The sequence below is a fragment of the Triticum aestivum genome, chromosome 6B (assembly GCF_018294505.1).
Source record: "Triticum aestivum cultivar Chinese Spring chromosome 6B, IWGSC CS RefSeq v2.1, whole genome shotgun sequence".
Lineage (NCBI taxonomy): Eukaryota > Viridiplantae > Streptophyta > Magnoliopsida > Poales > Poaceae > Triticum > Triticum aestivum.
In genome coordinates, this window is record NC_057810.1 from 271,104,845 (window position 1) to 271,176,933 (window position 72,089).

At 45.2% G+C, this 72,089-nt stretch overlaps 3 non-coding genes and 2 pseudogenes across 3 annotated transcripts; all 5 read left to right on the forward strand.

Moving 5' to 3' along the window:
• Positions 1-7,228: 7,228 nt before the first annotated feature.
• Positions 7,229-48,386, forward strand: LOC123139164 (ATP synthase subunit a-like; annotated as a pseudogene).
• TRNAK-UUU (transfer RNA lysine (anticodon UUU)) lies at positions 25,275-25,347 on the forward strand. The gene has a single exon. It is a non-coding gene; the product is annotated as a tRNA-Lys (tRNA).
• On the forward strand, positions 43,696-43,782 carry TRNAS-GGA (transfer RNA serine (anticodon GGA)). Its single transcript has one exon. It is a non-coding gene; the product is annotated as a tRNA-Ser (tRNA).
• TRNAF-GAA (transfer RNA phenylalanine (anticodon GAA)) lies at positions 44,198-44,270 on the forward strand. The gene has a single exon. It is a non-coding gene; the product is annotated as a tRNA-Phe (tRNA).
• A 19,458-nt stretch (positions 48,387-67,844) lies between the features above and the next one.
• LOC123139165 (uncharacterized) overlaps positions 67,845-72,089 on the forward strand; it is a 9,670-nt pseudogene continuing 5,425 nt past the window's right edge.

Sequence of the window (72,089 nt, forward strand, 5' to 3'; positions counted from 1 at the left end):
TTCAGTTGACAAACTGAAAGAGAAAAAGAAAAACTTTTACAAACTCTATTTGCTCTTGTTGTTGTAAACATGAAAAGCCAGCATTCAAGTTTCAGCAATTATTACGAACTAACCATACTCACAATAACACTTAGGTCTCACAATTACTCATATCAATAGCATAATCAGCTAGCGGGCCATAATAATAAAACTCGGATGACAACACTTTCTAAAAATAATCATAATATGATATAACAAAATGGTATCTCGCTAGCCCTTTTTGAGACCGCAAAACAAAAATGCAGAGAACCTTTAAAGATCAAGGACTGACTAAACATTGTAATTCATGGTAAAAGAGATCCAGTCAAGTCATACCCAATATAAACCAATAATAATGAATGCCTACGACAGTGTGCTCTCCAGCGGGTGCTTTTAATAAGAAGGGTGATGACTCAACATAAAAGTAAATAGATAGGCCCTTCGCAGAGGGAAGCAGGGATTTGTAGAGGTGCCAGAGCTCGGTTTTGAAACAGAGATAAATTATATTTTGAGCGGCATACTTTGTAGAGGGAAGCAGGGATTTGTCAACATAACAACTAAAAGAAAACGATATATTCCATGCTAAACAGATTATAGGCGGTTCCCAAACAGAATGGTAAAGTTTATACTCCCTTCCTCCACAAGCATCAATCCATGGCTTGCTCGAAACAACGATTGCGTCCAACATTCAACGGGTCCCATGGGGAGTTTTGTTTGCAGTTATTTCGATTCAGTTTGCATAGAGCATGGGACTGGGCATCCCGGATACCAGCCATTTTCTCGTGAATGAGGAGCGGAGTCCACTCCTCTTGAGAATAACCCGCCTAACATGGAAGATAAGGGCAGCTCTAGTTGACATATGAGCTATTCGAGCATGCAAAACAGAATGTTTATTTGAAGGTTTAGAGTTTGGCACATACAAATTTACTTGGAATGGCAGGTAAATAGTGCATATAGGTAGGTATAGTGGACTCATATGGAATAACTTTGGGGTTTAAGGAGGTTGAATGCACAAGCATTATTACCGCTTAGTACAAGTGAAGGCTAGCAAAAGACTGGGAAGCGACCAACTAAGAGAGCGACAACAGTCATAAACATGCATTAAAACTAATTTACACCAAATACAAGCATGAGTAGGATATAATCCACCATGAACATAAATATCATGAAGGCTATGTTGGTTTGATTCAACTACATGCGTGAACATGTGCCAAGTCGAGTCACTCAATTCATTTAAAGGAGGATACCATCCCATCATACCACATCATAATCATTCTAATAGCATGTTGGCACGCAAGGTAAACCATTATAACTCATAGCTAATCAAGCATGGCACAAGCAACTATAATCTCTAAATGTCATTACAAATATGTTTACTTCATAATAGCTGACTCAGGAACGATGAATCATCATATTTACAAAAACAAGAGAGGTCGAGTTCATACCAGCTTTTCTTATCCCAATAAGTCCATCATATATTATCATTATTGCCTTTCACTTGCACGACCGAACGGTGTGTATAATAATAAGAGTGCACGTGCATTGGACTAAGCTGGAATCTGCAAGCATTCAACTCAAGAGAGAAGACAAGTAATATGGGCTCGAAGTTAAATAAACAATCATGCATATAAGAGGCACTAAGCATTTTCAATATAGTCTTCTCGACCCCCAAAAGAAAGGAAAAGAAATAAAACTATTTACACGGGAAAGATCCCACCAAGTAAAAGAAGAACGGGAAATATTTTTGGGTTTTCTTTTTAATTCTAATACAAGCATGGAAAGTAAACTAACTAATTTTTTTGGGTTTTCTCATGGTTTATCAAACACACAAGAAGAAAGCAGGAAAAAGAAAGTAAACTAGCATGGATATACAGTGAAAAAGTATGAGCACCGACATCTAGCAATGAGTGTGTGTGTGAACATAAATGTAATGCCGGTGGGAAATACGTACTCCCCCAAGCTTAGGCGTTTGGCCTAAGTTGGTCTATTGCCAGGGATAGCCTGGCGGATACCCGTAAGTGAAGCTGGGGTCATACTGCGATGAAGAAGACTCTGGCTGCCACTGGCTGGCAGCCTCCTCTGGATCCCAAGAATAAATAGATAGTCGTGGAGGCTCATCTTGTGGCTCCGGCTCCGGGGCTGGTGCAGGGTTCCGATAGGCTTGAACAGCCGACCACGGAACAATGTGAGGTTCTGCAAACAAGTTAAGCAAAGAAGGAGCGGGCAAAGTAATAGTCTCAGGGTGATGTTTATCAAAGTATACTTTATATTTGAGCTCCCCATCGCGACTCTTAACAAGAAAATCATGCGCTATCATACTCTTATAATCTAAATAAACACGGGGCAACGCTATTTCTTCTTTCTCCTCATGCCTAATAGGTATTTCAAAATGTTCAGCTAGGCGTGAAGCATAAATGCCTCCAAAAATGGGGCCCTTAGTGCGGTTCAGACTTAACCATCTAGCAACAATTCCACCCATACTAACAGACTTATTGCGGTATAAACCATGGAGCAAAATAATAATATCAGGAATACTAAGGTTCCCACAGTTCCCACGTCCAATCAAGCAACGACTAGCAAATAAGTAAAAGTAGCATAAAACAGGAAAATGTATGCTAGTGATCCTTGCATCAGAAACCTTCCTGGTTTCTCCCACAGTGATAGTTTTAATAAAAGCTTCTACTTCATTACGGTGGGGTTCATCTAAGTTACCCTCAAAGGGTATTCTGCAAACCTCGCAGAATTCAGCTAATGTCATCTCTTTAACAACGTCATATAAATGGAACTCTACTGTCGGAGGTGATTTCTTAGGGAAAAAGTAGAAGTTTTGCACAAAAGTATTTGTGGGTAAGAGATACTGATGACGTTGGTCGTGGAGGAAGTTGGTGAGTCCAGCATTTTCAATCAATAAATAGAAATCCTCATAAATCCCGGCTCTCCTCAAGAAGTCATCAGAAGGCCATTCACATGGCCGGACCTCAGTGGTGTGAGGCAAATTAAATTTGGGCTTCTCCTCTTCTTCCTTTTGTTTTTCCTTAGAGCTTCGGCTCGACGAGCCCCTCAATTTTTTTTTCATTATTTCTGAAACAATCTGAAATTTTTAGTAACTTCTAATAAAAGTGAACCAACTTCAATAAAATTGATAGCAACAACTCCCACAAGTGCCTAGAGCCTATATCAAGCATTAGAACTACTTGGAACCATATAAATTTGGCATGCAAGCTCAAGAACAAGGTCACCTAAGCAGCACAAATTTGCAATGAAGAAAGCACTAGAACAAAAACTAATTGGACCAATGGAGGAGACACATACCAAGGAACAATCTCCCCAAGCAGTTTTGCGAGAGGTGCTTTGAGCAAGGAGATCGAAAATCACAGCAACGGGGGCTGGAACTCGTGCTTGAGTTGGTTTTTCGTGTTTGTGTGAGGCAGAGGAAGAAGATGGGTGCAGAAATAAGTAGAGGAGGGCCACCGTGGGCCCACGAGGCAGGGGGGCGCGCCCAGGGGGGTAGGGCGCGCCCTCCACCCTCGTGACCAGGTGGCAGCTCCCCCCGTGGTAATTTTTGCACAGTAAATCCTCAAATATTCCCGAAAAAATCATATTTAATTGGCATGGCATTCTGAGGACTTTTATTTTCGGGATATTTTTATATTGCACGGATAAGTCGGGAGACAGACAGAAAAATACTATTTTACTTTATTTCTACTAAATAACACAAAATATAAAGAGGGTACAGAAGGTTGTGCTTCTAGTTTCATCCATCTCGTGATCATCAAAATGAACCCACTAACAAGGTTGATCAAGTCTTGTTAACAAACTCATTCCAAATAATCACGGAACCGGAGAAATTTCGGATAACACTAAGTTACCTCAACGGGGATATGTAAATCCCCATCAATAAGAATATCATACTTTTTCTTGACAGTAGGGAGAGGAAATTCAAAACCTCCAAATATAATCGATGGAATTTTTCCAATAGAGTTGATACTATAAACTTGAGGTTGTTTTCTCAGAAAATGCACCGTGTGCTCATTGCCATTAACATGAAAAGTGACATTGCCTTTGGTGCAATCAATAATAGCCCCTGCAGTATTAAGGAAAGGTCTTCCAAGAATAATAGACATACTATCATCCTCGGGAATATCAAGAATAACAAAGTCCGTTAAAATAGTAACGTTTGCAACCACTACAGACACATCCTCACAAATACCGACAGGTATAAAAGTTGATTTATCAGTGTGACGCCCCCAATTCAATCGTACACTAATCATGCACGCAAACGTGTACAATCAAGATCAGGGACTCACGGGAAGATATCACAACACAACTCTAAAAACATAAATAAGTCATACAAGCATCATAATACAAGCCAGGGGCCTCGAGGGCTCGAATACAATTGCTTGATCATAGACGAGTCAGCGGAAGCAACAATATCTGAGTACAGACATAAGTTAAACAAGTTTGCCTTAAGAAGGCTAGCACAAACTGGGATACAGATCGAAAGAGGCGCAGGCCTCCTGCCTGGGATCCTCCTAACTACTCCTGGTCGTCGTTAGCGGGCTGCACGTAGTAGTAGGCACCTCCAATGTACTAGGGGTCACCGTCGACAGTGGCGTCTGGCTCCTGGGCTCCAGCATCTGGTTGCGACAACCAGAAAGAAAGGAAAGGGGAAAAAGAGGGAGAAAAGAAACCGTGAGTACTCATCCAAAGTACTCGCAAGCAAGGAGCTACACTACATATGCATGGGTATATGTGTAAATGGCCATATCGGTGGACTGAACTGCAGAATGCCAGAATAAGAGGGGGATAGCTAATCCTGTCGAAGACTACGCTTCTGGCAGCCTCCGTCTTGCAGCATGTAGAAGAGAGTAGATTGAAGTCCTCCAAGTAGCATCTCCAAGTAGCATCTCCAAGTAGCATCTCCAAGTAGCATCTCCAAGTAGCATCTCCAAGTAGCATCTCCAAGTAGCATCGCATAGCATAATCCTACCCGGTGATCCTCCCCTCGTCGCCCTGTGGAAAAGCGATCACCGGGTTGTCTGTGGAACTTGGAAGGGTGTGTTTTATTAAGTATCCGGTTCTAGTTGTCATAAGGCAAAGGTACAACTCCAAGTCGTCCTGTTACCGAAGATCACGGCTATTCGAATAGATTAACTTCCCTGCAGGGGTGTACCAACTTACCCAGCACGCTTGATCCCATTTGGCCGGACACACTTTCCTGGGTCATGCCCGGCCGCGGAAGATCAACACGTCGCAGCCCCACCTAGGCACAACAGAGAGGCCAGCACGCCGGTCTAAACCTAAGCGTGCAGGGGTCTGGGCCCATCTCCCTGAGCACACCTGCACGTTGCGAGGGCGGCCGGAAGCAGACCTAGCCTAGCAGGCGTTCCAGTCCAATCCGGCGCGCGCCGCTCCGTCGCTGACGTCTGAAGTACTTCGGCTGATACCACGATGTCGGGATACCCATAACTACTCCCGCGTAGATGGTTAGTGCGTATAGGCTCGTAGCCAACTCAGATCAAATACCAAGATCTCGTTAAGCGTGTTAAGTATCCGCGAACGCCGAACAGGGCCAGGCCCACCTTTCTCCTAGGCGGTCTCAACCTGCCCTGTCGCTCCGCCTCAAAGATCCACTCGCGGGTGCTCCACCAGCCGACCCGACTTTAGTCTCCACATGTATCATGTATAAAGTATAGTATATACCCGTGATCACCTCCCGAGTGATCACGGCCCGATAGTATAGCACGGCAGACGGACAAGAATGGAGGGCCACAGATGGAATACTAGCATCCTATACTAAGCATATAGGATTGCAGGTAAAGGTAACAACAGTAGTAACAAGGACAGGCTATGCATCAGGATAGGTATAACAGAAAGCAGTAACATGCTACACTACTCTAATGCAAGCAGTATAGAGAAGAGTAGGCGATATCTGGTGATCAAGGGGGGGGGCTTGCCTGGTTGCTCGGGCAAGAAGGAGGGGTCGTCAACTCCGTAGTCGAACTGGGAAGCAGCAGCGTCGGTCTCGTAGTATACCGGAGAGAAGAGGGGGAAGAAACAATGAATACAATGTAAACAAATGCATATCGATGCATGACATGACGAGTAACGATGCTAGGTGTGCCCAATCGCGGTAGTAGGTGATACCGACGAAGGGGGAAAACATCCGGGAAAGTATTCCAAGTGTTTCGCGTTTTCGGACAAATGAACCGGAGGGGGAAAGTTGCGTGTTTGGTATGTTAGAGGTGTGTGGTGGACGAACGGGCTGCGTATCCAGGTTCGTCTCGTCGTTCTGAGCAACTTTCATGTAGAAAGTATTTTCATCCGAGTTACGGATTAAAAGATATGATTTTCTAAAGATTTAACTCATTTTCAGGAATTTAATTAATTATTTAAATCCAGCATTATCCAGAATAGTAAATGATGACGTCAGCATGACATCAGAGTGATGTTAGCATGTCAACTGGTCGGTTGACCAGTCAAACCAGACGGATTGGTCCAGTGGGACCCACATGTCATTGACAGGGTACTAACAGAATTTTTAGAACTAACTAAATAGGCTAAATAGTGGGTGGGTCCCGGTAGTCAGTGAGAGATCAGGTTTTAATTAATTTATTTAATTAATTAGCCAATTATCTATTTATTTTATTTGTTTATGGCATGGGCCCGCATGCCAGTGGCACTAGCTGCCACATCAGCGCAGTTGACTTCGGTCAACGTGGCCAGTTGGGGCCCCAGGCCCACAGGAAGTGACCCAGGGGCGGCGGCGCACGGGAGGCTGCGGGATTTGGCTACAGGCCACGAAAATTTACATGGGGGGTTGCGTTCGAACGGGGAGTCGATGCTGCGTCTACTAGGACCGGTGGCGTCGCCGGAGTTCGTCGAAGTTAACGGCGGCGACCACCGAGGCGGATGCCGGAGCTTGGGCGTGGGCGGCTACGGCCAGGAGAGGCACAACCGGGGACAGGGATAGGTGCGTTGGGCCCCTGGAGACGTGCTGAAAACGACGACGCGGTCGGACGCGAGCCATGCTTGCGGTGGCCGCGACGGAGAGCTCGACCGCTGCGGCGGGAGGGTGAGCGCGACGGGGGAGCGTGCTACGGGATGCGGTGAGCTAGGAGGGGAGGAGGAGGAGGTTCAGGGGCTCACGGCCGTTGCAGAGAGGGCCCGAGGAAGACTCGATGTGCTCGGGGCGGCGCGGATTCCGGCAATGGCGACGACGGAGCAGAGGAGGGAGACGAGGTCGCCGCAGTCGCTGCAGGAGCTCCGAGTTCCAGCCCGAGGTGGTGGGAGGCGTAGGGGACGACGGCGGGGCTGTTGAGCACGTCGACGAGGTGAGGGAGGGTCGGTGGCCGCGTCGACGGCGAGCAGCGACGACGAGCTCAAGCGACTGAGGTCGGGATCGAGCGTGAGGAGAGGGGAGAGGTGAGGTGGATCTGATGGGAGGGGGAGATCTGGCAGGGGCGAGTGGGGAGGCGAACCCGAGGAGGCGCGGGTGTGGCATCCTTATCCATCCGCCGTCGACGGCGAAGAGGTTCGACGGGGGCGCGCCCCTGTTTAGGCGCGGTCAGTGGAACAGCGCACGGGGGGGGGGGGGGGGGGAGTGGGCTTGCGACGGTAGTCAGTCGGCTGGGCTGGCTGCCAGCTGGGCCGGTTGGCCCAGTGGGGGGTCCTTTCCCCTTTTTTTTGTTAGTTTTGTTTTGTTTTACTTTTCTTATTTTCTTCTGTTTTGGCTAATTGTTTGGGCACCAAATGAGTGTTGTGAAATATGAGAGCTGGCCCACAATTCACAGCACTATAAATCCTACTACCAAAAACTAGTTTGGGCTAATTATCATTTCGCATTTAATTTGTATTAATAAAAAGGTTATTAAATAATGTTTCCAGCCACTGTTTGAGGTTGTTTAAGTCACTTATTAAATTTCAATAACATTGTTTACAATTTTATCATAGTCTCTGATTTATCTACTATTTATTAAACATTTTAGTTTTAATATTTGAAAACTTTTATTGTTTGCTTGATTTTGAATTATAATCAGTTTCGAACTAACGCGAGATTAGAAACAATAACCGTGGTGACGTGGCATCATTAACGTGGGATTACTGTAGCTTAATTATCCGGGCGTCACAATTCTCCTCCACTACAAGAAATCTCGTCCCGAGATTTAAGAGGGGAGTAAGGGGGGAAGCTCTGGTTACGATATTCTAATGGATCTTCTCGAAGAAGTTAATCACTTTCGTTGATGTCTTCAATTCTTTATTCCAATGCATCATGATGAAATTGTCTTCCTTCGGGAACTCCATCGTACTTACGAAAGGATAATGGGGTATTACGAAAGAACGGACCGCTACAATGTTTGCTTATCTAGCAGATAACGTCAAGAAAGGTGGCGGAAAGTAACTCTCGAATTGAAACTTTAGACATTATTGAGAACAAAGTGAGGAGGTATCCTGAGAAGTTTCGAGCAGATAGACAATCGTTCGTTGCCTGAAACAGAGTGTGAAAGGGGTTCAGAGCAATGGGAATAAGTATTGCGCCTGATACCATAATATATCACTAGGCAGGTGGCCCGTGAATTACATACAAAGTCAAGCGCGAGGAATAACTTTGACAATAGGTTGTACAGGAGAGTCAGGTTTTGATCCTGTGGAACTGTGGGTTATGGGCCCACCATGTGGGTTAAAGTAAGAAGGCCGTTGACATCTTGCACGATCATGTAAGTAAGGCATGTCAGAGGATAGCCCGTCAATTATGTCGGCAACAACATCGGTACCAAGGGCGAGGGACGAAGAGAACCATTCTCCTGCTCGTTGAACGAGGCGGACCATTAGGCAAGTTCTCGTCCATCGATGGTTACCGGAATGTCATCAACAATAATAACAGGGTCTTACCGACACGATTGTACACCTAGGTGTGTACAAAAGCAGAAGAATATTACTGCTTAGATCATATAGATCACCAGAAAGGTTAAACAAAACAATGGAAAGAAAAAGGTGATCATCAGATTAAATGGAACAATGGAAAGAAAAATGTGTTTAAACACATTATTCAGGGGTATATCCTTCCCAAGGACAAACAGAGCATGATATCCACGACAAGATATAATGTAGAAAACCCTTTAGGAAAGGGGGAGAAATTTCATGACATTACCCATACAACGGTGTTTGGATAATTGATAAAGAAAATTAGCATTGTGCTCCAAATGTTCCTGTTGAAAATCGGAGTACCATTGACATGCTTCGAGGTAGCATTGACATGGTCTTCAGGTGAAGATCAAACTTTGGAAACACGAAGGATCCATCAGGAATAACTTGTAGAATAAGTCTTACAATTTCCCCATGGATGAACGGATAACCTTGCTGAAAAGGAATCTGTAATGATAGGTCCTCCAGCCGAGGGGGGGGGGTGCTAGGCATGACATCATGTTACCGGGTCATCAAAGGATCAACATCATAACTCTTGGAAAATGTCCCAACCATCATATCCGACCAAGATTCAGATCCGATTGGTGTCATGATACCCCAGACTCAGGATGTCCGAGAAGAAAAACTGCGGCACATATCGACGAAATGACATTGTAAGATTCTCGGGAAATGAACTATGGGAGCGGGTTCCTGAAACAATAGTTCATCATTAAACCAAGGAGAGGACAAGGAGGTGTCTGGTGAACTCAACGGCAATTCACCGAGATTCCCAAAAGATGGATTTCCACCATTAAGTGAACAAGGAGATAACATTTGTCAGATCAAATGATATAAGGAAGTATGTTCGAGGAAAACATACACAATTAAACATTGGTTGGAAGGTGCGCCCGAAATGTGGATTGGGTTGCACGACCAATGTCAGAATGGTGATTCAATAAGCGAAGGACTTAGAATGAACTGTCGCCCATTCACTTCAAAGCAATAGGGTTGCTAGAAGTTTGGAATTCACACGTCATAGCTCCATTGTCGGTATTCCGGTTGAAAACAATACGGGACCAAGGAATGAACGAAGATGGCAAGAAGTATTATGATATCAAGAATTATTAAGAGGTGGTGAAATTCTCACCACATTCTTGACAAAAAGAGATGGTAATACTTCCGAGGTAAGGAAGATCAACTACTGGGTAGCAGTGATCTCAAGGTTTACACAAAACACGAACAAGTTGTGTTGAACGGAAGGCAAACATAGTGGTCGATGAGAACAGGAATCATCGAGGGGCAAGGATGGTATTACCCATCATGAATTCAATTGAATTCCTGGAAGAGCTCATAAGGTTGATGATGATCACGACACAATTGTCGAGAGATTTCATGCAGATGTATTCAACCAGCGACGACATCAAGTCAAAGGAATGATGAAGCAAGAGGTTATTGGAACCACAGTTACGAAACAAACTCGAACTCAAGCTTGTTGTTTGAGGTGAAAGGGTATGATGAGGAAAATCGATGTAAGGTTAGTTCATCGTCGAAAATTGGTGCTCCGAGAATAAGGACCAGGTAGCACCGTTAGAATCGTCACGACAATGATATAGCCAAACAGGCTAGGAATGGCGTGATCGGGTACAAACTCGTACTTATAGAAGCTTACTGAATAGTTGTCGAACCGTAGAGCGGACTCGGTTCAGATATCGGTGTCTTTGAGTGTTCAGTAACACAGAGCCCGCGAAAAATTGGAATCAGCGGGAAGGTAGCACTTGATGAAGAACTCATAAAAAGTTATGCAGTTCCATGATAATCTCGAGATACCAGGGGGTAATACCCGACACAAGATCAAAGTAAGGTTGGACTGGTGTATTGATCCATAGAAGACAATTGCTTTAACTTGTCCGAGAAATGAGATCAAAGAAGAACAATCATGGTCGGAACCACGGTTGCAAGGGATCAATTCACAGATACCATAGGTTAGTTATCAAGGAAATAGTTATTGTTACAAGAAGCTTTCATGATAGGATATATATCGCGTCCATGGGAATGAGCACAAGGTTCAAGGTCGACTCCCACTTCTCCAATGCATACCCTTTCATTCACTTCTCATTCTCAAAGAAGTTGTATGGTAGAAAATTATCTGCTAAACACTAGAAGGGTTGACTTGTCAAAATCTTTGGGTTCATACGATTTTTAAGGAAGGTGTAGGTTCAACGCAATGGGGCTTCTTAGAAACATATACCACAAGTTTCAGGAGTAAATATCACAAGCTCGAAAGCAGAGCAAGGTTGAGTAGGTATATGATACAATTTACCAAAGGCATTATGTATCCAAGGGAAGGCTCACAAGGTTATTGAATATGAAGGGCGTTGTCAGGTAAAATCCAACAATGGATCGGGCGATCCACAACGGAGCTGATGTGAGTATCGGTACTCAATCAGAGGAAGAAAGAATGCACGAGCATCATATTATAGGACAACTGAATAATTTGATGCTTAGATAACAAAGGAATTATGATTTCCAAAATAAAGGATCAGAAGCAGACGCTCTGACCAAGGATGGATAAGTTCAATAGACTTAGGGGCACAATCGACGGCAATTGATTGGTCAAGAACCAGCTCATGTTCAAAAATGACGTCTGAGCCGAAAGGAGGAATTCTAGGATCTGTTTGAGGATTGCGAGCATTCGCAACAAATCGAATCAATGGACTCAAATGATAATGACAATGGATGTCAACAAGATTACTAGACTTATGGGATTAACCATAATGCAAGTAATCAAGAATTTCAAGAGCAATAGGATGCTCAGGATTTTCGGAAGATCGAATGGTATTTCGAGGATTCGTGACATACATGCATCAACTAGGGATGAGTGGATACTCAGTAAGTGCGAGAAATTATCCGTAGGGGTATTCAGGCGACAAGGAACTGCAAGGCAGTAGGCACAAAAGGATTCTCGGAACATTAGAGAGAATTTCGGGGTATCTTGTAATAACAAGATCAACTAGGAATAAAAGTAAGAACGACATGTGTAAGTATTTATCCATAGGGATGTTTCGGTGGTAGGGAATTGCAAAAGCGACAGGCATAAGGTCTCGAGAGAATAACGGAGAGTATCTTCAAATCCTTCTGGTTCACGGAGCAATCACCTGTAGTGAGGGGTTCTCCGGGAGGAAGTAGTAACGAGATCCTAAAGTTAGATTTTAGTAAATTCATTAAACCCAAATAGAGGAGAGATCAGAGTCCCAGAGTAAAGATCGAGGAGTAAAAGATCCTAGTACCACCCAATGGCGACGTGTGCCCGTAAGGCACACAACCATGTTAGTAAAAGTTTTGCAATGTCTAGACTCGACTTCGGCCAAGGAGTTGGAAGGGGGATTCCTACAGGCAGTCGGCTCTGATACCAACTTGTGACGCCCCCGATTCAATCGTACACTAATCATGCACGCAAACGTGTACGATCAAGATCAGGGACTCACGGGAAGATATCACAACACAACTCTAAAAACATAAATAAGTCATACAAGCATCATAATACAAGCCAGGGGCCTCGAGGGCTCGAATACAATTGCTCGATCATAGACGAGTCAGCGGAAGCAACAATATCTGAGTACAGACATAAGTTAAACAAGTTTGCCTTAAGAAGGCTAGCACAAACTGGGATACAGATCGAAAGAGGCGCAGGCCTCCTGCCTGGGATCCTCCTAACTACTCCTGGTCGTCGTCAGCGGGCTGCACGTAGTAGTAGGCACCTCCAGTGTAGTAGGGGTCGTCGTCGACGGTGGCGTCTGGCTCCTGGGCTCCAGCATCTGGTTGCGACAACCAGAAAGAAAGGAAAGGGGAAAAAGAGGGAGAAAACCAACCGTGAGTACTCATCCAAAGTACTCGCAAGCAAGGAGCTACACTACATATGCATGGGTATATGTGCAAAGGGCCATATCGGTGGACTGAACTGCAGAATGCCAGAATAAGAGGGGGATAGCTAATCCTGTCAAAGACTACGCTTCTGGCAGCCTCCATCTTGCAGCATGTAGAAGAGAGTAGATTGAAGTCCTCCAAGTAGCATCTCCAAGTAGCATCTCCAAGTAGCATCTCCAAGTAGCATCTCCAAGTAGCATCTCCAAGTAGCATCTCCAAGTAGTATCTCCAAGTAGCATCGCATCGCCCTGTGGAAAAGCGATCACCGGGTTGTCTGTGGAACTTGGAAGGGTGTGTTTTATTAAGTATCCGGTTCTAGTTGTCATAAGGTCAAGGTACAACTCCAAGTCGTCCTGTTACCGAAGATCACGGCTATTCGAATAGATTAACTTCCCTGCAGGGGTGCACCAACTTACCCAGCACGCTTGATCCCATTTGGCCGGACACACTTTCCTGGGTCATGCCCGGCCGCGGAAGATCAACACGTCGCAGCCCCACCTAGGCACAACAGAGAGGCCAGCACGCCGGTCTAAACCTAAGCGCGCAGGGGTCTGGGCCCATCGCCCTGAGCACACCTGCACGTTGCGAGGGCGGCCGGAAGCAGACCTAGCCTAGCAGGCGTTCCAGTCCAATCCGGCGCGCGCCGCTCCGTCGCTGATGTCTGAAGTGCTTCGGCTGATACCACGACGTCGGGATACCCATAACTACTCCCGCGTAGATGGTTAGTGCGTATAGGCTCGTAGCCAACTCAGATCAAATACCAAGATCTTGTTAAGCGTGTTAAGTATCCGCGAACGCCGAACAGGGCCAGTCCCACCTCTCTCCTAGGCGGTCTCAACCTGCCCTGTCGCTCCGCCTCAAAGATCCACTCGCGGGTGCTCCACCAGCCGACCCGACTTTAGTCTCCACATGTATCATGTATAAAGTATAGTATATACCTGTGATCACCTCCCGAGTGATCACGGCCCGATAGTATAGCACGGCAGACGGACAAGAATGTAGGGCCACAGATGGAATACTAGCATCCTATACTAAGCATATAGGATTGCAGGTAAAGGTAACAATGGTAGTAACAAGGACAGGCTATGCATCAGGATAGATAGAACAGAAAGCAGTAACATGCTACACTACTCTAATGCAAGCAGTATAGAGAAGAGTAGGTGATATCTGGTGATCAAGGGGGGGAGCTTGCCTGGTTCCTCTGGCAAGAAGGAGGGGTCGTCAACTCCGTAGTCGAACTGGGCAGCAGCAGCGTCGGTCTCGTAGTCTACCGTAGATAAGAGGGGGAAGAAACAATGAATACAATGTAAACAAATGCATATCGATGCATGACATGACGAGTAACGATGCTAGGTGTGCCCAATCGCGGTAGTAGGTGATACCGACGAAGGGGGAAAACATCCGGGAAAGTATTCCTGGTGTTTCGCGTTTTCGGACAGATGAACCGGAGGGGGAAAGTTGCGTGTTTGGTATGTTAGAGGTGTGTGGTGGACGAACGGGCTGCGTATCCGGGTTCGTCTCGTCGTTCTGAGCAACTTTCATGTAGAAAGTATTTTCATCCGAGTTACGGATTAAAAGATATGATTTTCTAAAGATTTAACTCATTTTCAGGAATTTAATTAATTATTTAAATCCAGCATTATCCAGAATAGTAAATGATGACGTCAGCATGACATCAGAGTGATGTCAGCATGTCAAATGGTCGGTTGACTAGTCAAACCAGACGGATTGGTCCAGTGGGACCCACATGTCATTGACAGGGTACTAACAGAGTTTTTAGAACTAACTAAATAGGCTAATTAGTGGGTGGGGCCCGGTAGTCAGTGAGAGATTAGGTTTTAATTAATCTATTTAATTAATTAGCCAATTATCTATTTATTTTATTTGTTTATGGCATGGGCCCGCATGCCAGTGGCAGTAGCTGCCACATCAGCGCAGTTGACTTCGGTCAACGTGGCCAGTTGGGGCCCCAGGCCCACAGGCAGTGACCCCGGGGTGGGGCCCGCCTAACCACGTCGGCAGACGGTGCCCGAACGACGCCGGCGAGGGAAAACGCGGCGGCGGCGCACGGGAGGCCGCGAGATTTGGCTACAGCCACGAAAATTTACATGGGGGGTTGCGTTCAAACGGGGAGTCGATGTTGCGTCTACTAGGACCGGTGGCGTCGCCGGAGTTCGTCGAAGTTAATGGTGGCAAGCACCGAGGCGGATGCCGGAGCTCGGGCGTGGGCGGCTACGGCCAGGAGAGGCACAACCGGGGACAGGGATAGGTGCGTTGGGCCCCTAGAGACGTGCTGAAAACTACGACGCGGTCGCACGCGAGCCACGCTTGCGGTGGCCGCGACAGAGAGCTCGACCGCGGCGGCGGGAGGGTGAGCGCGACGGGGGAGCGTGCTACGGGATGCGGTGAGCTAGGAGGGGAGGAGGAGGAGGTTCAGGGGCTCACGGCCATTGCAGAGAGGGCCCGAGGAAGACTCGATGTGCTCGGGGCGGCGCGGATTCCGGCGATGGCGACGACGGAGCAGAGGAGGGAGACGAGGTCGCGCAGTCGCTGCAGGGGCTCCGAGTTCCAGCCCGAGGTGGCGGGAGGCGTAGGGGATGACGGCGGGGCTGTTGAGCACGTCGACGAGGTGAGGGAGGGTCGGTGGCCGCGTCGACGGCGAGCAGCGACGACGAGCTCAAGCGACTGAGGTCGGGATCGAGCGTGAGGAGAGGGGAGAGGTGAGGTGGATCTGATGGGAGGGGGAGATCTGGCAGGGGCGAGTGGGGAGGCGAACCCGAGGAGGCGCGGGTGTGGCATCCTTATCCATCCGCCGTCGACGGCGAAGAGGTTCGACGGGGGCGCGCCCCTGTTTAGGCGCGGTCGGTGGAACAGCGCACGGGGGGGGGGGGAGTGGGCTTGCGACGGTGGTCAGTCGGCTGGGCTGGCTGCCAGCTGGGCCGGTTGGCCCAGTGGGGGGGTCCTTTCCCTTTTTTTTGTTAGTTTTGTTTTGTTTTACTTTTCTTATTTTCTTCTGTTTTGGCTAATTGTTTGGGCACCAAATGAGTGTTGTGAAATATGAGAGCTGGCCCACAATTCACAGCAGTATAAATCCTACCACCAAAAACTAGTTTGGGTTAATTATCATTTCGCATTTAATTTGTATTAATAAAAAGGTTATTAAATAATGTTTTCAGCCACTGTTTGAGGTTGTTTAAGTCACTTATTAAATTTCAATAACATTGTTTACAATTTTATCATAGTCTCTGATTTATCTACTATTTATTAAACATTTTAGTTTTAATATTTGAAAACTTTTATTGTTTGCTTGATTTTGAATTTTGAATTATAATCAGTTTCGAACTAAGGCGAGATTAGAAACAATAATCGCGGTGACGTGGCATCATTAACGTGGGATTACTGTAGCTTAATTATCCGGGCGTCACAATCAGCCATTTGCAAAGATATTTCAGAAGGTGTCAACTTATTCAAATCAAGTCTACGATATAAAGAGAGAGGCATAACACTGACACCGGCTCCAAGATCACGTAAAGCAGTTCTAACATAATTTCTCTTAATGTAGCAAGGTATAGTAGGTACTCTTGGATCTCCAAGTTTCTTTGGTATTCCACCCTTAAAAGTATAATTAGCAAGCATGGTGGAAATTTCAGCTTCAGGTATTTTTTCTTTTATTAGTAATGATATCCTTCATATACTTAGCATAAGGATTTGTTTTGAGCACATCAGTTAAACGCATACGCAAAAAAGATGGGTATAATCATTTTAGCAAAGCGCTCAAAATCCTCATCATCCTTTTTCTTGGATGGTTTCAGAGGAAAAGGCATGGGTTTCTGAACCCATGGTTCCCTTTCTTTACCATGTTTCCTAGCAACGAAGTGTCTTTTATCATAACGTTGATTCTTTGATTGTGGGTTATCAAGATCAACAGCAGGTTCAACTTCTACATCATTATCATTACTAGGTTGAGCATCAACATGAACATTATCATTAACATTATCACTAGGTTCATGTTCATCACCTGATTGTGTTTCAGCATCAGAAACAGAGATATCATTTGGATTCTCAGGTGGTTCTGCAATAGGTTCTAGAAGTTTGCAGAGTCCTATCATTTTTCTTTTTCTTCCTCTTAGAAGAACTAGGTACATCAATATTGTTTCTCTGAGAATCTTGCTCGATTCTCTTAGGGTGGCCTTCAGGATACAAAGGTTCCTGAGTCATTCTACCAGTTCTAGTAGCCACACTAACAACATAATCATTTTTCTTACTATTCATTTCATCAAGCGCTTCTTTCTGAGCTTTAAGTACTTGTTCTACTTGAGTTGTAACCATAGAAGCATGTTTGCTAACATGTTTAAGTTCACCTCTAATATCAGCCATATAATCACACAAGCGTTTAATCATAAAGGTATTCTATTTTAATTGTCTACCAAAATAAGCATTAAAGTCATCTTGCTTAAACATAAAGTCATCAAACTCATCCAAGCACTGACTAGCAATTTTAGTAGGAGGGACTTCAACTTTATCATATCGATAGAGAGAATTTACCTTTACTACCTGTGTCGGGATATCGGGAGGTTCTTCATTAAATAAGTAATTGAGATCATATACTTCTTCAGCAGGCGGTAAATTAAGACCATGTATTTCTTCAATACGAGGTAAATTCTTAACATCTTCAGCTTTAATACCTTTTTCTTTCATAGATTTTTTTGACTCTTGCATATCTTTGGGACTGAGAAATAGAACACCTCTCTTCTTCAGAGTTGGTTTAGGAATAGGTTCAGTAATTGGCTCTGGAGCTGGCTCAAGAGGTAGCTCAGGAGGTGCCCAGTTATTTTCATTTGCCAACATATTATTCAATAGAATTTCAGCGTCATCCGGTGTTCTTTCCCTGAAAAGAGAACCAGCACAACTATCCAGGAAATATCTGGAAGCATCACTTAGTCCATTATAAAACATATCAAATATTTCAGGTTTCTTAAGAGGATGATCAGGCAAAGCATTAAGTAACTTGAGAAGCCTCCCCCAAGCTTGTGGGAGACTCTCTTCTTCAATTTGCACAAAATTGTATATTTCCCTCAAGGCAGCTTGTTTCTTATGAGCAGGGAAATATTTAGTAGAGAAGTAATAAATCATATCCTGGGGACTTTGCACACAACGAGGATCAAGAGAATTAAACCATATCTTAGCATCACCCTTTAATGAGAACGGAAATATTTTGAGTAAATAAAGGTAGCGCGATCTCTCATTATTAGTAAACAGGGCAGCTATATCATTTAACTTAGTAAGATGTGCCACAATAATTTCAGATTCATAGCCATAAAAAGGATCAGATTCAACCAAAGTAATTATATCTGGATCAACAGAAAAATCATAATAATCCTGATCAGGAACACAGATAGGTGAAGTAGCAAAAGCAGGGTCGGGTTTCATTCTATCTCTAAAAGATTCTTTACTCCATTTAACTAGCAACCTCTTAAGTTCCTGTCTATCCTTGCAAGCAAGAATAGTTGCAGAAGATTCAACATCAAAAAGATAACCCTCATGAATAGCAGGCATAGGTTCATCATCACTAACATCATCGTGTTCAGGTTCAATAATTTCTCTTTCTCTAGACCTAGCAATTTGCTCATCAAGAAATTCACCAAGGGGCACAGTTGTATCAAGCATAGAAGTAGTTTAATCATAAGTATCATGCATAGCAGAAGTGGTATCATCAATAACATGCGACATATCAGAATTCATAGCAGTAGTAGGTTTAGGTGTCGCAAACTTACTCATAACAGAAGGAGAATCTAGTGCAAGGCAAGATGGCAGTCCCTTACCTCCCCTCATAGTTGAGGGCAAAATAGTAGTTCGATCATCTTTCAAGTTCTTCATAGTGTCCAACAGATATAAATCCCAAGTGACTCAAAGAATAGAGCTATGCTCCCCGGCAACGGCGCCAGAAAAAGGTCTTGATAACCCACAAGTATAGGGGATCGGAACAGTTTTCGAGCGTAGAGTATTCAACCCAAATTTATTGATTTGACACAAGGGGAGCCAAAGAATATTCTCAAGTATTAGCAGCTCAGTTGTCAATTCAACCACACCTGGAAACTTAGTATCTACAGCAAAGTGTTTAGTAGCAAAGTAATATGATAGTGGTGGTAACGGTAACAAAAGTAAAGACAGTAAAAGTAATGTTTTTGGTATTTTTGTAGTGATTGTACCAGTAGCAACGGAAAAGTAAATAAGCGAGAACCAGTATATGGAAAACTCATAGGCACCGGATTGGTGATGGATAATTATGCCGGATGCGGTTCGTCATGTAACAGTCATAACATAGGGTGACACAGAACTAGCTCCAGTTCATCAATGTAATGTAGGCATGTATTCCGCATATAGTCATACATGCTTATGAAAAAGAACTTGCATGACATCTTTTGTCCTACCCTCCTGTGGCAGCGGGGTCTATTGGAGACTAAGGGATATTAAGGCCTCCTTTTAATAGAGAACCGGAACAAAGCATTAGCACATAGTGAATACATGAACTCCTCAAACTATGGTCATCACCGGGAGTGGTCCCGGTTATTGTCACTTATGGGGTTGCCAGATCATAACACATAGTAGGTGACTATAGACTTGCAAGATAGGATCAAGAACACACATATATTCATGAAAACATAATAGGTTCAGATATGAAATCATGGCACTCGGGCCCTAGTGACAAGCATTAGGCATAGCAAAGTCATAGCCACATCAATCTCAGAACATAATGGATACTAGGGATCAAACCCTAACAAAACTAACTCGATTACATGATAAATCTCATCCAACCCATCACCGTCCAGCAAGCCTATGATGCAATTACTCACGCACGGTGGTGAGCATCATGAAATTGGTGATGGAGGATGGTTGTTGATCACGATGGCGACGGATCCCCCTCTCCGGAGCCCCGAACGGACTCCAGATCAGCCCTCCCAAGAGAGATTAGAGCTTGGCGGTGGCTCCGTATCATTTAACGCGATGATTTCCTCTCTCTGATTTTTTTCTCCCTGAAATCCAATATATGGAGTTGGAGTTGGTGTCGGAGGGCCTCCAGGGGGCCCGGGGGGGGGGGGGGTGGGAGGGGCGCGCCCCCCACCCTCATGGACAGGGTGTGGGCCCCCTGGTCTTCATCTTTTGCGAGGATTTTTTTCCTAAGGTGTTCCGTGGAGTTTCAGGTCATTCCGAGAACTTCTATTTTCTGCACATAAAACAACACCACGACAGTTCTGCTAAAAACAGCGTCAGTCTGGGTTAGTTCCATTCAAATCATACAAGTTAGATTCCAAAACAAGGGCAAAAGTGTTTGGAAAAGTAGATACGACGGAGACGTATCAACAGACTTACCAACTGATGAGCCAAAGTAGCAAATTTCTTCTTCCTGGGAGGGGCGGACTCTATGTTGGTAGATCGATCTTTCATTTCTTCCTTCCATTTTATCTGTTCAAGTAGTTTCCTTTTCAAGTAGATAGGCTTTGATACCAGACTGGTGTGCATTCTATGCTTACCCAGTGAGCGAAGGAGCGAGCCTATTCCTCTATTCCGGTAGAGCCAATTCCTTTGAAGAATTGTTTACTTTCTTGTCTTTCCTCCAGTGAACAGAGTGGAAGACCAGGTATCTTCGTAGTTGGCTCTGGAATGATTGCTTGCAGGATTTCATATTTTCGAGTGATCAGCTTAGTTTGAAGAGATAGATAGGAGAAGCGAATGCCAGATGCGCGGTGTGCCAATCAGTCCAATTTCGTGAGATCGAGTCAAGATAAGAAGGCAAAATTCTTTGGAGTAAAGTCGCTTGGAAGAAAGAATAGCAATTGATCTAGCTATAGTATAGATAGAGTGTCAGATGAAATGCTCGACAAGGCAAGGAAACAGAACTTCCACATCCTCTGTTCACACTATCTGGATTGGAATTGGTTCTATCGAGATATACTGACTTGAAACAGGAATTTCTTGGTAACTGCTGCTTCTTTGAAGCAAGTGCTTTCGGGTTGGCTCTTCTGATATGTGTATTTGCTACCCATACGGAACAATTTCATTGATGAAAGATGGATGGCTATTCTCCACATTTGCCAACACAATGCACTTTTTCTTCTATTTCGTGATTCCTTTCTTTTTGTCGGCATTTGAAAATGGATTTCTCCTCCTGGTTTTAGTCACACATGTCTTTTCCACCTAGGAAGGATGCCCCTACGATCATTCCGTGCTCTGTCTTCGCCCGAGCGGTCCCCAGGGAAGGAAACCAATAATGGGAGTGTCAGGGTGGAACTTCATTAATGAAAGGATTTGCACTGCCCCACCGTGCCACAGGGACGAACTTCAATAGCCCATCATAGTACTCTCAGTCAGGGGGTTAGGGAACTCTTGAAGATATTGATAGAATAAAATTTCTTTTTCATAAGTTTCAGTGGACGCAGAGCCAACAAGTGCAGTTTTTCAGCGTAAGGTCAGGTTACAGAAAGGCCTATTTTGATAAGCAAGGCATTGCAAACAAATAGGTAGAGCAGAGAGCTAACCTAAGGAGCGAGCTTGTTGTAGTTGGTCTAAAGGGGGAAATAAAGGACTGTCCCGCTACTATTTCCTTGATTCCCTGGAAAGAAGGAAGACCGAGGGTAACTAACTCTTCCTTCTGAAAAATCTATATCCCAGCTCGTTTTCATCGAGCCTTCCCCCCGTTTGGAGTATAGCCAAGTGGTAAGGCATCGGTTTTTGGTACCGGCATGCAAAGGTTCGAATCCTTTTACTCCAGAGCATACTTATTCTAGAAAATAGAAAAAGAAAAAGAAAGTCTCATCCCTACCCTAATAAATAAATGAAAGTAGATTTACATTATTTTTGTATTTCTAGGGGGAATGTTGAGGCAAACTTATGATGCTGACAAGTTGGTTAGGTGCCGAGTTGGATTAGACATCGCAGGTTTCAGTTTACGAATTGGGAAGAGGTTAAGAACCTAGTGGAATCCACTGCGAGGGGAAGTGTTGAAGTGAAGAAAAGCCCCAATTTTGGAGAGGATTGTATAATTGGAGAGTAGAATTAGAGCAAAGCCATGATCTGGTAGCCGACTGGTACAAGTGCTAGACTGGAGCTAGACAAGAAGCGTTGAGCAGGAACTTGAGAAATTCCAGAAACCTTAGAAGAAACTGGATGTGGGGCAACAAGAAGGGCTTAGCCAGAATCTTGAAACAGGTATGATACCGGCACATATCATCCTGATGTGATGTACCTGAATTCATTCATGTTCTGTGGAGTCTTTCTTTTAATATTCTTATTTTTTCTCAGTTTAATTAGGAAGCAAATGCGGTTTCAAGATGAAGTCAACCTTGAAAAGGAATTCAATTAGCTGTGCAGTTACCCCTTTGATCTTGAATAATTGGTTGAAATGGATATTGTCTCTCACTTGAAAATAAGGTTGTTTCATTTAGAATTCAGCAAGTTTCTAAGAAAATTGTTGTTAAACAGGTTGACGTTCCACTGGGAATGGAAAAACAAAGGCTTTTGGCAGTTTGTGGATTGAGATGTGATTCGCTTTTTGAGTAATAGTTTCTTTCATCTGGTGTGCTCTTCGTGGAACAGGTAATAGGAAAAATTTGGTGCATTCTACTTTGTTGTTATGGTATTTACAATCATTGAATTGTTTGAACCTGACTCTCATTATCTGTCTTCATGGTCTTGAGGGTATTTTGGATATCGTGGAGGTAACTGACAATGAATTAGTCTCTTGCCTCAGCGATCTGAACACGAAGTTTCCAAAGCTACAAGAGTGCTTGGTTAAACGGTGCCATTAAGTTTCAACTGTCTTTAAACTTACTACTTCAAGTGCAATTATCAACTCCTTGCAAAATTGTTGGCTTTCTCATCTACAAAAGGAAACTCTAGTATTCAAGGAAACAGATAATTAGGTTCCACTCACTACGTCAACTAAAGCAACTGCATCTGGAGCACTTACCAGGGAAAATCGAATAAATAATGACGTAGTACGAGGGGATTTTTTTTCTCACTATTGCCATCCTGTGTTCAATTCCAATTTCGTAGTAGGAGACAGACTCAAAGTCAATAGATTCATGTCCTTTTCTATAGAAATAGGCTTGGTCAAGTGCTTAAAAAAGAGGTGACCCGAATGATTTCAATGAATTGCTCTTTGGTCAGATTGGAACAATTGGATTCGAAAGGAAAGAAAGACTGTGAATCAAGAGGGCCGCCCATGATCGATTGGATTCGGCAAATAAAGTAGAGGGCCCGCCCGTGTCACCACCAGTCCACCGAACCAGCTATAGATCGCTAACTCTCTTATCGACGCCTGGAACTTATGTACGAGTTAAGAATGAATTGTTCCCGAGTAGAGAGGGCGGGATAAGGATTCAGTAAGAAGGAGAGTCTACTTATGGAAATGCCATCCTCTCTTTCCTCAGTAACGGAGTGACTAGCTACCCCGACTTTTTATTCCAGTTCCATTCTTACTGGTGCAGGAGTCCAAAGTGCATCTTCCAACTCCCTAACTGCGTCTTCCATGAAGTTCGGGGGACCCCTCACATGCCGCTGCCCGTGAGACTCGCCTTTGTACACTTTGTGCATCGCTTCGACTAGACCCCGCTACTACCTTGTATCCAAATACCTGCGATCTAGGTCATTCTTTTTTAAGCCCTGCAAGCCTAATAGAACCTTGTTTCCTGGGCCAAGTCAGCCTATAAGTAAGTAGGGCTGAAGACAATTTCTTTGCTAGTTTTTCAATCTTCTTCCTTCTATGCTTAGAGTAAGTGGAAATGACCTCCTTGGTCAGCAAGTAAGCGAGCGGTAGTTCAGTCTTCGACAAGTGAGGCCGAATAGCCCCAGGTGTCCTTTTCATTCTAAACTAGTTGCTCTCGCTTGACTCTTCTAGTGAGCAAGCAAACTGGTCGCGGAACAGGGTCAGATGAAAGTAAGGAATGGGAATAGCACTCACTCATTGAAGGTAAGCCAGAAACAGGGGTTGTCCTCTCCCTTACTTAAGTCCTAGTCCAACTTTTCGTGCCCCAAAGGGGAAGTCAAGCAATAATGAGGGAACTTGACCCACACCTGACGAAAGAGTTTGGTTGCTCGAAGGAAGCAGAAGCAAAACCTGCTTTCTTTCTGTCCCAACCTCCAAGGGTTCCTCCCTGTATGACATAGTCCATTAGATTGGGGCAATGGTACGCACCTATGTTTGGTGTCCCCTCTCTCACTTCCTCGTCAGATCCTGGTCCCAAAGGGCAATACATTGAGTCGGAAAGACGGGGGGCATTCGTAAATTCCATTATGTAGCCGAACTAGCCCCTGGATCAGCTCTCATAGTGGGAGAATCAGAGTCAAGTTAGGCGCAAAAGAGGGGGTTGACATCATTCGTCGTGATTGGATCAATCAGACTCCCCCACAGGAAATGCCAAGGGGCGCCCTTTCTCATTATCATCTACCACCCATTTCTTCATAATCTGTTGCTGCCTTAAGTGTGTAAAGTAGGCTCAGCTTCTTAGGTTTCTAAATATCTTGTAGTAGCCGAAGGTAGTCCAGTCTGCTTGTTAGATTGAATTGAATCTTATATAACCTACGTAGCTAAAGAGAAAATCATAATAGTCTAAGTGGACCTCTCAAAGGTATAAATAAGTAGACATTAGTCTTACTGGTTCGGTCTTTTTCTTTTTTTGTTATGATGCCCACATTTCATACTTCTCAATTCTTATTTATTCAAGGGTTCGTATGTACTGAGTGACTCTAGGTCTATTCAGATGCAGCTTCAAGAGAGCTTTATTCGGCCTTTGTATGACCGTCTTCCCTTCTTGTCTATCTCCTTCGGTCAGGTAGTTCTGCTTCCGATGCCGGAGGAGCAGGGTGGGATAGAAGGGTAGTTTCTGAGTTCGAGATGTCTGAGCTTGGAGGTTCCGCTTCTCTAATGTGATAATAAAGCAACAAGCAACGCCGCTCCCGTGCACTCATCCCTTGCTTGTTCTTGAGCGCTAGTCATTCATCCCTAGCTGGGTTCTTGGGATATCTTGATTCTCTTTATGATGATGTAAGGGTCGGCAACAATGAATAAGGAATCGATCGGAAGTTCGCGCCAATCGATCTTCTGTAGGAGTAGGAGGTAGCACAAATCCCCTCTTTCTTCGTTTAGAAGAGTGCTGGACCTCCACAACGTCAAACCATAGAACACAGCTCCTTACGGTCGAACCATACGAAAGATGACTTTACCTTTTTCCTAGATAGTCTGAGTTCGAGCTACTCTAGTCTCCCCCGTTGACCTTCTTTCTTACATAGAATCCTCAATGAGTGGAAAGGACTCCCAGACTTGCTCCATAGTACTATACCATACAGAGCCGCGCCCTTGTGATATGATAAGAATAAAAGGGGCCAGGCCGCCCTCTTTTCTTTTCCGCACCAAGCCTTCTTGTAAAATCGGGTGTATAACTCAGTTGGTAGAGCATTGGGCTTTTAACCTAATGGTCGCAGGTTCAAGTCCTGCTATACCCAAAACAGAAAAAACCACTCTTGTATTCGTAAGGATGCATAGTAGCCTTCAAAGAGCACTCTTTGGCCTTGAGAAAAGCCCCTTTCTCATCAACATCTCGACTTCGCTCGTTGTTTGAGGTCATTATAAAGGAGATCAGATCTGTCCCGGGAATCGAAGGATACAGAAATATGGAATCGAGCACAGATTATAGGAAACAAGCAAAGAGAACAGGTTGGATCCCATCTTTAACTACACAGAGCAGCAACCTACTATTGATTGATGATCTTACCTTCCTGAGAGTCGAGGAACAGCAGATGAGATAGCCGAAAGGGGGGACCCCGGGTAATAGGTTTCCTTTTTGGGTTTAGGCTTGAGAGAAATCAGGAAATGAACTGAGCACTCCACAAGTATGGATTGGATTGTTTCATTCCGATACCAACTTTCATGCTGGAAGATAAGGTTGCCATACTGGGAAAGGGGGAAAGGAAATAGGATCCCCTCTCTTGTCTACAGGAATGAACTTGTCCTTGCCGACCACTGGCACTAGACTTAGGTTTGGCGCAATAGGTGACTTAGGTTGGGTTGTCTGGATCAATCCTACAACTAATAGCTCTATTTCCTTTTAATGGAACACTCACTAGATTCTGCTAAATAAGGATAACTGCAAAGATAAGCCGGGTCATCCGAAAATCAAGGAAATATTTCCTTGATTTTCTGCATGGCATATTTCCTATCATTTCACAACCTAATTTTTTTCTTAGTTAGATACTATAGCACCTTCCCTTCATGGGGAAATGTTTATATACCATCTAAATTCATTCATTCATTCATTACTTACTTGCTCTTCTTTCCCAGTGATCGGAATAGGGATTTCCATCGATTGTAGGCCCTCGATTGTAATGATGGTATCAATGAAAGATGAAATAACATGATACTATTTAAAGCAATGGTTGATAGAGCGAGGTCTAACCTTGATTGGGTAGACCGAGAAGCAAACCACTAAGCAACTGGACTGCAGCCCTAAGAAAACAAGTAGTTCAGAAAAGCAAGTTAGGAATACGGTGGCGATGCAGCAATGATACGCATTCCCGCAAGGGGTAGTGAAAGGCCATTAGGGGGAAGAGATAGGTTTCTTATTCTAAGCCAAATTACTATACCATAAGTAGATTACCATTATGAGATGACACTTGAGAGGGCACTTTAAAGTGATTGAACCCACTTTCCATGTTAGTTTAAGCAACAATATCGCTAGGGACCAAAGTAGTGAAAACGACAGCTCCATTTTCCAAAACTTTTAGTCTCATAAGACTGTGAAACCACACAATTTGACATTCCCCTTGGGAAATAGGGAAAAACAGGCCCCGCATTCCGATAACTTATGTCTCGCCTAGTGGAAAAGTACACAATTGACTAAGAAGATTGGAAGGTGGTATGAAAATACTCATCGGGTCTTTCGTTCCAGCAGTCATGATATAGCTTCTAGCTTTGACCACTCTTAAGGTGCCCGAACTCTTGGCTTGAATCGCTGACTTATGTTTCGGTTTAACTGAAAAGCAGAATCCTATCATTTCACTACTCGACAGAGGCTCCTCATTCATCCATCGGATAGGACACCCCATCTATGGACCAAGAGAATGAGATATTCAATTTTTTACATCTGTTACTACATTCTCACATTTCTTTTTTGATCTCATGACTTTTTATGCGATCGGAAAACGAATGAGATCAGAAAGATAGGCGGACGACTTGACCAAAAGGTCGGATGTTTCTGTGAGTAGTAAGAAGCGGATCTCCCCTTTTTGGGGGAAAGTTGAAGGTCCTTTTGGCGTGTTAATTCTTTCGACGGGGCGGCCTTATTCGTTCGGTAGATCCGGTCGAGGTGGTTTTCGTTTACCAGCGCGTAGGTGGTCTAAGTTCCTATGACCGAGTGTTACTGGCCCCTGTGAACATATTTTCTTAATGTATTAAAGAGGGCCTCTCTAACCGGTGAAAAGTGGTAGGTGTCCACTAACAGCTATTCCTGGCTCGGCTCCGATAACGCAATTCAGGGAGGGGTCGGTAGTTGGGCACTGGATACCTTCGGACCTGGAGAACGTGTGACATTGGGTCAGGGTTTGGTGAACCAATAGGTCGCTCCTTTAGTTGAAGTATCGGGCCCCTTTTTCGTTGCCTAGGTTACACCTTCGGAATACCCCAGACGGGGATTTCGCTCTATTCCCCCCAATCTTCACTTTACGCCACGCCGACTCTCCGTCGTGGAATTAGACCAAGGGTCGAAGACCCATACCATAGGACCCCGTCTCCCGTATCTTATCTTTCGCGCGTAGGAGATCGAGACACAGCCTTAGGGCTATGGGGAAAGTGGATCGATTGCCCTAGAATTACAACTACGTAGAGTGTCTCTACAAGTCTATAAATAAGTTCCAAAAAATTGATCGGTAGTAGTCCGGTCGCACCCAAACAATAATATTCCAGAGGGAAATGCACCTAAGATCAAATATTTTGAGCCGGCTTCCGTGGAAAATTCAGACTTTCTTTTTGATGCTGCGATCACATAAAAACATAAACTTTGAAGCTCAATAGCTAAATACATGGCACTTAAATCATGAGCCGGGATCATTAAGAGCATACTGTGAGTAGGAAGTGGAATTAATACAATGAATTCAAAAGCATCAAACCTCTCTTTTTCAAAAAAATCGAAACACATCGAAATGGTACCAGCTGTACTTAATAATAGAAGGATTTGGCAGAAATATGTAAAATTGTCCCTGCTAAAAAATTATTCTAGAATAAATGGGCAATAGTTAGGAGAGGTGCGCCAGCGGCGAGCAGAAGCAAGGTTATTAGATACGAAGGAAAGCCCGGCCAGAACCACACGTGCAAGTTTCCCTGCATGTGGCTCGTCCGTGATAACTTCTTCGGATTTGCGTGAACTAGCGGACCGATCACTAAGTAGTTAGTACCTCCTGCATGAGCGAACCTTTTCAGAACTGGTTAGGAATGGGTGCCACAATCCCAGCCCGGATCCAGCCAGGTTCTATTGATCATGTCCCCTTCCCAACAGTTGTATCTTGTCTTGGGGCGTCTTTCTTTGGCTTTACTATCAAGCCAGACGCGGCGCCCTTTCGCATTATCATCTACATCCCTTTCTTTCCTCCCGTCCCTTCACGCATGAAGATCGTCGTATGTATGTTCGACTTCGGTTGCCGGTGCAATAGAATTGGCGGGAGTATATTATGGCAGGATCGGTCACCTGGGCAAACCAAAACCCTCCTCCAAGAAGAATTGTGCTATGCCCCCCGATATCCCTATAGAGCGAAAGAGCTGCCTAGTGATCCCTAGGTTGCAGCACGTCCGGTCGTTAACTCCTCGCTAGCTGCCGCCGTTTCTAGGACCGACCGACGCCTCACCTGCATGCACAGGTACCTATGTAGTGTAGTGTCGGTCGCACATTCATAATAGAGTTCGGACTCATGTGCCTTCCTGAACCAGGGGAGTTACCTTGCTCCGTCTGCGTACGATTAGCCGGCCTTGCGGCGGGAAAAGGATTAGGACGTCCCCCATGCTAAGGTTCCCTACAGTCCGGCCGCATTAGGTTAGGGAGCTGGGCGATAATAGCTCCTCCGCATCCCAAGCGCGTTGCCCTCCTAGGCGCGCAACACTATGTAATCCAAGCCAACCCACATTACTAACTAACGGTGGATAATCATCTTTCTTAGAGGTACTAAATACAACTCCATGAATGAGCAAAATTAAGGTCGCGTTAGTGATAAAGATCTCTGGGGAAACCGCTAAAAAAGATTGAACATGTGGTTCTGAGTTTCGATAACTTCTTCTACTTTCATTTCCTCCATCTTCCAAATTGCAGAGTTAATTCAAAAGCCTAGGTGTTATTACTGAGCTGCTGCTCTTTTTTCTCTAATTCCCTTCTCAGATCCTCCGACTACTCCTCCTTATCCTACTCACTCGAAGTTTCGTTGGTCATTTATTGTTCTTTTAGCCTCTTTGACAAAGTTAGTAAGAAGAAAAACCTCGATCTTCAGTACACTTCACAACCACACAATCTCTATTTGAAACTAACACTCCATTTCTAGATAGCGAGCGATCGCTCAGCAATGATACCGCGCCGGGCGAAGTACCTATCCCCGGGGACCACACTTTTTTACTTTTTTCCTTTTTTTTCTTTCTATACGAAATTAAGACGATTTTGTTTGTGTTCATGTTGGCGATTTCAGATGTGAATGAGGCCGGTCGTCTCCCCTTCCTACGGGTTCCCCAGTGACACATCAACCACGCCCCTTCCTTTTCTCCGATCATAAATAACCTGATCTCTTTCTTTCTAATTCATCCCCTTCTTTCTAATTCAAAAAAGAAAGGGGGGCGGTAAGTCAGGCTCGCAACTTACAAAGGGCACTCGCTGCTCGCAGGCCTGCTCTTTCTATTATAGTTTCTATGTCTACGAAAGCTCCTTTGACTGCAGCCCCATAAGCTATTCTTTCACCTGCACCAGCTCTTGGTCTTTGTCCAGGACAAAGATATCGCAATAGTGGAATAAGGAAGTGCAAGTTGGCGATCGAAGCAAAGGAAAGATCAAGCCGAAGAGGATACCTGGGGCCATCTAAGACGGCTGTAGTAAATAGCTTACACGACTGATCAGGCTCATCGACCTATGGAACCTCACGCTATGTTGCTATGATTCTTTTATCACGAAAGCATGTCGAGCGAAGGAATAAAACGCGTACAACACGTGCAAGAAGAGACTTGCTAAAGAATTCGATGCCTCAAAGGATCCTGCAAAAGTGGAGTCCAAAAAAGCACGAGTCGAGTCGGCGGTTTCAGATTCAGATAGTTCAGTTCAATCATCATCTGAGACCTTTCGGTGCCATTCCTTTTGAAAATGGTGTTTCTTTTGTAAAATAATTCGATGCCCCTGCGGAAAACCGAGTCAAGAAATAGGTAAGGGCCGGGTCAGAGGCGGAACAGACATTCAAAGCAACCGAACCATAGATCCAGCTTTGCAGGACAAGCATAACGAAAGTAAGCATTTGGCCAGCACCATATATTTTTCTTTTCACTTCTGCTGCATCGTCCGGACATCAAAAATAGCTGCATTAGCAGCATCTCGCTACAACTCCCTTGGCAACCCTAGCACCAACAGGAACAACTCAGTTCAAGCTAGCAACAACTAACAATTTCTACTTCCTCGAACAAGAGCTTACTTTTAGTTCACGTTAGCTACATTCATTTTAATAGAAAGATGTGAAAGGCTAGGTGAGCAGAAGACTATGCTTGTGCCACAAACTTATTGCTTCGGAGAAGCATTTCTTCAATGAATCTTACTCAGTACAGTATTCATAAGGGACCTGTATCTAAATATTCTGTTCTAACATTCCAATTTTGGTTGGAAGTTTCTTAAATGAAAGAGCACAACCCTTTCCATCACTTCTCTACATACTGGCATTCGGAGCTAGGAGCAGAGAATAGAAGTCAATCGGAAGAATCGTAAAAGCCTAGAGCTCAAACATTGTGTTCTACACTTTAATTTTGTTTTGTATCTCTGAAACAGGAGTGAAAAGAAATCAGCTCATCCACCGCTAACTAAATAGGGCGAAACTAGCTCTTCTTTGGTTTCCCTGGGTCCAAGTTGGGGCAAAACCTGCTGTTTTCCCGCAAAAAGTCTATCGTACTAGGTGGCGCGACACGTGACATAGGTAGTAAAGTAGTGATTTTGGGCCCAATTGATACTTATTTTTTGATTGGAATTCTTATCCTAGCTCGGCCTACTCGCGAGATGTTAGCCTTCAGCCTGATTACATAAAGCCACTTCTGATCAATTTGAATATTCCATTCCCTATTTCCTTGAGCGCTTTCACCATTAACCCATGGGTGCCAAGACCATCCCCCCGGCTCTTTCTTCTTCTACTTCATATAATAGAACACAAGGATCGAACCTACTTTGCTTTAAGTCTGTTTACTTTTTAACGCCGTTTACGGAGAGACAAGATGAGAGAGGAGAGAGGAAGCTAAATGACAATGGCTGACGAAGTCCAATCAAGCTGAGGCCTGGAAAGAGTTAAGAAAAAACACCTTCTACCTGCATTCATGGGTGCTCAACGATAGATTCCACATCAAGATAGGCAAAGCGGGATACAGCTTGTTTATTACCTCAAACAAAAAAAGAAACAGGTCTTTTCTAATCATGGAACACGAGAATAGCATGCATGGGAGAAAGATTTAGGGAAAGGTACACGATGATTTTTCGAAGTCTATAGGGGAAGATTCCACCAGCCCTAATTGCTTTGGGTGAAAGATCGAACATCCACTCGTTTCTAGTTTCTGCTTTCTCCCTAGGGAAAGAAGATATGATACTTTTTGAAGAATGCAATCCCCGCATTCTGGCCCTGCTCTGCAAATCAACATCTGAAGATCTACGGGTCACCATAGTCTTCTGATCCACTAATAAGATTCCGCGCTCGAGATGATGTGATCTGAACGAAAAGATAGATACATCCGAGCTGCCCAAGGATATGGTCTGGGTACCGATCTGCTAGGATAAGGGGGAGATCCTAGTACTCAAAAGGCTGGGTAAATTTTGAAATTAAGCGGAGGAAATCCACCAATAAGAGAGTAATAGAAAATACTGTTATCATGAAGAAATTCTTTCAATCCATTAAGAAGATACTTAATTCGTTATACAATAGAGACGGGGGAAAAGATGATGATAAAAAACTCCACAATAATAAGAAATCCAACAAAAAAGATATAATGGATGAGGAAGGAGCTAAAGAACCTATCAACAATGATATGAATCTACTTCTACTTCCCCTAACCCTAATGATGGTTCTAGTTCCACTAATGATGGAACAAATCCAAATGTGAAAACTAGTGCACCTAAGCACGACGATCATGGTATAATCCACCATTTTATATGGGGTGGTGGTAGTTCAAACGGTGGAGATAGTTCCAACAGTGGTGGGACTTCCTACTTGAATTCACCTATTGATAGATTTGTGAAAAATAGAAAAACATTTACCAATTTAGATCAAAGAGGTCTAAATGGTTTTATTGCCAAAATAATAGGGTTTATAGGTCCAACAACAATTGTGCTTCCATTCTTTTATAACAGTTGGATGCCGAGGATAGGTTTGTTTTCCATGTTTGTTAGAGAGCCACACGACTTTCAAATAGGAGTTAGCGTACGACCATATACCACGTTTCACAATTACGGGACTCTAGTTATGGAATATGTATATATAAAATATTTGTTCCACGCTCAGGTAGGCTGGCGACAATCTAAATGTATATATTTGATAAGTTTAAAGAAATAAATGATTCGCTAGGTTTGTTTTTTATCGATAATATTTACTTAAGGGATACTTTTGACGTTATTCAGCGATTCTCACATAGCGGTCTTGGTTTGAAATCCCTTTGAAACGTGAAATCATAAACAAGTTGGTTGAAGTAGTAATACCATTTTCTGATGAGAATTCTAAGTCGTATGTGTATGGTTATTTTGCTTTTCTAGTATACGCAGGGTTATTTTGTACTGTCTGGTATAAGTATATACCTTGGGACCCATATATAAAACCTGCTGATTTAGCTCTGGCGGCGTTCTGGGAACGGGGGTCCCCAGACTTGCCTGCCTGCGGCCTGCGGCGTGGCTCAAAGGGGGCCCAGCACGGCCCATCTTCACCAACACAGGCTCAAGACCCTCGCGAGGGGCCAAGCCTCGCGGGGCGGATGTCAAGGAGCTTCCTCAAGCACGGCCTCATCAGGCTGGCTCACGAGGAGGCGGAGAATTCAAGGCGGGGTACCTCACGAGGTGCCCATGACGCAAGCCATGACGACCAAGGGCGCCAGTCGGGCGCCAGCCCGCACAGTGTCCTCCTTTCCTCTTTGGTGCAAAGAGAGCAAGCGTAGGCAAGAGCATCAAGCAAAGGCATCCATTTCGGTGCAACAAGACCAAGACCAGCCCAATGTCAGGAAGGAAGTCATTGTGGAGCCCAAGACGACGTCACCACCAGAGGCTTTGACAGGCGAGGACCGACTTTAGTCAGGATAAGTGTACCTGATGTTCCCCTTCAAAATGGCTAATTGTTGGCGCCCTTCCCGCTCAATATTTGGGAAGACGCCCATGGCCTTTGCCTATAAATAGGACTAGCCACCCCAGGGTAGAAAAATCTGGATCCTCACCAAGAAACCAGTAGATAGAGCGACTGAACTCCTCCTAGCAGTTCATCGCACCAGCCAAGAACAGACCCTCGCGAGGCTGTTCTTCCTTGTATTGTTCATCACAGCCCAAGAGGCAATCCACCACACCACACATTGGAGTAGGGTATTACACCACAATGGTGGCCTGAACCAGTATAAACTCTGTGTCTCTTGTGTTGTTCCTCCGTAGTTTTAGATCCTTGCGAGTCGGCGAGGAACAGGTAGGTAGAGGGTGAAATCTCCGTGCGCACCCTAGTGTTCGAACCTCAAGGGTCTACCGGAACCCGAAATCCGACATTTGGCGCGCCAGGTAGGGTGCGCCGGAATTCGTCTTCCGTCGCCCTGTTTTTCTCCAACCATCGCATCCGTGTCTGACGCTCGTCGGGCCCGCGCCGAGCGCCGGGCCGCCCTCGCTTCCCGCGTCGCCCAGACGGCTCCCGTCGGCGGGCACCGTCATCGTTCCCCGTCACCTGCTGTCAACGCCGCCACCGGCCCGGCGGGGAACGAGCAGCAAGCATCGTCCCAACATCCATCCATGAGGCGAGACGACCGCACTGCCACACCCTCGCTCACCCCAGCTGGTTCTTCGTCCCTCGCGCCCCGCTCGGCCATGGAGGCTCGAGCTGCACTTATCGCGGCAGACAAGCTCCTGCGCTACCGTCCCGTCGACGACGTCTACAAAGAATGGCTCGACCGAGTCGCCGAGCTCGTCCGCGCTGCAGGGGGCTCCCCCGCGCCGTCCTTCTTGCTGCACCACGCCCCGCCCTGCGCGGGCAATGAAGCTCCGGGGGCACCTCAGCCGCCTCCCCCTCAAGAAGGCGCCCTGGCCCCAAGGCGCATGGCCCCTGGGTGGAACCCGCTCCATCAGGCGCCAGCGCGGCAAGAGCAGAGCTGCCAAGAAGTCCCTCACCCGCAAGAAGCTGCCTGAGCGCTCCTTGCTCCGGCTCGTCGCGACCACGCTCCTGCTCCAGCACGTCAAGACCCCGCGCTGCTCCCAGCTGCGGCGCATGGGGACCAGCAGGACCAAGCTCTTCGTCATCCAAGGCCTCCCGTGGCCACATCAGGCTGCCGTGCCTTCACCACCGAGCTGCGCAGCTTCGCGTGGCCCAGCAAGTTCAAGCAAGACCTGCCTCCTCGCGGTGACGGTACGGCTGACCCTGTAGAGTTCCTCCAGCTCTACGAGCTGGGCATCGAAGCTGCCAATGGAGACGAGAAGGTCATGGCAAACTTGTTTCCCATGGCGCTCAAGGACGGGGCCCACACCTGGCTCCTGAACCTGGCTCCAGGAACGATCTCTTCCTGGGACGAGATGCACACCCGCTTCATCGCCAACTTCCAGGGTACTCGCGACTGGCCACCCACCATGAGCGACATGCGCCGCATCAAGCAGCAACCAGGGGAAACCCTGCAGAAGTACATCCAGCGCTTCAACAACGCACGCCTCAAGATTCCCAAGGTGACCGAGGAGGCCATCATCTCATCCTTCTCCGACGGCTTGCGCGACGTCAAGATGAAGGAGGAGCTGGCGATGCATGAAGACATGTGCACTTCCTTGGAGCTATTCAACTTGGCAACCAAGTGCGCCAGGGCTGAGGAAGGGCGTCTCTCCCTCCTCGAGCTGCCTGCCGCAGACCCAGAAGAGAAGAAACCCAAGGCCAAGGATGTGAAGCGCAAGGGGGCTGTCGTGCTCGCAGCAGAACCAGACACCAAGCAGGGCAGAGATCAGCCCGAATCTTCCAAGGGCAGCCGGTACTGCGTGTACCACGACCTCCACACCCACAACACCAATGAATGCCAAGAGCTCCGAGCCATGCGAGAAGGAAGGACCGGTCGACGTCCCGACCGCAGCGACCGGGGCTACGGCCGAGGAGGAGGAAGGAACGCAGGACGCTGGGAAGACCGCGGCCCTTGCCAAGGGTGGCGCGAACAACCTCACGAGGATCGCTGGCAGGACCCGCCTCGCGAGGGAGGCTGGAGGGATCAGCCTCACGAGGATCGCCCGCGAGGCAACGCAGGCCTCCCTCCACTGCCGCCGCAACCAAGGAGAAATGAGGACCGTCATCAGGACAAGGGAGCTGGGGGGCTTCTAGGAGCCACGCGCGATCGCCTGCATCCTGGGTGGAGCTCAAGCCCCAGCCTCTCAACGCATCTTCAAGAAGTTCGGCCGCGAAGTAAATGCAGTCCTCCCCAAGCTCGAGGCCACGCGCCCTCTCAGGTGGTCGGCATGCACCATCACATTCAGTTCAGCGGATCAGCTCAAGTGGGCGGCCACAGCCGGAGTCCTCCCAATGCTTTGTTCCCCAATCATCAGCAACGTGCTAGTCACCAGGACCCTTATCAATGGCGGGGCAGGGCTCAACATCCTGTCCATGGAAACATTCAACAATCTCCAAGTGCCCTACAATCAGCTTAAGTCAACCAAGCCTTTCTCCGGAGTCACCGACGGCTCCACGGTCCCGATTGGGCAGGTCCGCCTCCCTGTCACCTTTGGGGCACGTGACAACTACCGCACCGAGCTCATCGACTTCGATGTCGCCCACATCCGCCTGCCATACAACGCCATCCTCGGGTACCCAGCGCTGGCCAAAGTTCATGGCCGTAACCCACCACGGCTACAACGTCCTCAAGATGCCAGGAAGTGGCGGAGTCATCACGGTGCCGTGCGAAGAGAAAGACGCGGTGTGCTCCCTGGAACGAGCCTTTCAGGCCGCGTCATTGGAAGACCCGGACCACGGAAGCAGGAGGCTTCTCGAGACCGCCCCCAAGAAGAAGAAGACATCATCCGACCCGGCCCATCAGGAGGCAGGCGCCTCAGGGCCCGCGCCTGCCCACGGGGAACCTCCTTCCATCGCATAGGGAAGCGCGCCCGGCGCCCTCCTCAGACAGGGCTCGGGGGCTCTACCCTGGAGGGCTGCCGACCTTGCCAAGGTCACGAGGGAGGCGCTTGGGCACCAATTGGAGGCGTGCTTCGAAGCACGTTTCCCTCAAGAAGGAGCAAGGCAAGGAGGGCCAAACCCTCAGGAGTTCATCAGCAAGGCCATTTAGGAGCTACAGGAGTCAAGAGTCATGAGAGGCAGCCGCCGCTTAGCCGCTGTGGCCCCCCATCCAGGTGAGGATGGTGGGCTATGCGTCTGCATCGACATACCAAGGCTCAACCGAGCCGCCTCTCAGGAGCGCCTCTGGCCCTCGCAAGTGGGGCGCTGCAAAGGTCCACCCCACAGCTACGTTCGCATGCCTTATGGCTTGCCGAACGCGGCTGCCACGTACCAGCGCCTCATGAGGGGCATCCTGGAGGCTCAAGAGGTCAGGCGTTCCGCAGCCCTGGCGGAGATGGAGATGGTCCGCGAGGAGCCACCAGCGTCTCCGGAGCCTCCCGAGGCCCCAGGGCCTGGGGGCTCATGAGGATTGGCTACCGCAGCCCACCGAGTATGCTACACCAACACCTCTTCGTCGTCAACACTATCAGGTGACATCTTTCAAGTTTCATTTCCAGTGGGAGCGCCCTCAGGGCTGCATTATTCCTAGGCCGCATGGGTCCGTCCCTGCGGCGTGTATCCCTTTTGCTCGTGTTTTTAGCTTACTTTGTTGGGGGAGCCCCTCGGGCTGCATTATCCCCAAGTCACTCGGGTCAGACCCAGCGGCGTGTACCCCTCTTGTGTTTATCTTCGGGCCATGCTTACGACCCATCATGCTTGTTATTTGGTGCCTATCCGTGGCACCTTTTCTCCCTGGGTGTCGGCAGCTTGCGCGTTAAAGGGGGGGGGGTACCTGAGCATCGCGACTCAGGGCTCCTACCGGCACTCCAGCCCTCACCCTCTGGCCTTGTCCATGGCATCGTGACCTGGCATACCAGCGATGGCTGAGACCAGCTCGAGGGCCGGGACCCGAGGACGTAGAGCACTGGCATCTAACCAAAATTGCAGGAAAACACCCCAAGATAAGGCCCAGTGCCAGGCGCAACCCGCCTTAAGGTAGGGCCCCATGAGTCCCACGTTGGCTCACGAGTGCCCAGATACACCTCGCCAGGCCTTTCGTGCCTCGTCGCCTATCCGAGGCAACTAATGGCTAACCGCCGCTTGTCATAGCGGACTTTTGCTCTTTTTGTGGTGGGTCTGTAGGATCCCCCCAAGGAGAAGCGCCAGGCGAGGCCCTCAAGGCGTCCTCTTCACTCTCGTCCACGCGAACCGCTCGCGCGTTAAAGGGGAGGTACCTGAGCATCGCGACTCAGGGCTCCTACCGGCTCTCCAGCCCTCACCCTCTGGCTTTGTCCACGGCATCGCACCCTGGCAAACCAGCGATGGCTGAGACCAGCTCGAGGGCCAGGACCCGAGGAGGTAGAGAAGAAAGGGGAGTAGAGCCGAGAGGAAAGAGGCACGCGGAGACCTCACCATGCAACCCCTCGTCGGCCAAGGCACGGACCTAGCGCCGCACCAGGAAGCGTTTCCTGACCCTCGAGATAAGTCACTCTCCGGAAACACTCGCTATCACAGCACCGTCACCGCATCCAATGCAATCCCGTGTTAGAAACGTCACATTCCTTTCTCACCGAATGATGGCTGCTTGAACGCTAAAGGGGACCTCCTGAGCATCGCGACTCACGGGCTCTTACCGGACCCCGGGCCGCTCACCTCCTGGCCTTGACCACGGCATCGCGACCTGGCATACCAGCGACGGCTGAAGCCGCCTTAGGACTGGGGCCTGTCGGCACAGAGCATCAAGCCCTCGCGAGGTTCGAAAGGGAGAACTAAGCTAAGACGGAATAAGCATCTCGCACTGCTTCACGATGAGGATCATAGTGACAAACGGAGCTACAGACACCTTACAAGCCCCCATGGGGTATATTCTTGACTCCTCGCATGAACGAAAGACGTGCATCCTAAGGAGCCCTAACTACAGGAACCATCGTGGCAGATGCCATCATCAGCAGTGGGCCGCCAGGCACCAGCGCCAACCCCATCCAGATCAGAGGAGGCGACGGCCTGACGAGCCCGCCCTGCTCCGGGAGAGGCGCAGGCTCGGGGGCTCGTAGCTGTCGTCGCTCGTCTCCGGAGTCGCGAAGAGCTCGGCGGAGTCGCTGGATCCTCCGGCGCCTCCATCGCCTGAGGAGCTGCCAAGAGAGCGGTTAGCCGGCCTCGGCCTCGCCGTAGAGGGGTCCCGACCGCCTCTCCCGGGGCAGCACTCCACCCGGCGACCATCCGCATCGAAGACCTTGAAGAACATCACTGAAGCACTGTCGTACTCCAGGTGGATTGCGAGGGCGCCCCTTGTCCTGCAGACCCGGGCGATCTCGCCCCAGCCTCGAGTCATGAAGACCTCTCCCGGGGCAACGACCGCGACCTCTGCCCCGGTCACGAGGGTGCTGCAGCCGGCATGCTGCAGCCAGAGCCCCAGGAGTTCCCCCTGCGGGATGACGGAGGCGAAGAAAGGAGGAAGGCGAATCCAAGACTGAGGAGGCATGGCGGCATGAAGCACGAACTCTCTGGAGGAGTCCTCGGCGTAAACTCCAGGGGGAAGACGCACACCTTTGTAACCCGCCGGCGCCGATGGCGGCGCCGCCCGTGGCATTCGGCATTGACTCCTTCAGAGCCCTCGATGTGGGCGTATAAGGTAAGCGGGAACCCTGGTGGCGGCCGCTCACACCAGGGCCTCAATGCTTCCTGGCGGGCGCCCTCACCCCGATGGCAGAGGGCTAGCCGTTTCTTCGGCGTAAGCGGGTCAGGATCCTCTCGGGGAGCCTTTCCCTTCTCTGCTGCAGAGAACCGGCGGATCGGAGCCATTGCAGCAAGACGGAGCAAGGACCGGGGAGAAGGAGTAGCAAGAAGAGATTGACTGGAAGGGCACACACCGTGCCGTACTTAAAGCCAGAGGAGGCCAACCGCCGACCTCCACGATCGCAGGTAATCATGACCCATTTTGCATGCAGGGACATGTCAATTCGTGCAGTTGCCGAGGCGTCGTGGGGAAGTGGAGACGCACACATCCAATCAACCACCACGTGGCGCCCAAGGCCGCAGGCTGTTAGGGCCCGCGGCGCTTCGCACTTGCCCTTTCGCCTCTCTGCTCGGCCAAGTCCGGGCGCGCCTTGGGCCCGGGGACTACTGTCGGTGTTCTGGGAACGGGGGTCCCCAGACTTGCCTGCCTGTGGCCTGCGGCATGGATCAAAGGGGGCCCAGCACGGCCCATCTTCACCAACACAGGCTCAAGACCCTCGCGAGGGGCCAAGCCTCGTGGGGCGGACGACAAGGAGCTTCCTCAAGCACGGCCTCATCAGGATGGCTCACGAGGAGGCGGAGAATTCAAGGCAGGGTACCTCACGAGGTGCCCATGACGCAAGCTATGACGACCAAGGGCGCCAGTCGGGCGCCAGCCCACGCAATATCCTCCTTTCCTCTTTGGTGCAAAGGGAGCAAGCGAAGGCAAGAGCATCAAGCAAAGGCATCCATTTCGGTGCAACAAGACCAAGACCAGCCCAACTGCAGGAAGGAAGTCACTGTGGAGCCCAAGCCGGCGTCACCACCAGAGCCTTTGACAGGCGAGGACCGACTTTAGTCAGGATAAGTGTACCCGATGTTCCCCTTCAAAATGGCCAATTGTTGGCACCCTTCCCGCTCAATATTTGGGAAGAGGCCCAGGGCCTTTGCCTATAAATAGGACTAGCCACCCCCAGGGTAGAAAAATCTGGATCCTCACCAAGAAACCAGTAGATAGAGCGACTGAACTCCTCCTAGTAGTTCATCGCACCAGCCAAGAACAGACTCTCGCGAGGCTGTTCTTCCTTGTATTGTTCATCACAGCCCAAGAGGCAATCCACCACACCACACAGTGGAGAAGGGTATTACACCACAATGGTGGCCTGAACTAGTATAAACTCTGTGTCTCTTGTGTTGTTCCTTCCGTAGTTTTAGATCCTAGCGAGTCGGCGAGGAACAGGTAGGTAGAGGGTGAAATCTCCGCGTGCACCCCAGTGTTCGAACCTCAAGGGTCTGCCGGAACCCGAAATCCAACAAGCTCCACCATCACTGGATGTATTTAACACCTATCATGCCGATGTCGTGGGTTATAAGAAGGTCACATACCTAATTACTAAGGACATTGTCCAAACAAACTATGGTAGACACCTTTAAACAACCATCATTTAAAGAAGTAGTAAATTCGAATGACTACAACCTTGATCAATCTGATCACAAAGTGAGTTTTTCATGCTTATGCACTGGTATCATGGTTTCTATGTTGTTAGTAACAAAAACACTTCTTCCACATTAAACAGTACTCCATAGATACGAGTTTAGCACAATGAATTTCTGAGTTAGTTCACACAAGGAATTTACAAGCTAATGAAAATCAATAGATGTATAGGATATCTATCTAAATATGGCTCCTATCGTTTAAGGTTAGTAAATACATACTAGGAAATGCTCTTTAGGGATACCAGAACTGGAAGATCCTGTCAAGGGGAAACAAGACCTTAATAAGCGACATGCCGAGACTTGGACTCGAGGGATGGTAATATCAATAGGAGAAGGAGATATGATACAATTACTATGATCAGGATACCTTATATGAGCCATATTTATCCAGGGAATCAATCGCGTGAGGGTGCTGTTGATAGAGGGAGCTCTGGCCAGGAGAGGCTAGAGCAAGTGATAGGAATGGAAAGGTAAGATCAAGAAGGAAACAAGGCTTAAGAGGACCCCAATGCACCAATACTTTAGGCATTCCAACTTCCAATACATACTTATCATGGAATGAAATCCAAGAGGAGCAAGCATATCACTGAGAATAGCTAGCTGAAATCAAGGATGCTATCACAATATTCAATGGAATCGTTACATCAGAATAAGATAGACCCACTTCGATGCTGTATTCAGTATGTCAGCTAGGAGCCAGAACTCACTATGCCATAGTCATACAATCAACCTGTGTATTAACAGCAATATCTAGACAGGCAGGATGGGTTAATTATATTGATGCACAAGATAAGGTGCTCAAAGGGGAAGCACTCTTTATCAAGTAATGACCCCTGGGGGCGGGTACTGCGAAAAGAAAGCAACGCATAAGCTCTTGTTCCTGATACGGTTCGAAAGTAGTGCAAAGAAAAGCGGTACTTCGGTCGGAAAGAAAGCTGCTGGAGGGTTAGTGCTAAAATCTTCTTGTTCAGATGGTTGAGAGAAGGAGGTTTGTCATGTGGCGGATACACCGATTGATCGAGACGCCTCAAGGCCACCGGAGGGAGAAATAGTGATAGCAACGCTTACAAGGAATGCTGGGATAACTTGGGAAGAAGGCAAAGATACTGGCGACTAGATCCTTGTGGCAGATTAGAAGATACCGATATCTCTATTTCAATTTGTTGATTGATGGTTTAAGGAAATGGCAGTGGTCCAAATCTCGCAGATTTACTGTTACTTCTATGTATAAGTTCCTTGCTCATGTGTGGCCCAGCTTTCATATCTTACTGGGATAGCTACATTGCCCTGGCCGGGTATTGCGAAGCAAGGAAACACCTTGTCCGAGTCAGGCGATGCTAAAGGATGGATTAAAAAACTCATGGATGCTATCTCTGTTATTGCTGCTTAATGCCCTATTTATACCAATCTAGCTTATAGCTGGGATTTCTAGAAAGATAAGCTGATGCAGCCCTCAGGGATGGAGTGCCTAAACTAACCTTCCTAAACAGAAGTAGTAGAGGTAGAAGATATGTAAATCGTACCATCAAGGGGAAATGCACTATTGTTATGCTTGGGCCAGGTTAGCTGATCAAGGGAATATTCCTATCGGAAAAACAATCAGAAAATAAGGAGATAGTCACTTGGCACTTTTCACACAAAAACCACTTTTCGTATTAAGCGCGGGAGTCGTAAGGAAAAGACCTCTGCGTAGCTATCAGAACGAATTAATGAACCAAATAAACAAATTCTGGTGAAACCAAGGCGAATTTCTGAGCCAGCAGTGGGAAAAATATGCCAAGTATTGAGATGCAACATTATGAATGGTGCGATCCAAAGTCTTACTATTTACTCAAAATTGACTCAAATGGTTGACTGAACATCACAGAGGACTAAAGCCAGGAACTTAAACTAATGGTTTTGCCTTTCCACTTCCCAATTGACTCTCATAAAAGGCTAGGATACCTCTTCACATCACACCTGATCCCAAATCATGTGCTCTATTCAAGGGATCAATAGTGGCTATTAAGCTTTTCCCTTTCTATATATTCTTGAGAATAAGTAAATACCATCTTTTTCCTATCAGCATCTCTCTATCTGATAGTAAATATTGCTTTCAATCGAACATGCACTAGGTTATTAAAGTATGGATATGCCATATAATAAGGTAAAAGGCCTCAAGTTTTTTTAGCGCAAAAGAAAAGCCGATTCCAAATTTTCTATTTCCCGGCAAGTCTATGAGAGTCCTATTACGGATCCTCTGATCTTAATCTTGAATGGTCGTGTTTTTATATAATTAGGTCTTTCTTCTGAGCTCTTCTATTACGGTACGGAAAAATCAAACCTATCACTCTCAAAGAATGGGTAAAAAGAATTCAAGCTAGGGGAGCCTACACTCTCTAACTACCTATACTACGCCCCCATTGATTGGAAACCCTCGGCGAAAATGATCCCATAAACAAAGGAATTATATAGTACGATATACCAAAAAACAGACTAATTCGATTCTAAAAAATCGATAATAGATATTTTATTCTGCTTAAATTGTCCCGACAAGGAGAGATATTCAATATTTGAATCAGATTGGATTTCGTAGTATACCAATGTGAGCCAAACTATTACTATTTCCTCTAACTTGAATAACTAAGGACTGAATTTGACTATGGATTCTGATAACTCGAGAAGTTTTTATTTGGTTATGATCCAAAAAGAAAAAAGAAAGGTTTAACAAGCCATGAGAAAATAGAGTAAAGTAACCATACATTCTGTTTGCATAACGTGTATACGCCACGCCATACAATCGAATTAGAAACATGGGACAATTCTAGAATTTTGAATAGATCCATGGGGATGAGAGGAGTTGTTGTTAAGAAATATGAAATTGGAAAGGAAGTCAGACTCGCTATGGAACCTGTGATCGATTGTACCTGTACTTTAGTGATACGAAAACTCGCTATTCACTCAGTTTCTGGTCAATAATAAGATTATGTAGGAGAGATGGCCGAGTGGTTCAAGGCGTAGCATTGGAACTGCTATGTAGGCTTTTGTTTACCGAGGGTTCGAATCCCTCTCTTTCCGTTTCTGTTAATTCACCAATGTTACCGACCACAATAAAATTTCTAGTAAGAGTAAAATCCGTCGACTTTTTAAATCGTGAGGGTCAAGTCGCTCTATCCCCAACAAAAAGCCCATTTTACTTCCTAACTATTGTACCAACCTCTATTTTTCATTAATGGTTCAAACAAGATTCACCATCTTTCTTATTCTACTCTTTCACAAGCAGATCCGAACTGACTTCTTTGGATCTTATCCCATTCATACAAATGAACATATTATAGTATAGGCAAGTAATCCCTCTTATTAAGTAAGTCATTCACAATCCATATCATTATCCTGATATTTACTAGGTCCAATTTGAGAATACTTTTTTCTTTTTTAGTCCCTTTAATTGACATAGATACAAGTACTCTACTAGGATGATGCACAATAAATAGTCAGGATAGCTCAGTTGGTAGAGCAGAGGATTGAAAATCCTCGTGTCACCAGTTCAAATCTGGTTCCTGGCACAGAACAAACAATGAATGACTTTTCGGGGAAGAAAAGGGCCACATATTTTTTATAGGGAAAAGCTTTTTTAATGGGAAGAATCATCAACAAAAAAACCAGGAAAGAACAGCCAAGGAAAAACGTGAAAAAACAAGTGTTTTCCCGGAACGGAATAGCGGAAATTCTATACGTTGATCACCAATGTTGCATGTCTTTCCTTAAGCTGGAGTACTTTGAGTTAGAAGGCCTACTTTATTCGTCCTTTTAGAGCCTACTTATTCGTCTAGCTATTTCCAATTCTAATAAATAACCCGATCATATCATATCTTGGAAAACCCTAAGACTACCCAAGGCTGTACCCTACAGTGTTACCTATAGTCTATACTTGTGTATACGTTTCCTTCTGGGGTGGCAAGCTAGAACCAAGTAGTCTAGGAATCAATTCCAATTTAAGTCAATGATCCTCATTTTCTCCAACATTAAGAAGATTATTGGTAAGGTGACCAACCATCACGCAGGATTCCGGGTCGGAGTAGCACCTCTTGCCTGATATATACATGTCGCTACTGGCGATTCGTTTGTGCCCTATGGTGTTCAACTGCCCGTTTGTTCCCTCCCCCTCGGGACGGGTCAACCTACTTTGCCCGCTCAGGCGCTCCAAAATGCTCTGACTAGACCGCCGAGACCCATGATTTGTCCATCATTCAAAATGGCATTTCGTAAGGGCTCATAAGGTAGGAGGAATCACATATCCTCCATGCACTTTCGCCTAGAGTTAGTTTTATTTTTCACTACTGTCTGAGTGGTGGCTAAACCCTGAAACTTTTCCTTGAAATGAAATAAAGATCTAACTTTCTTCCAGTAGTGGTTTCCACAAATGTAGATAATCTTGTTGATTAACACCCACTTTCCATACCCTGCAATTCAGAGGCGATCACCTCTGGTCTTTTAGTAACATATCAGTAAACAAGTCTCTCCTCGTGTAGCTTTTTGTTCTCGAGGAAGAAAATCTCATTGATTACTCAGAATGCCGAATGAGGCAAATTACAACATTGGTCCTTTCGTGATTCACGTATATGGGAAATCTCTTTCTTTAGGAAATGGGATGGCATTCAGATCTAACTTAGGGATTCTCTTCTTCCTGAAAATTCATGAAAAGAAGGACTCTGGCTTTAATGCTAAAGTTTAGTACTAGGCCGAGCGTACTACCTACTTAGACAAGAGGGATACTTATAGATCTCTATGAGCGTAAGGCAAAGTGGGCAAGACTACTTCCACAACTACATTTTCGCTTAAGCAGGACTTGTGAGACCTTGAAGCAACCGTCTACTACTAGTTATAGATGCTATTTCTAATTGAATAGAATGGATGCTTCACAGCGGTTCTGCGAGAGGCAGGGCAGCCGGGTGAACATAGGTAGCTGTTCCTATAGAACACAAGTCTTTCTCTAAAGCACGACCTTCCGATTGGACTACGTCTGGTCTCTATCCTTTTTATTCCAAAAATGGGTCCTCGATCAAAATGATCTGGTGTCTATGTCCATGCCTGAGGTTGGTAAACCCTATATCTATTGCGGGGTGGTTTGAGGAAGGGACGGCTTGTAATCCACGACTTACTACTACGAAGATTCTAGTGGAGAGCTTTTCACATATAGATAGGTCAGGATGAGGAAGCTCCGTTGTCAACTAATAGATAGAAAATCCACCTTGTGAACCGTTTTTGTCTTAAAGTACTGTCTGAGAAGGAATATACCTATTCCAATCCCTCTAGTGGCTATACTGATTGACATAGGTAGCTTTCGTAGTCAAAGCTCACAGGGACAAATGCTCTATTGGAGTGGGCACGAACACACACAATCAAGGTTTGAAGAACTTCTACTTCACGCCTTGAGGATTCTATGACGCTCACTCAATGGTGTTGTGGCGATTACAAGCAATCAATAAACGAGGAAGCGAAATTATGGATCCAGGAAGGCTGCATCAGAAGGAAGAGTAGGTGTTTCTATGCCATTGGCTGGGACTGAGACACAGAGAGGGGAGCATAGCCACTATGATCCCGGTAAAGAGTTCCAACTAAGATCTTCTCAGGTTCTTTCTTTCTCTTCCATTCTTATGTTTATATATTAAAGTGTAGTTTTCTTACTGAAATATAATAATATTAATCTAATATGCCCATTGGTGTTCCAAAAGTACCTTACCGGATTCCCGAAGATGAAGAAGCGACTTGGGTTGACTTATACAATGTTATGTATCGAGAAAGGACACTTTTTTTAGTTCACTGCCCTATACATAGAAATAAGTGCTTTTTCACCGGTATTAACATTCTATCTGGAATCAGTAGCGATAATTGTTGTATTGTGAGCCAGCCCCGTACGACACTACGCACCTCCAAATTCTATATGATTTTTCCAATCATTTCATTTATACGACCTGCAAATAAGATAAGATCTTGGCTCGCCCTACAAAAGAACAACTATATGCCCTATAAACTTGCTTGCTTCTTCGAATCTCGAAATAACATATAGAAAGTGTTTCTGTGATGAGACCATTCTCGATCGATAAATGCGATAGGAGCCTATGTGTTTCACGGGCAGCCAGCCAATAGGGGAAGGTTGTCAATCCGGCGAACCGACCGCTTTAAGAACGTGATTGTCTTCTCTCACTCAGTTATCAATTGACAAAGATGACCCATTCTTTTTGGCCCTAAAAACGACAATGGTATGCTACCTTTTCTTCAAATCGATATTGTGTGCGTGTCCGCTCATGTTCACGTTACATGCTAAATCAGGCTTTCCATGGACAAACCAAGGACAACCCCTATCTCAGTCTCCTTTCCTGTCTCTTTTCGGGAGCAGAGCTGAAAAAGATGGAGTTACCTGGAGATGGAAAATTTCGATTTAACAATAAAAACTGTACAAACCGTCTGTCACGTCCATTCTTTTATTAGAGATTTTTTCCATCCTACGCTGGATCCGCAGCTTGTGAACCAGCTTTTGGAGGGGGTGGAGACACCTACCTTGAAAGACAGGGACCTCCTGTTCCAAATATATGGAATAGATCCCGAAAATAGAGACACTTTGTTTTTAGAAAAATGATAGAATCATACATGCAGCAGGCTAAATTGGTTTTGCCAGCGTCATACAATGTGACCGAGTTTTGTGACCAGTTTCTGGGATCGGATTCTCCCAGGAGTCTAAGGGAGACTTTCATAGATTTACATTTCAAGGGGAACGAAAGCTTCACTTGGATCAGAGGCGTGGTTCATCTTTCTAACGAAATATGGAAGGCCGAAGACTTCCAGTCGGGTAGCCCAGTAAGTGCTCCGAATCCGCTTTTTAGGAAACCCCATTGGGTCAATTTGCCATTATCCCAATAATTGATCTTCATGTGGGCAACTTTTATTTATCATTTACAAATGAAGGCTTGTATATGCTGCTCACTGTCGTTTTGGTCGCTTTTGTTTTCTTTGTTGTTACGAAAAAGGGAGGTGGAAAGTCAGTGCCAAATGCATGGAAATCCTTGGTCGAGCTTATTTATGATTTCGTGCTGAACCCGGTAAACGAAAAAATAGGTGGTCTTTCCAGAAATATGAAACAAAAGTTTTTCCATCGCATCTCGGTCACTTTTACTTTTTCGTTATTTCGTAATCCCCAGGGTATGATACCCTTTAGCTTTACAGTGACAAGTCCTTTTCTCATTACATTGGCCCTTTCATTTTCCATTTTTATAGGCATTACAATCGTTGGATTTCAAAGACATGGGCTTCATTTTTTAGCTTCTTATTACCTGCGGGAGTCCCACTGCCTTTAGCACCTTTCTTAGTACTCCTTGAGCTAATCTCTTATTGTTTTCGTGCATTAAGCTTAGGAATACGTTTATTTGCTAATATGATGGCCGGTCATAGTTTAGTAAAGATTTTAAGTGGGTTTGCTTGGACTATGCTATTTCTGAATAATATTTTCTATTTCATAGGAGATCTTGGTCCCTTATTTATAGTTCTAGCATTAACCGGTCTGGAATTAGGTGTAGCTATATCACAAGCTCATGTTTCTACGATTTCAATTTGTATTTACTTGAATGATGCTACAAATCTCCATGAAAATGAGTCATTTCATAATTGAATAAAAACGAGGTGCCCTTTTGCAGCACTGAACATGGTTCCGGGTACTCAAGATATTGCGTTTGTGTTTGGAGAGGTGTAGATTGTAGATTCCAACCGAGAAAACAAGGAAAAGATAAGGATAAAGAATGTCATATATCTTAGGAGCTAGATCACTTCCCAATGAACAAGTAAGAATTGCCTCAACAAAAATGGATGGAATTGGACCGAAAAAAGCCATTCTCCTTCGTTATCGATTAGGTATCAATGGGAACATCAAGATGAATGAGTTAACTAAGTATCAGATCGACCAAATTGAACAAATGATAGCTCAAGATCATGTTGTTCATTGGGAATTGAAGAGGGGAGAACCAGCAGACATCGAACAATTAATTTCTATTTCTTGTTATCGTGGAATTCGTCAGCAAGATGGATCGCCCTTACGTGGTCAACGACCTCATACTAATGCAAGGACTGCTCGCAAGAAAATTCGGAAATGAAAGAAGGCTACCGAAAGAACAAGCAACGGATTTCGCGCCCATCCCTTGCTAAAGAGCATACATTTTCTTGCTCCTTGGTACTTGTCTGATTAATCACACTGTTCATTAGTTCACTTGATTTTTCGTTCAATGTCTTGAACCGCTTACTAATCACGTATACGTATAGTAGGCCCCCTTCGCCACTCCACGTCTGGCCCGTCTTGGTCTCGCTCACTTCGCCCGCCTATCGTTTCGGCTCGGCTTCGTCCGTTAAGCGACAGCTTCTCCCTCTGACGGCTTCACTATCTCTCATGACTGGTAGTAGTTGTCTCTATGTAGTAGTAGGCCTTTGTTAAGCTTCGCCAGAAGCGACTAGTTGCTTCCCGAATGTCTCTTTCTTGTACTAATTAATGTGTATGGTCTAGTCTTTCCAATGCCTCCTTCCTTGCCGCCAATGCACGCTAGATGGAGAGTAAGCAAGCTACCTTGCTTGCATTGCATTCGTTAAACGGTAGCTTTCGCGCCATTCCTGCCTGCTTCAATTGATGTGAATGATCGTGTCTTCGACATCAATTTCAGTCTGATTAGATATGTCATTGAAACAAATCTGTTTTGTCTCTGTTTTCTTTTCGGATGATGAGGATGAGCCAGCCGATCCTAACATAATTTTGGAGGAGCCAGACAACGAAGCCTCAAAATTAGATAAAGATGTCTCCGACGCGACCGGACTTCCACTACATTTTTATAGGGGTCAGGAGGGAAAAGATATGCTATTTTCTATCAGTCCCAAGCGGATACTCCCCAACTTCCACAATCCGCTTATCGAGGAAGAGATGAGGGAGGACCCAGGGCCAGAGCAAGTTGGGTTGGGGTATAGAGCCGTAAGCGCGGTGGGGGTGACAGAGGATGTGCTCGTACGGTTCATATTTGGGTATGATATTCTTGTGGATTGTTGGGAACATCCTCTATATTCGAAATATGCCTTTCTAGGAGCATTACAATCTGGAGCTCAAATGGTCCCTTATGAAGTCTCTATTGGTCTTATTCTTATTGTGCGCCTTGTGAGCACGTTTGGATCCACGAAGGCAATCGCTCGGATCTTCCCCTAACCCAACCCGGGAACGGACCGGAGGGAACCGCAGCATGAGGAATGTCCGCGTCTTGTCGCAAGGCTCATTTTGAGTTTTGGGTCATAGGGCGGATAGTGCAGTCCGGGGCAGAAGGGTCCTGGTACTACCCAGGTCCGAAGAACCCCGGAGGCGACTGCAATGAGCAAAAAATGTCACTCACCGACCTAAACGGCGAGCAAACACTCGAACGTGAGAGCAAGGGATCACCCAACGAATGGACGAGCTCCAAGGAGGGAGGAGAGAGGGAGGCAAGAACCATGCTTTCAGAGAAGTGGCGGTCCGAATCCACTCTGACAATATAAAATAACAGACTAAGCCGTGCCGTAAGGGGGGCATTCTCCACACGGGACAGGGCCAAGGCCTTCATGTATGGGTGACAGATCGGCCATAGGAGTACTCCGGGATATACACCAGGGCAACTAATGTCGAGCATACGATGATGCCACCCATTTTCATTTCGTGAAAGTCCTTGACAGAGGAAAGGGCTGTAGGTGATGGCGCTTTCTACTTCTTAGGGCGATGAAATCGTTCCTATGGGATCGTGCATGGCAGCTGGTATAGATGATGATGAAAGGCGGGCCGCTTGAACCGGGACCTATTCTCATAATAGGCAGCAAGCAAATCTAAATAGGAAAGGGGGCGACTGATGACTGCCTTTTTCGTCAGAAATCAAAAAGGGTGGAATGTGGAGCTAATATGGCTGGCTACAAGTATAGCCAAAGAAAGATGAGACGAGACGGACTGTCAGAGGACGCAGTGGGACTACCAGGGGAAAGCCCGCCCCCGCTAGCTAACATAGATATCTATTCTCGGTGCGCATATTCGAGATTTAGAATCTCTTTCCGACCAGGCCAGGCCGAATCGGGCCACCACTTGGGATGGGAATGGCTCAGCCCACATGCATCATTTGATGAAAGCACTCCAGTCCAGTCGCCTCCGATTAGTGGCTTGTCAACCACCGGACCGTAGCTCCTCACCAAATGCCCCTGCGTTGGGCAACACAGCACATGACTAGTTCGCTCAAGGACCACACCCTCTCGAGAGCAAGATGCCAACCGAGATGGAGCACCAACCTAGACTTTCCTTGGGCTTTCCTTGCCCCAAAATCTAAATAAAGGGCGGGCACCAAAAAGGAAGCAGTGACGCCTTTTCGTTGAAAGCTTATCTTGGTAGGCGCAGCTTACTCACCCTACTCCCTTAGACAATGCAATGCTCTGAACACCAAAGTTTGCAGTTCAGCCCTCTTCTCCCTTGCAGAGTCACAGGCAGCGCCTTGGATAAAAGCACGGACGAGCCACATGCAGGGAAACTTGCACGTGTGGTTCTGGCGGGGGACCCCGGTATACTGTACTAATATGTGTAGGTCCCTGTAATTCGAGTGAGATTGTCATGGCGCAAAAGCAGATATGGTCCGGTATTCATTTGTTCCCCGTATTGGTTATGTTCCTTACTCCTCGTCTAGCAGAAACTAATCGAGCTCCGTATGGTTTCCCAGAAGCGGAAACTAAATTAGTTGCAGGCTATAATGTAGAATATGCGCAGGATGCGATCCTTAATAGTTCACTGTTGGCGGAAGCCAATGTCTCGGGGACTCATTCTGACTTAAACAAGGGGTGGGTCTTTACCAAATTCCAAATCCAAGATTTAGGGAAAAAAGAGGGGCAGGGCACTCTTCAATCTTCATTCGAAACTCATGAATGTCGGGTCGGAGGTTTTTGCCTTGTTATCAAAAAGGGGAGTTGGGTAAAGCAAACTCCCTCCTTGGACGAGCACGGGGCTTAGTCAAGTAGAACCGGGTTGCACTGCTTGATGCTCCTATCGAAAACAAATCAGTGGGGCCATGCCGGTACGACAGAATATGCGTTAGAAAGGTCAATCCCTCCCCCCTTTTTGAATTTTTTAATGAAAAACCAGGCCGAACTTCTAAAAAGCAGCCCACCCACTTCCATAGAACAATATCGCGGCAACGTAGACCTAAGTGGATTTATTGGATCCTCGGGAACCATCACAAGTATGGCCGGCCTATAGAACGAGAATGCCGTGTCGTCCAGCGGAGCTTAGAAGAAGGTGACTCGGAGCCTAAGGAAGGTGACTCGTGCAGACATCTGACTCCTTTTCAATAGAAAGGAATAGCCAAACCTACCCAGCTAGCTAGTCAATCTCAATGATCTTATTGGCCGGCAAAGCGGAGACGGACGACCACGGTCCCGACCTTACCAGCACCGTAGGTTTACTAATCAATGAAGCCCCTCAACCTACTATCTTTTCTTACAAACTCAACCAAGCCTAACCAAACCCCATGCTCACGACATGTTCTTGATATTGATTGAGTTGGAGGGAGTCAGAGACTACCACGGAATCCTTCGTCACCAAAGCGTCACGACAGTTTCCAAGACCCCTCATATAATCTCCAGTGGGGATCAGTCGGAGCATGTAGGAATGCTGACCACTACATAAGCCACGTCTGGCTGAGGCGAGCAGGGAGCGGGGGAAAGTATTTTGAAGTACAAGAACGTTGGGGTGGGACGCTAGTACTTAAACTAGGGTTGCTTCTTAGCGCTAATCTTGTGTTTTTCAGCAGTTAGTTGTAGCGCGCCTTCCCTCCTTCTCTCATTTCGGAAAGATTTGGCAGTATTTTCTTATGATGACCTGGTCGAGAGAGTATGAAACATCGGTGTAAAATATTGAGTGGGATGGTTATAGTAAGGGGTGAACCAAGTGCTTGCGCAAAGAAGAGAATCAATCAGAATGGAGACAAGGAAAGGAATCGAGGCCCGGCCCAGTAGCGATGCCTCTCACGCGTATGGGAGTTACTTTTCTTTATCACTGTAAGCGTTATGAAATGGACCCGCATTCCCCTTTGCTTTTCTTTTGCAACTAAGCTTAAAAGAAACATAGTAGTCTTTCAAGCCATTAGAAAACTCATTAAGTGTTGAGTGAATGCCTGTTGAGAAGCTTAGTTCATACATTTCCAGCTAATTAGAATACAACCATGAAGGTGGGGTTCAAATGCCATACAACTATTTATTCTGGTAAGTAGGATTGGAATGTAGTCCCTTTTTATTGGATCCGCCGCTCTGTTAAGTGAAATTCAAAGTAGGTGTGGGTCTAGGTAGAGGAAGTCATAAATCAAGTATCAAGTATTGTTATAAATATCGTATATAGTCGTTGCCAAACTCACAAGCATCACACACTTTGATCTACTTTATTGAATAACTTAGCTAGATAGAACCGACTCAAGCTTTTAAATGAAAGAAGCAATAATGGCATAATTTCTGTCTCAAGACCTCTTACAGCTACAGCCACTACAGCACCTCCTTGATCAACATACAACACAGCCCATTACGCCTTGCTCCAGTCGCAGTATAAAGAGAGACAAGAACCTATCGGGGAGCCCTCAGCAAAGTCCCTATCGTTGTTGCAACAATTACATACAGAGTTCCGGAATTTCACATTTGTGAGAAGAAAGGGTATGTGTGTTTGAAATGAGTGGTGCAAGAACATATTCTGAGCCTCAGTCAACACAACTTGTTTCGCCTTTTCCGAACAACATTCTTATTAGGACCCTCCTTTATATAAACCACTCGTAGATATATACCTGCCTGTGGCCTCAGATGAATACATCAATAGATAAGAATGGAAATGCATCATCTAGAAAGGCTTACTAAGGTTTAGGGACGTTTGTGTGATGGATCCTACGCTTACTCATGACGACTTGGCTATTCAATAAAGGACGGAGTCAACGTGAGCCTTAGGGTCCAAAAATATTCCATTGGTGTCAGCTATTAGCGATTATTCAAAGTCGTAATGGTATAAATTATTGGTCAATTCCACTGATTCTTCTTTCCCGATCCTTCACTGGCTATGGCGCCTTACCTCTTCTGTGACTTGTCCTGAGATGAGAAGTATCAAAAGTGCCGGGGTTTGGGTTTATGTCATGCTAGACTCACGTTTCTCGTTCTTACGCCGGGTCCGCGACCTTACAAGGATACACAAGATGGTGAAGCTTTTGGAGAAGCAGCAAGATGTTCGGATTCAAGTTAGCTTTGAGCAGGCCTCGGGCGAGGAAATGCTTTGGCTGTGCTAGGAGATAGTCGGCTCAGGGGCTTTTGGGCGGAGCCAAAGTGGTCCACATACGTACCATTTCCATCATCACAAGATCCCCTTTTTCTGTGTGCATAGAGATAAAGCGTGCTCTTATATTTAGATAAGAGAGAGATTTTTCTCAGCGCTTCCCCTTATTGGCTTGATCTTCTTCTGCCCCTCGATAGAGTGAGTCTACTTAGCGAACTGGCAAGACGGGGAGATCGATTGATCAATATGCATATCGAGCATCTATAGTTATTCTCTCTTCCCAAAAGATATCTCAAGTCGCTTCCAACGTTTTGATGACTAAGGGAGGGTATTTTCAACAAGATAACTATGGACGACCATCTTCCAATTTCCAATTTATATCTTTCATTGGGTAAGTAAGGGGAATAAGCAAGAACAGTGTAAATCTTAAGAAAGTGCTAGTTCCTTTGCTACGAATGGGTGGAATTGGTATCCCCAAAAGGTTGTTCTCTTAAAACCTCTGGCAAGGGGGTGTGGAAGAGTTCAAGTCTATCCCTTTGGTTAAGCTACTGTTGTTATACATCTCTACTATTATGGGCCACCACTTACTTAAAGGAAGTAGAGTACACATCTCCTTCAACCTGAAGGGCGAGGACCTACAATGACGTAACGTTTGAAAGAAAAGTAACCAGCATAGGAGAGTGATCAGAAAGCATACGACTCGAGGGAGGGTTGGCTAATCAAATTAGGATGAAGATTCCGCTCTATATGATAAACATTGGTTGACTTTGATATGAAGTGTTGATTGTGTTTTCTATTCCTTCAGACCCCGATAGTGCTTCTCGTTGTGACTGAAGGAAGGTTCATTCTGTGCAAGATATATGCTAGTTTACAAGCATGAGACCCTCCTTTCGGGCCGGTAGACAGATGCCTCAGTTCCAACGAAATGGGGAGCAAAAAGAGGTCGCGTCATACCATACAGATGAAATGAATGAAAGATATTCCTGCTGTTTCTATGCCTATTAGTACTTTGCTCTGACCACATCAAGAGGAGTAGTTTGTTTTTCTTTTGTAAAGCGAGCCCAAGGAAATATATAGGAGAACATAGCTTGTTTTGTAGTAAGTAAATTCAAAGGCTCAAATTGTCTATATCAATGCAAGTATAGCTGGATGGAGTGACTCGTGCTTTCGAACCATAAACTAATGCTGCCTCTCGGGAGCGCGTGTTACTATTCCATTCTCTAGAGCACAATCCAACGGAAAAAAGTATGTTTCCAACCTACACCTTTAGTTGTTCCCGCTCGTGAGGAAGACGACTATTGTATTCAAATTTCCTTTCTCTCGAAGCAAGCCAGTCCTTAATTAATGATAGGAAAGGAAGGAATTGCTCTTAGGCTTGTGAGTCTTTTTATCATATGGATGGGTCGTACAACCCTTACATGGTCTCTTGGCATGAAATTGGGTACTTTCCCTCTATGGCGAGATGGAAGTTATCTGCAAAGAATGCCAACTTAGGACCATCAAAGTGGAAATCATATCAACCCACCGAAACCGCTCTTTGGAATGGAATGCATAGTATTGTGCATTGGAATGGAAAAGTCGAATAATCAAGACATGGATCTAGTATCAACATGACCTAACTTCCATTCTCATGACCCAACTTATTCAATCACTTCCATTATCTTTCTATTGCTACAAGTCGACAACAAAAAACATCCCTCGGAATTCCTGTTCGATAGGAGAAAATAGTTCTTCAACCAGAAATAGCAAGCAACATGTTTTTCTTCTCTCTTCCGGGCACACACCCTATCGGGTGACGCCACTGACAAACACCCTAAAGGGGAACGCAACACTTCCTATAATAGAAAAAGCAATATCTGAAATCTTTAAGCAACTAAAAAAGACGTATACTAAAAGATATGTGTTGAAAAGGGATGGTCAATAACAAGATGAACCCAATGCCCAATCTTCCCAATAATATTCCTTAACTCTTGAATTGATACACTTGTTCATGACATCTATTCTCTATCTTCACTTTTCACCTTCTCATCCTTAACCTCAGTGATCTGTTCCTCCTAGACATCCTTCTGCGTACAAAAGCAGAAGAAGAAGCACGGGCATAAATCAATAGAATAGTTTAGTTTCAGAAGTCTTTTTTGATTGGTATATCAATCATGGTTTATAGGGAAATAGTTAGAATAGGAAAGCTCTATTAGTTACTAATGTTTGGGTTTTTGTTTATGGCAATAGTATGTTTCTTGCTTGTCATATTTAGAATATAAGCATCAGTTACATTTGACGTCCAGCCTTTTTATAAAAGAGAAAGGAAGGTTAAGGGCAAGGGCGCAGCATAATATATAAGAAAAACTTGCTCTTTGAGGTGAAAATTTTCCAACTAGATCGATAAATGAGAAAAAAGTACCAGTCGTACCAAGAACCAAAGGCGCCAGCTTTCATTGATATATATACCGTATCTTTTAGCTAAAAAATCTATGGATAAGAACCGGCTCTGGGAGGAGGGGTGGCGCGACAGATCAATGAAAAGTTAAGATCTTTCCTTATCTTCGGTCGTGACGCCTTTTCCTTTTGTATGAGAAAGCGCTACAAAACATCCTTCTCGCGGGTTATCTTCTACTCAAGCAAGCTCTCTCCTATTCTTAATCTACCAACTAGCAGGAACGTAGGAGCGCAAGAGGGTCATCATCTTCTGAAACGATTAGCTTTCGATCTGCATTCCAAGAGGTGGTTTCTGACATGACCAGAAAGAGTGGAATTCTTGTTAGGATTGGCATGTCAAGTTGCTTTCTCGGACCCTAACATAAACCACCTTATCCTCACTCAGATTGTTCTTTTGGACTGAGCAGAAGCATGACCTCTATCTGACGTTTTCTCTATCCCTTCTAATCTCTCAATGGCATTTCCATCTCTCGATTCAATCAATCAAGTAAGTCCGGATGACACTTGTCTTTATTTAGTGTTTCCCCGGCTATTCAGCCATTACTTGCATCTTAGGTTCTTTGTACCCTTTTTAGTGCCATGCACACTAAGGTTTCTGGCATGACCGAATCTTTTGAGAATATCGCTTATTACGCTAATTTCTTCATCTTGATGTACTCAATCCATTCAAATTCCATAATTCCAATGCTATAATCCCTATAATAAGATGAAGTAAGAAAGCATCAGTCCTCTTATTTTCTGTCTTCTATGAAAGAATGTAGCTCGCTCTTTCAACCCGGGGCCCCCTCTAGGGAATTGTTTGAGTTTTACCACTGACCCCATATCCGTTTGATCGTATTACGCTTGACTTGCTGCAAAACATTTCGCTTTCTACGCCACGCTCGTACGTGGTTTACACTCCAAGCCTTTCATATGACTTTGCCATCGGGTAATTGTTTGTTTTCAACTGGATTGGATTCTGAACCAAGATAGATAGGCAACTTTCACTTGAAAGAAAGGAGCTTCAGAACTCTTGTATTCCACCGAATAAGAATAAGAATAAGAATAAGAGCAAGAAGGGGCTATCCTTGTGAAGGGACCGGCACCAGAAAGTAGATCATATGGCCTTTCTTTCGCCAAAATCAAGTAAATCCCCGGCCCAAGAAATGCAGCAAAGCAAGTCGTCTTTGGTTTGGAGCGAAATTCCTGGGTGTATAGGCTTGATCGAGTGCCTTACCTGAAATCGACAATATAAAGTGGGCTCTTTAGCTTGCTCCGACAGAGGTCTCCTTCTCCCTTAGCAGCGAGACCAGTCCCTACCTCTTTTCAATCAATCTTTCATACCGTATGCCTTTTCTACGCCTAAAACAAGTTCATGTCTCTCCTCTCTAAAGTCGGACCTTATTGAAAAGTAGTACGCTTTCTTTCGTGGTGTTCAGGATCCCATGCTTTGTAGTTCATGCATGGCTTTCTCTAACGAAGCTAATGCCGAATTAAAGACCTTAAACGGAAAAACACAGGAGGTGGCGAAAAACAAGAAAAGAGAAATAGCTTACAAACTTCTCTGAACCCGGTAGCCAGCGGAGCCCTTATTCATGGGTTAGGGACTAGCATTGAACAAAGTTGGTGACAGCCGAATAAAAAGTGAAAGGGCAAGTAAATAATCTAAACATGCTGGTAAGCAGCAAAAAAAGAATAAAAGTAACGCGCCCTACCTGTTAGTAAAGTAAGGCCTTCCAGAGCCTATCAAACACAGACATACACGCGGATGAGGACACAGAATAAATGGACGTCGATCCGGTACTCAAATTGCATAGCAAAAAATGCAATATGTTCATACCTGATGAAACGCACATCATCCAATTCATGATTTAAGAACAAGAGAACGAGAAATTGAATTTTTTTACATCTGTAACTACATTCTCACATTTCTTTTTTGATCTCATGACTTTTTATGCGATCGGAAAACGAATGAGATCAGAAAGACAGGCAGACGACTTGACCATAAGGTCGGATGTTTCCGTGAGCAGTAAGCAGCAGATCTCCCCTTTTTGGGGGAAAGCTGGTTAAACAAAACTAGGGATAGCTAGCAGGTATTTTCTAAAGGTTCAAAAAGAAGGTATTTCAAAAGGGCTTTGGCAAAGGAGGTTCGCCTTTCCTACTTTCCTTGTCCTCCATTCATCGATATCCTATACTGGATACCTTTGCCTTTTTCGAGTGCAGGCAGTAGGCTATTCTCGTTCTTAGCTTTATACGCCGAAACATGCCATTGCGTAGGCTCGTAGGCGTAATTCGTATTCGTATTTTTTATTGGCGTACGTAATTTTCTTACTACGTCTATTGCTCGTAGGAATATCTCTAAATAGGAATCGTAGTCCTCGTATGTACATCTTTCATATTGTGATAAAGCACCTATGCCGCTAGAAATAGTAGGGCCTTAAAGAAGGCGTTCCAGTTTCTTTTTCCCCTGGTTTGTATCAGAGCTGACCACTGATAATAGGCAAAATGAAATATTTGGTGTGTTTTAATTCATTCTCAATCTTGTTTCCCCTTGCGCTCCGAGGGAAATAAAGGGGAAATCACTGATTCATTTGGAGCTGTTTTCTAACTGACTCATTGACATGAGAGATTGGATGTGATGCGCCAGTCACTCGTACTACAGCGGACAAAGGTCACCGGCAAACGACCGTTCCACAATGGAACCTGGCACTATTGTTTGCCCTAAGGGCCGACCCACCTTTTCAGAGAAACAGACACATGACATCACTATATTACGCATTTTCGAGATAAGAAAGTGGAGAATGCACTCTTCCCTTTTTTTACATTTTAAACTCATGTTCATGGTCTGTTTTATTACCAATTGTTGCCCGTGTGAAAAGAAAGAAGAGAAATTGGGCCATGTTTCCCAAGAGAGACTGCCTTCTCTCAGGCCAGCAGTTTTATACTTATAGTCGATTGCTCTATGATGATCTGACCTCTTTCCTGGGCTCTGCTTGCTCGTCTACGCTCCGACCAATTCAGTCCAAATCGAAAAAACGATGTTTCCTTGAAAAAGTCTAAGAAATAGTAGTAGTAGTCAAAAAGTGCACTTGTTCCATATTTTTCGATTTATAGGGATCCCTAACTTTATCTCTATCCACAGATATACCTATCTATATAAAGTGAGATTTTTCTCAAAATTGATCAAGACTATCCTCTATCCGGATAGATATGTCCCTATGAGCGACTAGGCTGATCTTTTTTTATATGTTTTGGCCATGTCCGTTTCCGCTCCCAAGAGGAAGGTTTGGATCTTTCAATCTTATGTCGTGAGGGATGTGACCTATGTTAGGTCCATAAGATACCACAGCTTTTAGTGTTCTATGATTCACCTCCAAATAATGAGTAGGTAGTTCGATCCTTTTGATTCTTATCTTCCTAGTAAACGGGGATACGGAGCAATAGGTCGAATTACTATATAAAGAAGACTTTCCTACAAAAGGACTTATTGTTCGAGTAGGAAGATTTTGGTTTTTCTCCTTCCCTCTTTTCAATAAGAAGAAGTATTTGAAATGAAACAAATTCCTCTTCATTCTGTTGTGCTCAGCGAAGGAACTGCCTAAGCATACTTTTGCGGATCCAAACTTCTTTGTTCTTTCAAAGTCTTCTTCTTGCATATAAGAACGCCACTTTTGCAATTCCTTGGATTTGAGTAGTAAGCGGCATCCCCTATGAGTTGTGAGTAAGCGGAACCATTCTTTTTTTGTTCTTCTCCAGATTCTGGCTGGTAGGAATTTGCCTCTTCTTTTTCCAACTGATATGGCCGATAGGAATTTGCCTATGATTTTTCCAACTGATATGTCGATATAGAAAGATCTCCTTATTTCAAAACCGCGGGCTCTCGCGTCATTTTCTTTAAAAGATATTAGATCATCGTGGGAAACTTTCAAATGAGTAATGGTTACCAGTCCATTATTCAAACAAACCCTTCGATGACTTATCGGCTGCCTTGTTAAGGAAGAGTGTCACTAAAATGGAGACGAACCAGAATCACGTCCGATCTTGTTTCTTGATTGAGTAAAAAAGGGATGTATGAAGTTCATTCTCTTCCTCTGTGCATCTCCCTGATGGGTAAACCCCCATAATAAACAGACAACTTTCGTGTAGTTTGTGATTTGATGTTACTGTTTCGATTTTCTCTCTGAGAAAGATTTCTTTTAATGGATCTCCTCTTGTTCCTCAATCTTTGGAGAATATGGAATTGGATTAGAGAAAGTTCTCTATTCCGAACATTTCCTGGAAGTAGACGACACGTTTTAAATCTTAATGCTGGCATGGCATATTTTGTTGAATCAGTCTTTTTCGCCACATCGCGTATAAAGGGAATCGAACCCAACTCTTCCACGAACCCCCCACGAATGGCCCTCCCTTAATTCAATGAACTATGAGAATTCCTTTTTTCGTTTTTTTATTTTTAGTTCTCATAAGTCCTTGATATACTAGCAGAAACTCAATACTTGACCGACTATGTCACAGTGCTCAGGTAAAGTGGCAGTGGTTGAAAGCGAGCATAAACTTCAGTGTTTTCTGTGCGTTACGATAGTAGTGGTGAAAGAAAATCCAATTCAAATATCTCAACGTAAAAGGAAAATCTTTTCACTTTGAAAGGAAAGCTAGCTATATGAGATCGAAATCACTCTATCTACGATATTCATTGCACCATGATTGAAGGACAATGAGGGGCAGGTTATATTCCCTTTCTTCTGATCGTTTGAGCTCAAAGGCAAAAGGCACTAAAGATGTTTAAGATGTTTCATCAGAATTGCTGTTTACATCGACTTGTCGAGAGATTAGCAAGCACCTCAGGGTTGTGAGAAATCCATCCCCAAAACCCAGAATTGGATCTATTGTTTTCACTTTCTTTCCCAAACAATGTATCTGTTGATACCAGAATTAATTATATTGCTCGCCCTAAGATGGAAAATGCGATAGAACCCACTTTACATACCTCCATAGGAGGAGATCCCTTAGAAGAGAGTGAAATAGGCAATACAGCAATTCACAAGCCATAGAGAATGAAACTCAGAAGAAGATCTAGTTTCAAGTTAGCTAGGAAGACCTCTTTCTTAAATTAAAACGAAGGGGTCCACATAAGCCCCAATTATTCCCTAGCTTGTTAATCCAACATATCAGTTGGCGTGTCTGAATAAGAAGAGTTGGGCGATGGTTTTAGAAAACCCGAAACTAGCCATGCCCTAAAGAAAGTGAATTCCAATCTACGTGAATCACGAAAGAAGCAAAGCCAGTCAAAGAATCGATTATATGCCTTCTCTTTCCATAAGACCGATGGCCTTAGTAACGTAACGCACAGAAGGAATAGAAGACAGAGCGAGGGGATATGTCACGAGCAAAAGGGATGAACAACTACCCCTGTATATGTAGCTTTGTGTAACAGGGGGAACGACTGTTGAGTCAAAAAGCTGAGTGAGAAGGAAGCAAAGGATTGGTTGTGGCAGGATACGAAGTGCTCTACTAAGCCAATACGAATGTTTACATACGAACCCACGCCAATACATACGAGTAGTAGGGGTATGGAAATTCTCATCAATTAAAGGTTAGGGCTCGGTTTCCGGTTGACTTTTCAAATCCTATCCTCTGTTTCTGGTTAAACCAATTAAATAGGAGTATCCACCCAACTTTCATATGCTGTTGTTCCTATACGCTAACGGGTTCATCTTTATAGGCAATGATTTCATTTGTGTTCCAATTCATACATATACCCCATCACTTTGTTTACCATCCCTATCGTCTCGAATAAGGTTTCCGAGCCTAGCCCATCTCAGTGTCAGCTACCGAAAGAGAAAATTGGTCTAAGGGCAGCATCTACTCGTTCATCGCTTGCCTCACATCGAAAGAGGCATGGCTTCTCTCTTCACTCACTCCCCTGTTTGCCAGCTTCAATAGCATGGAAGAAGGTGTTCAAAGAACATAGTTTCACATCTACATTTTCTCCATTTGATCTTGATCAATAATTCACTTATAGAAATAGAATAGAATAGAGATATCAAGAGAAACACTCTTCTTTCCAAAGATCCATTTCTAGTGGGACATCGTTCATAGGGAGCGCACATCCAATGCTCCCTCTACTCTTCACTCTTCACTCTTGTGCTCGATATCCTCTTTAACAAGGATTTGCGGCTCCAATCCCTTTATTTTTCCAAAGGTAAAAGATGGAACAGACCGAATCCAAGCCATATAATTGCTTGATGCTCAAGAGTGCTTAGTTGGAAAAGAGTTTTCTATGTCGTTCAAACTAATGCTCGATTTAGAATTATATAACAAAAAAGGAAACAATCAATTAATCTATCTCACATATATTATGAAGCAGCTGCCAGGCTTGATAGCGAAGTGAGCTTTGTGACTTTTAGTAGGGTTGTATCGTCCGTCTTCCACATTCATCCATAAGACTTATTTATTCGATTCATTGTATCTCAAACGGAGGTAAGTTCAGCTTCCTCCTCTTTTCTTTCTTTTTGTTAGGGGCTTTCTCTTTTTAGAAATCGAACTCTAGACTTGGCAAAAGTCCTATCCTTTCTTGTAGCAGAGCTACGTCCTAATTGATTGTATCATGCTCTTTCGGGTCGAGGCATCTCTAATGTAATCTTTGTCTAGAGGAAGGAGGACTTTCACAGAAAAACAAAAGATGTATGCTAAAAAGAGCCAATGTGAATTTAGGTTCAAAAGGATCAATAGCACATGACGAAGTTCAAGTGTCTTCTCTTCAAGAGAATAGAGCATAATTGTAGGATTATATGGATATCAGTACTTTTATTCAATTCCCGAGGCACTCTTCAACGATTGAGGAGATTCCCGAGGCAGTCTTATTGCTATCGTCAGGGTCACCAGCCTACTGTACCCCTTATTCTGGCTTAGCCTTGCTTAAACAGAAGAGGCTTGGTTAGCATCCTTTCTATCAGGTGCTGTTCTTTGCTACCAACAATTCTTTAAGTACGCGGTGAAGTAAATAATAGTGCACTTGCTGACAGTAGAACCCCCAAGAAATCTCACAGTATAGGCCGATATCTTTGTGCAATGTCATTTACAAGCTATGCTCCAAAGTCTTGGCAAATAGGCTGAGAGAAGTACCGGATGAGATCATTTCCAGGACTTATTAAATAGGGGTGCTTTTTCTACGAATATAATCAATTCCATAATGCTATCCGCTTTGACGAAGCAAATCAGATGACGGGCGATCTACGCCTAGAAAAGGAGAAGAAGTGGTTCTCTATACTGAGCAAAAAGACACTTTCGATGCAGAAAGTAGTAAACCAAGGAAGCATGCATTGGCAAAGAGTGAATCTTTATGCGATCCTATAATGGCTCAATCCGATCGAATAACGGTACTTATAAAGGCTCCTCGGCTAAGAAAAATAATAGTTGTATTGGCAAGGCATGAAAGGGACTTTCTAATGCTATCCGAAGACGAATCGGAATATGGAACAGGAAGCCATAGCCCAGAACCTTTAGCTTGAGCGGAAGGGGAGGAAACCGGCTATTCGAACTAGCGGGTGGGTGGATACCCTATTGCTTATTGCTTTGTCGGAGCTGGGGCGGAGAGGGATTCATTAGTTTGACAACACAAGGGTGTCATGTGGAGAAAGAGAATGGAACTATTCTCCGGGTACTGGTACCTCTTAAGCCCAAGCAAGTGAAGAAATCCTGTAAGATGGACTTGATTTACTTTCCTTTCCAAGACCTATACCATATGGTTTGGGTATACCACTATCACCTATCGAAGTGAAACACTAACCTGCCCACGACCCCCTATACCGAATACCTTTTCTTTGAAACCAATGACTAGTAGAGGATTTCGAGGAACAACAGCAAAGGGAAGTAGGGATGGGCTTTCCTCGGATTAGTATTCGGATTTCACTGGTCTTACCAATGGTTGTTATTCAAAAGAAGGGTTCGCACCGGCAAAGAAGAATATATTTTCTAGTTGTAGCTTTCGAGGAGAAGAAAGATTGAATCAAAGGGACGAGCAAAGGCAAAGAAATGGCATGTTTGGAATTCCATAGAGGAATCCCCAAGCAAAGGCCCGGACGCTAACGCTAACGCTATTGATATTCCTAGCGCTTGTTTTCGTAGGATGCCGAGGACTCTTGCTTGAATACAACTAGAGAATTATCAAAAGAATAGGACTAGCTCTTTACCGCGGGGGTGCGTTGAGAGGAATCAATTGTTTAACCCGGTGACCGGATAGGAGCCATGAATGTGTGGGTAGCATTATCAAAACAAGGAAATTCGCAACACTCTAAATTTCTCTATTTTGATTCTTTTTTTAGGGATTGCGCCGTTACTGTACCTACTTTCGCTATTGCTGTTCTGCTTTGCCGTTATCCGTCCCTTTGTTAGCATAATAGGAGGGTGCCTTTTTAGCGCAAGATGATAAAATAACAACCTAAGCTTATCGGCAGTAGCAAATTGAGAAATCGAATAGATCCCCGGCCGTTGGATAGGAGTACTGTCGTTACCGTGCTTAGAATTGATGAAATTGGATTTATTACAAAACCCAGGATCTTCCTATTCATAGTTTTCTTACAAAACCCAGGATCTTCCTATTCGTAGGTGGTATACAACTACCCCTATCCCTATTGTTTTGATACATGGCGTATTGGCTTTTAGTTTTTCTAGCTAAAGATCCATCTTTCCTGGATTAGTGATTACTTCAATCCATACCCCTATGGAATAACAAAAAGCAAGGGCAGAGGGACCTGGATCCAGAACCATACAATAATTCGTAGGAACCCACACCAGATAGAGGGTCGTCCCTTCCTCTTTAGAGGTGTAATTCTGTTTGGGGATGACATTAGATAATCTGAATCGTAGTACTCGTGAGAATGGTCACAAAATGCGAATGAGTTTTGTTGTTGAAGTTGGGGATCTAGATAGGTACCTATCTCGGTGGGGATTTTCCTATTTTTTCTATGGAATTTGTTTCATTCCTTTCATGCACAGATGAACCTTCTGAGCTTTGGAAGTACCTCTTCCCTGGAGGATTGTCCCGTGATTGAGGGATTTCTCTACAACTATTGCGATTAAAGACATGCAAATCCGAAACAGGGAAGTACGAAACTAAAGGGACATTCTCTTGATGAACTCCCTAGTTCCTATGTTTGCTTTGAGGCAGTGCTAATTGCTAATGTGTGAACTATCACTATAGAAAATAGATTGGAATCACTTCTAACATGAAAGATAGGAAAATCTGGCCTATTGGGTGCCGAGCCACTTGATCCTATGCTATGCATTTGTGACCAATATAGGTAAGATCATGAATACAAGATGGCGATGAGTCATGCGAAGTTTGGGTAGTGTTGCTCGTACCCTCATTGCCTGTTTTCAAATAGGGCATACTGCCTGTGATTTACTATTGAAAAACAAGTCGACAGGAGAACCCGAGTGCAACCAGATAAGAGTTCGCTTTCGAAAGACGACAATGGCAAGTCTCAATCAACTGTCATTAGATCAATAATAAACAGGAGATTGCTTTGTGTATCACGGATCGAGCACACAATAGAATGCTCGAACTACACTCTCCTAGCAAAAGGCAGGGCAAGTGAGTTCTACACGATATTCGATAATGAAACGAGCCTTACTCCTTCCAAAACCCCCTCTCCTCGGCCCGGGATAGTGATAGACGTACGAATTAAATCAATGGCGATAATGTCATCCCCTTTCCTTAGATATAAAAGAATCATTTTGAGCGAGTCCATAAGAAGCGACCCGCTTTTTCATCGGTTATGGGGGAAGACCAAAGATCTTGCGCGACCGGTCCGCCAGAAAAACTCAAAAGAGAAAGAGAGGTATGCACTATGAAGGAAGCCCTCTTACCCACTCTTCCTTCCCCCTACCTACCCATAAGGTAAGTAGGGGGCTCGACATCTCTATTTCCTGAGAAACCTACTAAAACTACTTCGAGAAACCTACCAATTTGAGAAACAATACAAACCTACCAAAAAAATTACTAGCCTCCCTTTTTGGGTGGCTTCCACTGCTTGTGCGAGTGAGCAATTATATTTCGGATATCCTGGGGCTCTAAGATCTCGAGCAGAGGAAAGTCTCGGGGGAACGTGTTTACCATGAATAGGATCTCTCCAGGCTCAAGGAATGCAAGAAGTCTATCTATCTTGCATTTTAAGCCAGGGAAATCCTTATATTCTAAGCACAAAATCCACATTTTAAAGGTTTCTTTGTAATTGTCAGGCGGTCCCCCCGCTTCGGAGGAGAAGCTTCTTCTATGGCTGTGGCCAAAAGGAGAAATAGTCCTGTTCATTATATGGCTCCTAGAATCCAAGGCATTTCGTCGGAATACATCCTGTCTTTTCACCTTTGTAGTCCAATGCATAGTAAGTACTATAGCCCCAATCATAGCAACTAATAAAATCAGACTAGAAACCAAAAACCAGACGGAATAGTTGGTATAAAGTAAATTGCCCAATGTTTCCAAATTAGTCCAACTTCATACCTTTCCGGCATAAACCGTGTATCTCAGAGAGGTCGTATTTCTATGGGTTGGTAGTAATGGAATGGTTTCATTATCTGAAATGAAGAACATTTCCCACAAAAAGATCAGTCCAATAATAGCGGAGAAGTCGAGACCTGACAAAATAAGTAAACCAGAAGTGTCGCAAAAGACTAGGATGGGAAACAAAATGGAATGTACCGCATTTTTAGCACGTACAACCATCAAACCAAAGACCAAAGCAGGGCTCAACAAAACAGAAAGTATCATTGTTCGTCGTCCTCCCTTGAAATGGAACTTGAATGCTGGAGCAAGAAGACGCATTCAAGTTGATCTATTACAACCAGTGCGGTTGTTCGTATTTCATTTTCTTCTTCCAAGCCGACGCTCTTCTTATAAAACAAAGCACTCACTAAATTACTTACTGAATCTCATCTTTCTCTCGGCGCCGAGAATTTTTGACGTGTCCGGGTCGATCAGAGGTTCGGCTTGCTTCTCCCCCACCCTCGCCTATGATATGGATAACCCTTGCTGCCATAGCAGTAGGATTTTAAGGGCTTCTGTTGAAGCGGAATAGGAGGAAGCCATGCATTCTTGAAAGAATCTCCAATTCCCCCCCCCCTTTACCTTCTCTTTCTATTCTATAAAAAGGCGAACATCTAATCTAGGCCCGGTCGCCTTTCTATGAAGGCGAGCAGCCCAGCCCCCTTGTCGAAATTTGGATATTAAGGAAGCTGTATTTCGCAATAGCAGCTCCGAGAAGCTGGGTTAGGGTGCGCCTCCTGCGGTTGTTTCAGTGACTCAATTGGCTGGCTTCCCTCAGCTCAGACTGGTGTCGCCACCTCTCCCAGGACCAGAATGATTATCCCCACCCGATGGGTCTACATTCATCATTGAATGTCGTCGGGTACTCTTCACTTCCCCGCCATTCTTGTAATCATCACCTGTAATCCGCGCAGGTGTGTCCGCACCCCCTAGAGTGGACGAGAAAGAAAGGATTTTTTATCGGAGCAACCCCCCAGGTTCCAGACCCAGGAGTTCACTTTCCCGTATGAGCATTCGGTACATATATAAGTCAGTGGAAGAGTCAAAGGGTCACTGTCGGTGTCAAAACCGGCGGATCTCGGGTAGGGGGTCCCGAACTGTGCGTCTAGGCGGATGGTTACAGGAGACGAGGGACACGATGTTTTTACCCAGGTTCGGGCCCTCTCGATGGAGGTAAAACCCTACGTCCTTCTTGATTAATATTGATGATATGGGTAGTACAAGAGTGGATCTACCACGAGATCAAGGAGGCTAAACCCTAGAAGCTAGCCTATGGTATGATTGTTGTAATGTATGTTGTACTACGGACTAAAGCCCTCCGGTTTATATAGACACCAGAGAGGGTTAGGGTTACACAGAGTCGGTTACAATGGTAGGAGATCTACATATCCGTATCGCCAAGCTTGCCTTCCACGCCAAGGAAAGTCCCATCCGGACACGGGACGGAATCTTCAATCTTGTATCTTCGTAGTCTTGGAGTCCGACGGACGATGATAGTCCGGCTGTCCGGACACCCCCTAGTCCAGGACTCTCTCAGTCACCACTACTGAGGATCTCCCCCTTATCTTAGAAGGGTCATCTGAGGGTTCGCCACGGTTCATTGCTGTGCTTACACACTAGGCTACCCTTCTCCGAAAGCTCTGCGGGACCACCTATCAGTAGTCTTTGGCCGGAGGGGTTTATTGCACAAAAAGGCCGGGACGCGGGCTCCCGCAGAGGAAAGCCCAACGAATGTCAGATGCAAAGCCCTGCACCTCATTAAGATCATATTGGCATACTCTCCTAAAAAAAGAGCAGACCCCATTGAATACGGGAGTGAGGAACAACAAGGCCATTTCCGTCCACCTTCTCACGGAGCCGTACGTGGACATTACCGCTCATACAGCTCCCAGCCAGCCAGCAGTTAGCTTTCCTCTAGAAGAAATGGAAGTGTGGATAAATCGACAGAAGGTTTTTATTTCTTAAAAAATCGCCCTAACCGTCCTAAATATGGACGGAGAGCGGTCTCGAGTTTTTCAGGGTCCTCGAGCTCGCATTTTAGGTCGAGTAGAGACGCTAGGGAGTCTGTGGGCTTCCCTTGGCATTTCAAGATGGCCTCTATCATCTTTTCGAGAGGCTCCCGTTTTCCTGTCAAGGGGCATTTGACATCCAGAGACAAAAGCAGTCCCACACGAAACTGGGAATTTTCCCCAATGGATGTAACGAGCTCTGCTTTCGCGGTCTCAAAAGGAGAAGCCCCGAACGCTTGCAGTTGCTTTTTTCTCTTTATTCCTTCTAAGTGAGCCTCTAAAGACTCTACTCCTACTTTAAACTTAGAGTCCGATTCTTCCAATTCTTCCAAAGACAAAGTAGAACTTCGTTTTCAGGAGTTTGCCCCCCGTTCGCCGCCGTCCAGCTGGCGGCTACTCTGGGATGGATCGAGGTTTAGGCCAACAGAGGGGGCTTGCTCCCTTTCTTCTGGAGCTAAGGAAGGACCTGCGGGTGGCATTTCCGGTAAAGGGGGAATCTCAAGGAGGGTGTCCAGACCTTCGAAGTGCCCCACCACCAGGGTTGGCATTGTGTTGACGACCCCCTCTGGCTCTGGGCTAGAGGTAATTTCGATGATCTCCCCGGCCCTTTGTTCCTCGTCACCATTGCAATAACAATAAGGAGACGCGGTGACATCGTCATCCAGAAGGAAAAAGAAAACCCCAAAGGTACCGAATGGAATTCTACTTGTCGGGCTTGGATTCGTTTCATTTATCAAAAATCAAAATAATAAATAACAACCCATAAATCAAAGACAAATTACGATAAAAAATCTAAAGTGAAGCCAATCTCTTATAAAAAGAAACCAGTCTCCTTTCAAAAGGAACTGGCCAATTAACTTCAAAAAACTACGTTCTAACTTGAGCAGAAAAATTGGTGGCATTTGACATCTAAAGATTCACCACCCCTACTACTGCCTGGAATCTTGCTTTGGTGAGCTTTCCCCAAGGTGACACTGAAGGTCTACCTCCTTTCGTGCGCCCCTCACCTCCTCCATGAGGATGATCCACTGGAGTCATTGCAACATCATGAACAATGGGGCATCTGCCTAAGCACCGGCACCCCACCACGCTTACGGCTCTATACCTACTAGACCTGTATTCGATAAAGCTTTCTTTCTATATGCTAATTCTCATGCAGTTCATATTGTCGATATGAGTATAATTGCCTCGAGCAATAGATAGGAATTCCTTCCTTTACCGTTAAATGAATAGGAATCAGGTTAATAAAACCGGAACTGTTTCCGCCTTCCTCTCGAACTGAGCTATTTCTCTGAAATATACAGTTTCACATCGTTACAGGAAATCCTATACCTGTGTATTACCACCCGGAGCCATCGTCGTCTTCGGCGTAGCATGAAGACCTTCCCATGGTCTTTGAGTCGTTCTTGACTGGCTAGCAAGCACCAGTGGAATTTAACCACCTTGTGGTCGGGACACCGCCTTCTTCTCTAGAATCATGCAAGTGGTACCGCTCCCCACGGTAAGGAGAAAGACCTTAAGGCATAAACATAGAGCCTGAGTCCACAAGATAGTATTTTCTCGGTGACGATAGTGGCCATTTTCCGTTTCAGTGGTTGTATCCAGAAAGATTCTAGAGTCATTTGTCGTACCCTCCCAACCAACCATCACATATGTGAAACTCATGTGAAAATATAAAGCACAAAAACTCTTCTGTGTTGGCGAAACTCGTTTTCCACAATAACGTATTTGGTTTGCTGTTGGAACTTGGGCAGAAATGTTTGTCCCGGCTCCAACGCTATTATAGAAATGAAAAAAATAGAATAATAGATGAATTAGAAAACTCAACTGTTCTTTGTGATTCGGTACCGCTTGAACTAACTAGCCCAATTCTTGTGAGGTACTTATTAGGGGGAGGGCCAACCACCGAATGAACAACGATCTCCCGGTCCCACTTGATTCCTGGGGAATTTAGGGAACCCAGCGGACTTGACTCTTTTAAGAGGAAGAAATTCGAAGTGAAATATCTAGAATATGCTTTACACTCCATTTTCACATAGGTATGCGCCCCTACCTTTCCGTAGATTGATGCACTAATAAGACTCCAAATCCTTGGTTTGAGCATCCCTTTCTTTTGTAACATCTCTTAAGAACTTCAAACGGAACAAGGCTAGGATCCTAATCTCTATTCCTTCCTCCTTGGCGTTAGATAACTCCAATAAAGCATGACTGAAGTAGATATAAAACGTGTCGAAGAGCAATAGACTCTTTTTCTGATAGAGCTTATCATTGTCATTGATTGACCAGCATGACTTATGGATTGCATTTTATACTGTGCTATTTGAATAGCTAGATTCTGGAAAGGCGGAGGAAATAGACTTTCCTGCTCCTGCATCATTCTTGCTAAGGGCATCTAAGGAACTAATCAAAGGTTACGAAAGAGAAGGCTTGAAAAGGAGCTTACTTTTCCCGCTAATGCTACTTCCGCTATCTCGTAAGGAGGATACGACTCATAAACCTCCCTTAGTATTTGGGTACGGAGAAAGATAATTAATTAGATTGAGTGAGGAATGTATACAACTATTCAAAAGGCAATAAGAAGCACGCAATCCTACTAGACATGGAAGGAGTAAACCTAAAATATGCTTTCTTCCCTTATGTTGAATCGACTTCCTTGTCTCTTTCTAGAAATTCAGCAGCTGGCCCAAGGTGACCTACTGGGAAATGAAAAAACAATTGGTTTAATCGAGTACTTATAAGCCGAACAGAGTTCTCTCTCATATTGTTATGTTTACCTGGAATGCCATAAGCCTGCTCTCAAGGAACAACTCGAATCACTGCTGACGCGGGACTCGCTTTCGCACGGGGAGTTGGATAAATTACCCTCTTGTGGGTATGGCGATAGATAGCAATAGCAACGGATTGATTATGATTATGATTAAGTAGACTGACTGTTGGATGAGCTCCAAAAGGTGGTGAGCCTGATGAGTCAACCAAATGGAGTGGGCCCTTTAAACCCCTAGGGCGTAAGCATTTCTACCTATCCAAACTAAGAGGTCAAGTCAATCTTGAATGCGGTTAGTACCTATTAGTAATAGATACAGAATCC